At 43.9% G+C, this 72,089-nt stretch overlaps 1 long non-coding RNA gene across 1 annotated transcript; it reads left to right on the top strand.

The window, feature by feature from the left end:
• The first annotated feature begins 16,769 nt into the window (after positions 1-16,769).
• Positions 16,770-55,311, top strand: LOC137300167 (uncharacterized). The gene is made up of 3 exons (XR_010958041.1): positions 16,770-16,835; positions 53,509-53,674; positions 54,749-55,311. It is a non-coding gene; the product is annotated as an uncharacterized lncRNA (long non-coding RNA).
• Positions 55,312-72,089: the final 16,778 nt, after the last annotated feature.

Here is a 72,089-nt window from a genome sequence, read left to right as displayed (position 1 = left end):
GACAACACCTTGAGGTCACTCAAGAGAGCGGTAAATCCAAGTAAGATGGCTGGAGTAAGCCATTTTATAAGTACGGATGCAGTCTCTGGTGAGATATCTATGCTTTTGGGCAAACTTTCCATGGAAAAGACAAAAATTAAACTTGACAAGGAACACAATGAGGCAATCATTTTTGAGAAATCGGTTAATTTGCAGTTTACCCAGTCAGGGCATTATTGTATCCCCTTAATAAAACCTGATGTTTCTCATCAGCACGTTAGGCAAGTATTAATGGCATCAGGCGATAAGGATAAGAGAGAAAAAAAACAAATTGTTTTAAAGTTATATAGATAATTTGCCCACCCTACTTGTCAACGTTTAAAAATCCTGCTAAAAGATGCAGGTGTAGTTGATGAGGAATATACGAGGCTAATAGAAGAGATTAGTGAGAACTGTGAAATCTGTAAGAATTGTAGACGGACGCCCCCATGTCCTATTGTAAGTTTTCCATTAGCACTTGACTTTAACGAAGTAGTTGCCATGGATCTAAAGGTATGGGACAAAGACAGAAATGTTTTCATCTTACATTTTATTGACCTGGCTATGAGATTTAGTATTTCTACACTAATATATAGTAAGGAGAAGAAGGGTATTCCAGATAAAATTATGGAAAAATGGATAGGGACTGGACTTGGGACACCAGCAAAGTTCTTGACCGATAATGGAGGTGAATTTGCTAATGCGGAGTTCAGAGCTATGTGTGAGAATATGAATATAATTGTCATGAATACAGCAGCTGAGAGCCCTTTTTGCAATGGTCTTTGTGAAAGGATCATGCTGTGATTGATAGCACGATGCATAAAATTTTGGCTGATCGAACAGGGTATAAATTGTCAACTGCCCAAGCCATGGACAGTTCATGCAAAGAATTCTGTTCAGATGGTTGGAGGATATAATTCTTACCAACTAGTCTATGGGCGCAATCTCAAATTACCTTCTGTTCTTTGTGATAATCCTCCTGCTCTAGAAGATACTACAATTAGTACCACCTTTTCTGAGCATTTAAATTCTTTGCATGCCGGGAGACAGGCTTTTATCAAGGCTGAAAGAAAATTCGTAGAGTACTGAGACATTGTATTAAACCATCTGAGACAGAGTTCAATTCAGGAGATTTGGTATACTATAAAAGAGAGGAACATAGGGAATGGAAAGGCCCTGGTAAGGTAATAGGTTGTGATGCTAAGACAGTACTTGTCAAACATGGCAATCAAACTGTTAAGGTTCATTCCTCACAATTAATTGGACTTAATTACAAAATCTCAGACTCTGAGCAGTTGATAAAATAAATGAGGCACCTTGTGCCTCAGACGTTCATGATTTTTTTAATGAGGTTCCCGAGGTACAGACTGGGGTAGATCAAGGGCTGGACAGTGGTAATGTTAGTGATCAAGAAAAGCATGACAGAGCTATCACATCCACAGAACAATTACCCAAAGTGGGTACACGGGTGATATATATTCCAGAAGGGACTAATGAATGGAGGGATGCAACAATGGACCCACCCCCCCACCCCATCCTGATGGTGTGAGTGTGAGGGGGTCCACAAAGTAGGTAAATGTGTTTGGACAGCAGAGTTTAGGGTATGATTTAATAATTTGGAGTGTGGAGACAACGGTATGGCAGGCAAAACTTTGTCTGAGGTGACAGAGTTCCCTGCTACAATGAATGAGGGTTTACCCCGCACCTGTTAAATGGACCTTTGCAGCTGCCACTGGCTGCTGGTTGCAACACGTCTGTTTAAACAGGGAGTGTTTCCCAGCATGGGAAACACGCTCTGGATAGTCCAAAATCCGAATCCTCCTAAAATCTCCAACTAATGAGGTCTGTAAACGACCTCAAGTACCCAGATAATGATCTTAAGTAGGATCCCACCGGCTTTGATTGCTGGTGGGAGTCCCGCATGCGGGGGCTGCGATCGCACCGATTCGCGTCATTGGGGAACCTGGAAGTGGGCGGGTTGGAGCCGAGCTCCAGACCCGCTCCAGGAATCCCCAATTTTAGGAGCCCCCACACCACGAACACCCCCGCTTGGCCATCCGAAAATTGAGCCCAAAGACCGCAGAACAGTTCCCTAACAGAACTAGAAGCAGAAATCCTCATGATCATGAAGTTTTGGTGGCTGCCAACAAACTTGAGGATAAACGAGTAAGAAAGGCAAATCAAAGGGAGTTAGATAGTTGGAAAGAATTTGGAGTTTATTCTGAGGTAACAGATAAGGGTCAACCAACTTTGTCGCATCGATGGGTCTGAACTGAAAAAGTCATTGCAATGGGACTTATAATGCTAAAGTGGGGTTGGTAGCCAAGGGTTTTGAAGAGAAACTGGGTGATACAGATGTTCGAGTGGATTCTCCCACTGCTGGAAAGGTAATCTTAAAAATCTTTTTGGCTCTTTTGGCAACATATTCATGGGAGTGTAGTTCAATTGACATAAAAGCCACATTTCTGCAGGGCGATACTTTTCAAAAAGAAGTGTTTCTGAAACCGCCTAAAGAGGCAGCAGAAAGAAAACTACGGAAACTAAACAAATGTGTCTATGGTCTGAATGATGCTTTCGGGGTATGGTATTTTTCGGTGAGATCTGGTTGTGTACAACTAAAATCAGATCCCGCAATGTTTTATTGGTACCATAATGGAAAACTTTCAGGCATCTTCATGATGCTTGTTGATGATTTCTTATGGATTGGTACTGAGGAATTTGAGAAATTCATCATTAATAAGATTAGAATAGAATTTAAAATTGGGAGTCAGGCCTGTGGGGCTTTTACATATATTGGTTTAGTTATTAAGCAGAGTGGGTCTGGTATAACTTTAAATCAACAGTCCTATTTAGAGAGTGTTACTCCCATCCTGGTGAATCGTACTAGGTCATCACAGAAAGGTGATGTTATATCTGAAGAAGAGACAGAGCAATTACGAAGCTTGATTGGTCAGTTGGACTGGTTGTGCACTCAGACTAGACTAGATGCTAGTTTTGATGTGTTGGAGTTAAGTACTTCAAGAAACATCCCATAGTAACGAATGTTTTAAGGGCAAATAAGATTACGAAAATTAAATATAGATAAATGTGTACTTAAGTTCCCGTCCTTAGGTGGCTCAAAGAAAATGAAGCTAGTTATCTTTACCGATTATTCAAATGCTAATCTTTCTGATGCGTATTCTAGTACAGCTGGTTTCAGAGTGTTTCTTATGGGTGAGAATGAGAAATGTTGTCCTTTAGCTTGGGAAGCCAAGAAAATTAAAAAGGGTTGTTAAAAGTACTCTGGCTGCTGAAACACTGGCTCTTGTTGATGCAGTGGATATAGGATTCTATTTGGCAAATATTTTAAGTGACATCCTGTACAATGGAAGTACTGAAGATAGTATACCCATTGAATGTTATGTAGACAATCGTTCATTGTGGGATAATGTACACTCTACAAAAAATGTGAGTGAGAAAAGATTTCAGATTGACCTGGCTTGAAATAAATGCTGGAGAGAAAGGAAATCTCTAAAATTAAATGGGTGGATTCAAGCCATCAATTGTCGGGTTGTTTTACTAAAAGAATTATACATACAAAGAAATTATTAGGGGTCCTGGAGAAGGGTCGCCTCACAATGTAATGCTTTGAATAGTATAAGTTGTACAGAGTATGGAAGCTTTTGAATTTTGAAATTTTTGTTTGTATTGTGTATATATATATACATATATATAGTTTATTTTTTTTAATTTAAGGATTAGAGAGAAGGGAATCTGTTAATTGTATCTATGTGATTTATATCAATTAATGTTAATTGTATTCAGGTGGTGCATATCAATTGGGAACTCTCTTGTATCCATTTATATGAGAGCTTATCTGGGGTGTGATGTTGATCTCTGTGAATAAAGGCTTGGAAGCAACTGAAGACCAGGCTCTAGTATTCTATCATTCACAACCTGGCTATCCAATTGATAATAGTGACTACACTTCAAAAGTATTTCATTGGTTGTAAAGCACTTTGGGACATCCTGAGGTTATGAAGGGTTCTATATAAATGCAAGTTAATTCTTTAGTTCATTTCCCATTCATTCATCTAATACATAATCCCTGATTTATATTTAAATACAAAATCCTAATCCAGCAATGTGTTCCCCTAAATGTCCAGAAGCTAATGGTCAGCACACTATAGTAACAAACATTACCTGGAGACAACAACACAGTTTATGTATTGAATCACTTATATAAAATATATACAATTTCATAGTATGTTACAGCGCAGAAGGAGGCCATTCGGCCCACTGTGCCTGTGCCGTCTCTTTGAAAGAGATATCCAATTAGTCCCACTCCCTTAGTTGCTCACTGTAGCCCTGTAGATTTTTTCACTTCAAGTATCTATCCAATTCCCTTTTGAAAATTATTATTGAATCTGAGTATTTTCCTTGAGTATTTTCTATTGAATCACTGGTGAATAGGCGTCCATTTTTTCTTCCCTAAATTTGAGTCAAAAAATCAGGTGAAATCATTGATGGATCAAAAATAAATTAAGCAAATAAGAAGTAATTGCAAAACTTTGCATTTCATTGGAGAGTCGGAGCAAGTGAAAAATCACAGTCCGCTCAAAAGCTCAAGGAGCAGATGAACTGTATCAATGTGAGACCATTGAGGGGTAAGTTGCTTATTGTGTGGCCTGAGTCATCCTAAACATTTGGGCCAGGGTGCGGGGGAATCTCTCTTTTACGATTTTGTTCCGTTTGATGATGACGTTTTGCGTTTTAGGGTTTGTTGGTTTTAACCTGGATTTTGGAATTGATCTTTCGGAGGTCTTCATCGGGTTAAACCATCTCATCAGAAGGCCTAATGAGGACTGATTCTGAAATGAGCAATTTTTTATCTGGAATTAACACAAACCCTGATCCAACTGTAACATTTGTTGGATACGTTGAGCTTTTATCAGGATTCAGCTATCCTTCTATGTCATGAAAGATCAGCTATTTTTCTAGTTACATTGCCTTGTGCAGACAAAGAGTTAAAATGCTGGAGTCTCGTGGCTCACTTCACATTTTCGTTTCCTATACTGTTCAAATCATTTCCTTAGCACTAAGGGATTTTTTTAATTGCATTCAAATGTGAGCAGCAGCTGGAAACCCTTGCCATTTCAATTAGCTTTGAAGGTGAATTTATAGACTGCTGGCCTGCCTAAACCGGGCTATTAGTCACTGAGTTTATTCCCAGTGCATTTTCCCTGTTGTAGACAGCAGCTTCACTCTGAAAACAAACCTTAAATTAAGGCTGATTTGAGTAGTGTTTTGATGGAGAATAGGGAAGAAATTAACAACCTTCTGGAACAAAATAAATTCTTCAAGGAGTGTGTTGTTGGGTTTTAAGCAGCCTGGATATATAGGTACAGATATTTTTCAGGTTCTTCTTAGTTTTGTACAGCTTTAACACTGGTGCACAATTGAAGCTAGATCATGAGGCCATCTGTATAAGTTCCACGACTGTTCTGTATTACAGCAGTGCCACAGTCACAGCGACAGTAGAGGGTCCCTCAACAACAGTGGCATGCTCAATCTTACAATGAACAAGTCCCAGCACTTGATGGCTCAGTTGGTAAGTGGACTGCTTTAATGCACAACTGAACCAAACCAGGAAGATCCCAGGTTTGATCTCTGGTCTCTGCTGAATTCCAAAATCCAGGTTAAAACTGACAAAACCCTAAAACACAAAAGATCATCACCAAGCAGAACAAAATGTTAAAATAAAGATTCCCACATGCCCTGGCCCAAACGATTAGGATGACTCACATCACACAACATATAGCTTGCCCCTCAATGATGTTCATTAATTCATTTCATCTGTCCTTTGCTGATTTCAGCTGAGATGCTGCTAGGGGCGTAGCAATTGGCAACAGAATCCCAGGTCCAGGGAAAGGGAAAAGCTTGGCAGGGTTCCCATTCTTGACTGCCATGCAGTGATTACTCCTGGAAAGGTTCTGTGCATGGATGTCGGATAAGAACAGCATTGAATCTGGCTTGTGATGTCTTTGTGGTCAAAAATCTGGACAGCCATGTATGAAGAATGGGTGAGGTAACAGAGGGCAGCAGCCTCAATTCAACTTATACCCCAGCATGAGTCAGAGGGAATTGCAAAAAAGCTTAAGATGCAAGTCGATCTCCCATGGTACTGTACATGGGGAGTCAAGATTAAGTGTAGTCTTCAGATGAATCATCATTAGAGGGCAGGGGATAATTGGGCCGGAATGCACAGATGTAATTCAGTCCCCATTTTAAAGTTATATGTTGTGGTCTAATTTTTATATGAAACTTTTATGTTAATATCATTATTTATAATTAGAGAGCAAAACTTATGGCAATTTGTTGGTTAGAGCCAAGGGGTTTCTCCGTAGTAGAGGCTGAGGAGCTGAGCAACATAAAATTGAGGCAATATAGTGCCACCACTGGTGGGAGGGTGTAATTACAGTGTGACTAGTTTACATAGACAGTTTGCATTATAAATATGGACATAGGAATTTATAATGGAAAAGTTGGCACGAAAGTGTAAGAAAACTGTAACAACAGGAAATAAGATTTAATAGGCAGGAAGTACACGCAGATGTAAGATTTTTTTATGTATTATGGACTTAAGCATGATTTTCCTGACTGAACATGAACCAGGAGGAAGGCAGGATCATCTGCATTTGCACTCACCAAATTGGTTGAGTGCTGACTCAACTGTAAATTCCAGGGTCAGCCTTACTAATGTTTCCAGTGAGCTTCCAACCTAAAGAATATCTGCCGCTGGGAGCTTGCTGGTTGTGGGTGAGATTTCCTGTGCTGCTTCAGGATTTAAACCCACAGACAACAGATTTAGGGAAATGAAATTTGGTTGCACTGAAGTCCCACTCTTTCCAGGAAGTATTCATGGTATGGTGTTGAATGCTCTGTGTTTGGTGTTGAATAATGTATCAGCAGATGACAAAAATGGGATCCTTGAATGATTATTTACAGTTAAAGCTGATGGACACATACATGTCATCAATGAAACCCTGCAGTTTGGAGAATCTTGCCATTTGGAAAAGGTATAGTGCCCTGTCATACTATTGCCAGTTGTCAATTGGAAATGTGATGGTGCTTGTTCTGGCATCAGTCACCTTCTTTATACATGTATGCATTGCAGATTGATGTTACTAATATCCCTGTGGCACTCTGGAGTGAGCCTGATAGGTAAAAGTTGAGTGTTGTGATGACCTTCGTAGCCAGTGGCAGTGCCTGTTGTGGAGTTCCAGTATGTGGCACAGTTCTATCACAACATCTCTCGTGAATCATAGTCTTTGAATGTAAGGAATCTTACAACACCAGGTTATAGTCCAACAATTTTATTTTAAAATCACAAGCTTTCGGAGATTATCCCCTTCGTCTGACGAAGGGGATAATCTCCGAAAGCTTGTGATTTTAAAATAAAATTGTTGGACTATAACCTGGTGTTGTAAGATTCCTTACATTTGTCCACCCCAGTCCATCACCGGCATCTCCACATCATAGTCTTTGAAGACAGAGTTCCTCAAACAAATCCTGTGAGCAAGCCTCTGCGTGTACATCCAGGTTATAGGATAATAGGGATAAGTGTGGGTGAGGGTTGTCTGCGCCTCCTGCAGTCTCAGCTCCATTCTGCGCTCTTTCTTCAAATAAAATAAATATAAAGGTATCCCCACTGGAATGCCCATGGTGGAAATGTAAATCGCAGCAGGTGAAAATGGCAGTGCCAAAACTCTTGACACTCAGAAAATAAAGTGGAGCCTAAATAAAGACAAAAAATCCCCCATAATATCCTTTACCCACAGTGCCCAAAAATTCAAGTTCCTCATTAACTGGTGACATTCCGTCAGCACTCAGTCAGCCAGCTTGGAATCCCGTTCTTATTTGGTAGGTTGATCGCACGTCTTATTTCTGGTGGGAAATTGCACGCACATTCATTTGCATTAATTTAAATTTAATTAGCATATTTAAATGATGTTTCCTGCCTACCAGTGAGGTAAACTATCAAAGACCATTCCTATATATATTTTTTTTAAATGAAGAAAACCTGAATACTGAGGAAATACTCAACCCAAACAGGCTGGAAACACACAAGATTACAAATGGCATAAGTTGCTTTTATATTGGGTTCAGTGAGGCACTGGGCTGCTGATCCTGCCACCTGAGTCTTGGGCAGCCTGTGGCGGCCTTAAAGTCAACTTACCAGATTTGCTAGGGCCGGCAGGCAGAATCCGGTAACTTTACTTTGGGGTTGTCTCTAAGCTGTGTGAGACTTGTGTACCGGGAGACGACAGCTCTGACTCAACCTACTATAAACACAATACTTGCAATGGGTTTCATCTCCACCAAACAAACTGGATTAACGCATTGAAAGAGTTTATGCACTAAAACCAAGAAAAGACTTTTGAAAAAATACAGAAAAAATTTAAGCTACAGCAAGTCTGTAGTCAGTCTCCAGAATACAGCAATAGCTCTATTATAACTTGATTTTAAAATGTACTGCATTACATCCTTTCATTTCATTATTTGCAGATGTTTTATTACTGTTACTTTGGTTACACACACAAACAGATTTCTTTCCACCAACACATGTGTTGCGCTTAAACACGTGTAAACATTCCATGACGGCTTGTCGCGACTAGTCAATGCAGGGTAGAAACTTTGCAGGGATGTCTGTAGTACATGTAAACACTCCTTTATGGGCTGCAGACACAATCTGTCTGCACCACATGCATGTGTAGGGTTAGGAACCGAAAGGACTGCTTCAGTCTTCTGACTCGGAGCCAACCTGACGTGGGCCCTTGTAAACAGTTTTGATGTGCAGTGAAGATACCCTGACTTCAAAGTGATGTTGAGATCTCCTGCACATGTTAATGCACTGACAGAAACCATAGCCAGCTTCGGAAAGGCTTCAAAGGACCGACTTTACGGGGAGGATTTAAAAAAAATTAATGAGTGCATATGGTTTTAAAGTTTGGATGTTAGATTCGCTGGGTGGTCAAAAAACATATTTAATAATTTTATGGTCAAAGGTTATAAATTGTCAGAAGATGGAGCTGATCATGTGACATTTATTTACCATAACCTTGGGTAACTGGAGTCCATTTTGGAACTTTTAATTCGACTTCCCAATACTAATTTTAAAGAAGCTCAATGATAAGTTATATATTATTCTGATTAACACAAACTCTATTACAATCACTTGCAAGCATGCTGCAAACTCATTTAAAGTGTGATGTTATTTATTTATGCTTATATGAATGCAGCTTGCCAATAGTGGGTTAAAAACATCTCATAGGGTGATACTGAGCCCATCAGGGTGCTGAGCCTCAGCAGTTGTGAGTAAGATTCATAGATTGATTGAAACAATAAAAACTTCTCCGATGGGTTAGTGGGTAACTGCACCACCAGTTCTGATCGGTTCAGAGTTAACTGATCTCAACAGGGACATCAGCCGATGCACTATAGTTGGTCACAGATTTCTATGCTGAGGATATAGACAACACAGCCAGGGTTCCCACTCCTGATTGCTGCCCTGCTGGAAAATGCATGTGGATGGATGTTTTGTGAGGACAGAACTAAGCTTGGTTGTGACGTCCCCCAATCCCATGGTTGATCCATCTACCAGTACTCACTGTCCTCATGCAGACTGGCCACATAGGTAAATTACCAGAGGACAGGTGATGCCCATGGAACTGTACTCCTGTATAGTACCCATGGAACTGTACTCCTGTATGGTGCCCATGGAATTGTACTCCTGTATAGTACCCATGGAACTGTACTCCTCTTTAGTACCCATGGAACTGTACTCCTGTATAGTGCCCATGGAACTGTACTCCTGTATAGTACCCATGGAACTGTACTCCTCTTTAGTACCCATGGAACTGTACTCCAGTATAGTGCCCATGGAACTGTAGTCCTATATAGTGCCCATGGAACTGTACTCCTGTATAGTGCCCATGGAACTGTACTCCTGTATAGTACCCATGGAACTGTAGTCCTATATAGTGCCCATGGAACTGTACTCCTGTATAGTGCCCATGGAACTGTACTCCTGTATAGTACCCATGGAACTGTAGTCCTATATAGTGCCCATGGAACTGTACTCCTGTATAGTGCCCATGGAACTGTACTCCTGTATAGTACCCATGGAACTGTAGTCCTATATAGTGCCCATGGAACTGTACTCCTGTATAGTGCCCTTGCAACTGTACTCCTGTATAGTGCCCATGGAACTGTACTCCTGTATAGTGCCCATGGAACTGTACTCCTGTATAGTGCCCATGGAACTGTACTCCTGTATAGTGCCCATGGAACTGTACTCCTGTATAGTACCCATGGAACTGTAGTCCTATATAGTGCCCATGGAACTGTACTCCTGTATAGTGCCCATGGAACTGTACTCCTGTATAGTGCCCTTGCAACTGTACTCCTGTATAGTGCCCATGGAACTGTACTCCTGTATAGTGCCCATGGAACTGTACTCCTGTATAGTGCCCATGGAACTGTACTCCTGTATAGTGCCCATGGAACTGTACTCCTGTATAGTGCCCATGGAACTGTACTCCTGTATAGTGCCCATGGAACTGTACTCCTGTATAGTGCCCTTGCAACTGTACTCCTGTATAGTGCCCATAGAACTGTACTCCTGTATAGTGCCAATGGAACTGTACTCCTGTAAAGTGCCCATGGAACTGTACTCCTGTATAGTACCCATGGAACTGTAGTCATGTATAGTGCCCATGGAACTGTACTCCTGTATAGTGCCCATGGAACTGTACTCCTGTATAGTACCCATGGAACTGTAGTCATGTATAGTGCCCATGGAACTGTACTCCTGTATGCTGCCCATGGAACTGTAGTCCTATATAGTGCCCATGGAACTGTACTCCTGTTTGTTGCCCATGGAACTGTACTCCTGTATGGTGCCCATGGGACTGTACTCCTGTATAGTGCCCAGGGGACTGTACTCCTGTATAGTGCCCAGGGGACTGTACTCTTGTATGGTGCCCATGAGCCTGTGCATAAAAACATAAGAAATAGGAGGAGCAGGAGTAGAACATACAGTCCCTCGAGCCTGTTTCGCCATTCAATCAGATCATGGCTGATCTTCGACCTCAACTCCACTTTCCCGCCCAATCCCCATATCCCTTGATTGCCCTAGAGTGCAAAAATCTATCCATCTCAGCTTTGAATATATTCAATGACTCAGCATCCACATCCCTCTGGGGTAGAGAATTCCAAAGATTCACAACCCTCTGCGTGAAGAAATTCCTCCTCATCTCAGTCTTGAATGACAAACCTCTCATCCCAGGAATGAATCTAGTGAACATTTGTTGCATCCCCTCCAACGCAAGTATATCCGTCCTTAGATAAGGAGACCAAAACTATACGCAGTACTCCAGTTGAGGTCTCACTAAAGTATTCTACAACTGTAGTAAGACTTCCTTGTACTCCAACCCCCTTGCAATAAAGGCCAACATGCCATTTGCTTTCCTAATTGGCTGCTGTACCTGCATACTAACTTTTTGTGCTTCTTGTATGAGGACACCCAAGTCTCTCTGAACACCAACATTTAATAGTTTCTCACCATTTAAAAAATATTCTGTTTTTCTTTTCTTCCTACCAAAGTGAATAACCTCACATTTCCCCACATTATACTCTATCTGCCACCTTCTTGCCCACCCATTTAACCTGTCTATATCCCTTTGCAGACTCTTTTGTCCTCCTCACAGCTTACTTTCCCACCTAGCTTTGTATCATCAGCAAACTTGAATACATTACAATCGGTCCCTTCATCTAAGTCATTAATATAGATTGTAAATAGCTGAGGCCCAAGCACCGATCCTTGCGACACCCCACTAGTTACAGCCTGCCAACCTGAGAATGACCCATTTGTTCCTACTCTCTGTTTTCTGTCCTTTAACCAATCCTCTATCCATGCTAATACATTACCCCCAACCCCATGAGCCCTTACCTTGTGTAATAACCTTTTATGTGGCACCTTATCAAATCCTTTTTGAAAATTCAAATATACTACATCCATTGGTCCCCCTTTATGTACCGTGCTAGTTAAATCCTTGAAAAACTCCAATAAATTTGTCAAATACGATTTCCCTTTCATAAAACCATGATGACTCTGCCTAATCGTATTATGATTTTCTAAGTGCCCTGTTACCAATTCCTTAATAATGGATTCCAGCATATTCCTGAAGACCGGTGTCAGGCTAACTGGCCTGTAATTCCCTGTTTTCTCTCTCCCTCTCTTCTTGAATAGCGGGGTAACATTTGCTACCTTCCAGTCCACTGGGGCCATTTCAGCACTCCTGTATAGTGCCCATGAAACTGTACTTTTGTATGGTGCCCATGGAAATGTACTCCTGTATAGTACCATGGAACTGTACTCCTGTATGGTGCCCATGGGACTATAGTCCCGTATGGTACCCATTGAACCAAAGTCCTGTTTGAGTCAGCGTCTGCGGGGGAGAAAATATAGTAATTAAAAAGGGCAAACCTTTTATCTGCCTGCCACAGTGTCAAAAATTCGAAAAAGGAGGTTTGCAATCGGTAACTTTTTTTTCCTCGTACAATGCCATTGTTTAAACTGATCAATTATGGCCACTTTGAAATAGTTCACGTCCCATTCAGAGCCAAGAGAAACATATCCTTGGCATTTCTGCAGAACCTAGGATTATGGAGAACAGAACGATTCACAGTGTGGAGTTCTTGTTTCATCAGACCTTGTTATAATTAAAACATTGTTGATTACAAAGCCTCTACCATGCTGCAAAAACATGGAAAGGAAAGGGGGAATGACAAATAGGCTTTGTTTCTGTTTCTGTAGCCTGCTGGCTATATTTGGACGCAGAAGTTGAAATTCCACTTTCGGTTGACGTGAACTCTCAGGTTTCTCACCAGGGATGAGTTTACCATCTGGGCTGAATTATTTTGGAGAATGAAGGTTCATGGAGGAAGAGGAGACAAGAGTCCTGGCAAATTGGCTAAGTGATGGTACTAAATAATGTGTACAGATGTTCCCAGGCTGAACTAGTTTAAGCAAGGAGAATGGTGCAAATGCAACTGGGGCTAACTTGAGGTGAGAAAATTAGGATAAAAGTTCTCAAAATCAACAGGAGGTCACTTCGAAAAGCTATATGGGAGCAAAAACTGCTTAATGAAAATGAACTGCTGCCATAAAAGTTTATTGAATAAAATGGAAGAATTAACATTTTGATAACTGGAGGTACATTTGCATGCTAAATCATGATTGTGAGTCATGGAGGTTGCCAATGGAGATTGCCAGCAGAACTGTTACACAAACAGGTTCGTTTTTGTGTTGAAGCTTCTCTAGCCCCTTTACATAAGCAAACTTTCTACAAACACCCAGTTGATATGCAGGCAGTACAGAAATGCACATTGTACAGAAAATCAGGACCTGTCCCATGGGCTTGACATATATGAATGGCAGGTTCACTGGTCCTTTGATTACAGTTTGGAGTTTTATTACTTAGTTCCATAGCCGGTATATTGAGCAGAGCCAAACCAAATTAAGCTGAGCCAATTCAAACTGGATAGCTAAAAATGTTTCCCTGGGTGACTTCAAGTGCACTTCTACTTTCTCTTAGCCCAACCAAAGGAAAATATCTGTGGGACCATAATTTTGGTCCAATGTTGTACTTTTACCATCTGCACAGTCCTGATTGCAAGGTTACAGTAAGCTGATTTATGTTGTCAAGCTTCTGCTTCTTAATTTGGGAAAGTCTTAATGGCACCCTTACTCTCTTTCATAAGTCAGTCAAGTAAGGATTCCATTTTAACTACAGTTCTTGCAGCTGTCAAAACTCAAATCCTTTAGCTTTCTCTATAAGATGTCTCTAATAAAATACACACAAGGCATATGAGGCACCAGCTCATTGAGTGATGTCTGACTTGTAGCTGCAAGGTATAATTCATAACAAGTGGTTTATCTTTCAGTAAACTAACATGCTTGAGATGTTTCCAGTTTATACAGCATACGTCTTTACCAAAATTGTTACATTTGGAGTGTTTGAAATGATTACTTCATACCATATGATTCTCTTTCAGCATACTTTGGCAGGTGTTACGATGTTGCTCATTAATACCAGTTGACATTCTTTGAAGTATCTGGATGCATGCTAGGGATGAGTATTTGGATTTATGTGGATTTCAGATTTGGACGGTTCAAATCTGAAGTATGAATAAAACAAGCAAATGGGAAAAGTCTTGACTGCATTGTCCAGGAATTGTCACCAACAGACTGCTAAGGAAATAAGCTCCGTGCTGATTTACTATTGGGGAGTCGCACCCACCATTATATTGCTAGGCAAACACACAAAATTGCAGTGAATTAGAAGGAAGGACAGTCAACAGACCACCACAGAAAATCATTGGAAAACACTTTCTACGGTTTGGGGAGTAACGCGCGCAAAAAAATACCTTCTTGTCCCTGGCAGGTCAAGACAGCCAACATTCGCAGTAAATATAGGCACATTGGTGACATAAACTGGAACATTTTCCATCTATATCATACAGTCGTATTTTTCAAAACAGATCATCTTAGCCAACTGGCTTCAACTGGACCAAACTTCCGATTCGTTCAAAAATTTGATTATGGCCCAATTTGGATTAGTTCAGATTTGTTATCGTGGCAGTCTGTGCTGGACTGATGTAGTTTTAATATGGTGGTCAAAAGATGCTGGGGTAGAGTTTCCGCTCAGTTTCGCCAGTAATATCAGCGCAATCCGGATGGAATCGACCGAACCAGCGCAGAAGATCGAGGAATTTTAAACGTAAGTGAGTAACGTCCAAAACCACTTATGTTCGTGTTTTCTGCAATCTTTTACACTGGTTCGCCCAGGTCAGGCCCCGACACAAAATTGTCCACGCCCCCGGGGTCTAAATTGCGAGATTCCCCCGATTGCGCTGGTTCGGGAAGGTTCTTCAAATTGCGTTCATTTTCTTAGGCGCACAGGCACTAGTAGGCACGTTTTAAAAGCTTTTTAACATCAAAAAATGTTTACTTTACTAAGAAACTGACTAGTGTACACCAATGAAACTATTAAATGGTTCAGCATAGTTTTTAAGGTCATTTTCAGTGATTTTAAATCAGGTTACTTATAGGTGGAGGATTGGACACTCTTATTAAAAATGCTTATTTTTGATGTTAAACCCATGTTTAGTTGTATTAATAAAAGTGCACCAGGTTGCCACTCTTAAATACATCAAGAAATACTTGTTAATGGAAAGAAACAAAAAGAAACAATTACATTCTATTACGCTGCCCGACTGCGCTGGTTCATGGAAGATTTTACATTTGTGATTATGCAAATGAATTTTATCAGAAACCTGAACTGTAATCTAACCAGTGCAATTTAAAGCGCATTTTGAGTGCTCTCAAAGCGGGAACTCTACCCTGATTTTAGTAAACATCACATAGGAGACTAGATATTTGGAACTAACAAAGTTTATATTGGGAACCATAGGGAATGGGTGCTTTGTGATTGGGGAGAGAAGCTGATTAAAGGTGGGGATCAGGAGAGAAGGGGTTCAGAGGTAGGAAATATAGGCTGACGTATCAGAGAGAAAGGAAGGACTAAGAGATCAGGAAGAGGGAATTGAAAAGTATCGGATGGTCCCGGTTGACAAACTGTAGGGAAAGGAGGATTGCGAAGAAAAGATTGAAAGGAAGGTTACAGTCATGGAAGAAGTTATAGAGTCATAGAGTCATAGAGTTATACAGCACGGATAGAGGCCCTTCGGCCCATCGTGTCCACGCCGGCCATCAAGCCCTGTCTACTCTAATCCCATATTCCAGCATTTGGTCCGTAGCCTTGTATGCTATGGCATTTCAAGTGCTCATCCAAATGCTTCTTGAATGTTGTGAGGGTTCCTGCCTCCACAACCCTTTCAGGCAGTGAGTTCCAGACTCCAACCACCCTCTGGGTGAAAAAGTTCTTTCTCAAATCCCCTCTAAACCTCCCGCCTTTCACCTTGAATCTATGTCCCCTTGTTATAGAACCCTCAACGAAGGGAAAAAGCTCCTTAGTATCCATCCTATCTGTGCCCCTCATAATTTTGTACACCTCAATCATGTCCCCCCTCAGCCTCCTCTGCTCCAAGGAAAACAAACCCAATCTTCCCAGTCTCTCTTCATAGCTGAAGCGCTCCAGCCCTGGTAACATCCTGGTGAATCTCCTCTGCACCCTCTCCAAAGCGATCACATCCTTCCTGTAGTGTGGCGACCAGAACTGCACACAGTACTCCAGCTGTGGCCTAACCAGTGTTTTATACAGCTCCATCATAACCTCCTTGCTCTTAAGTTGTTAAGTTTTTACTGTCTGAGCTTTGCAGTAAGGCCACGGAGATCCAAACAGAGGAGGACACAGAAATTGAAGCAGGTCGCGTCGAAAAGGAAAGATAAATGGAATGTTGACTGTTTGGGACATTGATTAATACAATATGCTGATCCTTGGGTCACTTAGTGCAACAAAGCAGTAAGAGTAATCTCTCATTGCTTCCAATGGTCTGTGCCAAAATTTGGCAGTTCTTCCTTTGAACTTAATTTTTGACTCCAGTGTATATCATCTTTCCTCATGAGTAAACGAACTGGGAAAAATAAATGAAAACATTCTCTTCCTGGGAACAGTAATGATTAAGCAGAGAAAAGATAGGTCATTTACCCTTTGGTCAAAGGTTGATTGAAGCCTTGTGTTTTAACAACTGCTTCCCGACCAGAAGAATCAACTCCTCTTCCAATAATGGTTGGTGAGTCCAGGGAAAGGGTAAGTTTGAGGTAATTTGCATTTCAAAAAATAAAATCGGAACCAGGGTGAAGTTACGCGTAAGATATCTGCCTTGGGACAGTCAGTCTGACTTGCAGGATCAAATAAAGAGCCTGGGGCTCTCAGATGAAAGCTCTGGATAGTTCAATGCAATCCCAACAGTGGAGGTTGCAAAAGATTCCGAAAATCATTGCCAGCACAAGAATATCTAGATGGCTGCAGTTCCAGAAGGGCGATGAAGATCTGTCTCACCAGATCAGATACAGGCCTTACCCCACTTTTAGGAAGCCTGACAGATTCTGGATGTGATCTGTTTGAAAGACTCATTTCTTTTTTGCTGGATTTTTCACCCGTGTTTAAATTTCAATGGAACCAAGGGTGGGAGCACATGGTCTTTGCCCAAATGTCTGTCATGGGAAATCTGCCAGTGAATAAAAAAAATTAGAAGTAGCAAAAATAATTTGAGTTATCCTAAATTACTTGGGGAAAATATCAGATTGATAACACAAGTGAGAACCAGGCAGAATATAGAAAGTTCAGAGGGGAAGTGAAAAAGGAAATAAGAGGGGCAAAGAGAGAGTATGAGAATAGACTGGAGGCCAACATAAGACGGAATCCAAAAGACTTCTACAGGCATGTAAACAGTAAACGGGTAGTAAGAGGAGGAGTGGGGCCGATTAGGGACCATAAAGGAGATCTACTCATGGAGGCAGAGGAGATGGCTGAGGTACTAAATGAATACTTTGCATCTGTCTTTACCAAGGAAGAAGATGCTGTCAGAGTCTCAGTAAAGGAAGGTATCGTTGAGATATTGGATGGGCTAAAAATTGATAAAGAAGAGGTACTTGAAAGGCTAGCAGTACTTAAAGTAGATAAGTCACCCAGTTCGGATGGGATGCATCCTAGGTTGCTGAGGGAAGTAAGGGTGGAAATTGCGGAGGTACTGGCCATAATCTTTCAAACATCGATTGATATGGGGGTGGTGCCAGAGGACTGGAGAATTGCAAATGTTACACCCTTGCTCAAAAAGGGTGTAAGGATAAACCCAGCAACTACAGGCCAGTCAGTTTAACCTCAGTGGTGGGGAAACTTTTAGAAACGATAATCCGGGACAGAATTAACAGTCACTTGGATGAGTGTGGATTGATTAGGGAAAGCCAGCATGGATTTGTTAAAGACAAATCGTGTTTAACTAACCTGATAGAATTTTTTGATGAGGTAACAGAGAGGGTAGATGAGGGCAATGCAGTTGATGTCGTGACTTGGAAATATATCGTCGTTCCTTCATCGTCGTTGGGTCAAAATCCTGGAGCTCCCTTCCTAACAGCACTGTGGGAGAACCTTTACCACAGGGACTGCAGCGGTTCAAGAAGGCGGCTCACCACCACCTTCTCAAGGGCAATCAGGGATGGGCAATAAATGCTGGCCTCGCCAGCGATGCCCACATCCCATGAATGAATAAAAAAATATATGGACTTTCAAAATGCATTTGATAAAGTCCCGCATGATAGGTTTATCATCAAGATTGCGGCCCATGGAATAAAGGGGGCAGTAGCAACATGGATATAGAATTGGCTAAGTGACAGGAAACAGAGAGTAGTGGTGAATGGTTGTTTTTCGGACTGGAGGGAGGTGTACAGTGGTGTTCCCCAGGGGTCGGTGCTGGGACCACTGCTTTTCTTGAAATATATTAATGACTTGGACTTGGGTGTGCAGGGCACAATTTCAAAATTTGGAGATGACACAAAACTTGGAAGGGTAGTAAACAGTGAGGAGGATAGTGATAGACTTCAAGAGGATATAGACAGGCTGGTGGCATGGGCGGACACATGGCAGATGAAATTTAACGCAGAAAAATGCAAATTGATACATTTCGGTAGGAAGAACGAGGAGAGGCAATATAAACTAGAGGGCACAACTCTAAAAGGGGTACAGGAACAGAGAGATCATGGGGTATGTGCGCACAAATTGTTGAAGGTGGCAGGGCAGGTTGAGAAAGCTGTTAAAGAAACATACGGGATCCTGGGTTTTATAAATAGAGGCATAGAGTACAAAAGTATGGAAGTCATGATGAACCTTCATAAAACACTGGTTCAGCCACAACTGGAGAATTGTGTCCAGTTCTGGGCACCGTACTTTAGGAAAGATGTGAAGGCCTTAGAGAGGGTGCAGAAGAGATTTACTAGAATGATTCCAGGGATGAGAGACTTTAGTTACGTGGATAGACTGGAGAAGCTGTGGTTGTTCTCCTTGGAACAGATAAGGTTGCGAGGAGATTTGATAGGGGTTTTCAAAATCAGGAAGCATCTGGATGGAAGGTCAAGAACCAGAGGACATAGATTTAAGATGGTTGGCAAAAGAACCAAAGGTGACATGAGGAAAAACTATTTTACCCAGTGAGTGGCTAGGATCTGGAATACACTGCCCGAGGGGGTGGAGGAGGGAGATTCAATAATGGCCTTCAAAAGGGAACTGGATAAGTACTTGACAGGAAAAAAAATTGCAGGGCTATGGGGATAGGGCGGGGGAGTGGGACTAGCTGGATTGCTCTTGCATAGAGCTGGTGCGGACTTGATGGGCCAAATGGCCTCCTTCCGAGCTGTAGCCTTTTTGTGATTCTATGATTCTATGAAAGTTATTAAGAGCAAGGAGGTTATGCTAGAACTATAAAACATTGGTTAGGCCACAGCTTGACTACTGCGTACAGTTCTGGTCACCACATTACAGGAAAGATGTAATTGCACTAGAGAGGGTACAGAGGAGATTTACGAGGATGTTGCCAGGGCTGGAGAATTTTAGCTATGAGAAAATATTGGATAGACTGGGGTTGTTTTCTTTGGAACAAAGGAGACTGAGAGGAGATTTAATTGAGGTATATAAAATTATGACGGGCCTAGATAGAGTGGATAGGAAGGGCCTATTTCCCTTAGCAGAGAGGTCAATAACCAGGGGGCATAGACTTAAAGTAATTATGGACCGAATGGCCTCCTCTGTGCCCTAACTTTCTATGATTCTATGACTCTATGATTCAAAATAATTAATTGACTGTGAAATGCTTTGGGACAGCCTGAGGAAATGAAATGCCCTGTATAAATGCAAGTTCGTTCTTTCACTTCCCTTTTAAATGCTATCATGGATTCTGCATTCACCACTGTTTCTGTTAGGGCATTCTATTCCTAACAACCTTGTGACTATCTAAAAAAATTCTCCTAACCTCTCCCTTCGGATGTATACAAGAAGGCCATTGGTGGATAGAGTTCAGTTCCCCCAACACCAAATGGCACTTATTAGTGTAACAATTCAAACCCATTTATTGTGAGGCTTTCTTGTGAAGCCATACTGGCCTAGGAGACACTGGGGCAGAAGTGGTAGATGGTTGGCTTCTTTCATCACTGCTCATAGTATCATAGCAGGCACCGCGCAGGAGAAGGCCATTCGGCCCATCATGCCTGTGCTGGCTCTTTGAAAAAGCTATCCAATTAGTCCCATTACCCTACTCTTTCCCCATAGCCCTGTAAATTTTTTCCCTTCAAGTATTTATCCAATTCCCTTTTGAAAGTTACTGTTGAATTTGCTTCCACCACCCTTTCAGGCAGTGCATTCCAGATCATTACAACTCGCTGCGTAAAAAAATGTTTCCTCATGTCACCTCTGGCTCTTATGCAGATCACCTTAAATCTGTGTCCTCTGATTACTGACCCTTCTGCCACTGGAAACAGTTTCTCCTTATTTACTCTGTCAAAACCATTCATGTAAACAATCTTACAACACCAAGTTATAGTCCAACAATTTTATTTGAAAATCACAAGCTTTCGGAGGCTTCCTCCTTCGTCAGGTGAATGTACATTCACCTGAGGAAGGAGGAAGCCTCTGAAAGCTTGTGATTTTCAAATAAAATTGTTGGACTATAACTTGGTGTTGTAAGACTGTTTACATTTGTCAACCCCAGTCCATCTCCGGCATCTCCACATCATGAAAACCATTCATGATTTTGAACACCTCCATCAAATCAACCCTTAACCTTCTTTGTTTTAAGGAGAACAACCCCAGCTTCTCCAGTCTCTCCACATAACTGAAGTCCCTCATCCCTGGCACATCTCTTCTGTACCCTCTCTAAGGCCTTGACATCCTTCCTAAAGTGTGGTGCCCAGAATTGAACACAATGCTCCAGCTGAGGCCTAACCAAAGATTATAAAGCTTTAGCATAACTTCCTTGCTTTTGTACTCTATGCCTCTATTAATAAAGCCCAGGATCCCTTATGCTTTTTTAACAGCCTTCTCAACTTGTCCTGCCACCTTCAAAGATTTGTGTATGTGCACCCCAGGTCTCTCTGTTCGTGCACCCCTTTAAAATTGTAGTTTATATTGCCTCTCCTCATTCTTCCTACCAAAACATATCACTTCACACTTCTCTGCATTAAATTTCATCTGTCACGTGTCTGCCCATTTCACCAGTCTGCCTATGTCCTCCTGAAGTCTGTCACTATCCTCCACATTGTTTACTACATTCCCGAGTTTCAAGCTTTGAATCATACCTTCTATCCCCAAGTCCAGGTCATTAATATACATCAAAAAGAGCAGTGGTCTTAATACTAAACCCTGGGGAACACCACTGCACTACTTTCTTCCAATCTCAAAAACAACCATTTACCACTACTCTCTGCTTTTTGTCCCCTAGTCAGTTTTGTATCCACCCTGCTACGCTGCTATGGTCAGATTAAATATAATTCCGTTTTTCAATGACAAATTTAAACACTTCATGGTTCCCTGGAACTACTGTTTCTACTGTACCCTGGTACTAAGATTTAGGTATCTACATGATGCAGATAAAAGGGAAAGCAATGTGGTGTGAGGCTTGGGAGCAACAGACCAGCATTTTATCAGGGATTTGTGTTTAGCTGATAAATTGGTGACCTTTAACCACATGGTAAAGAATGATGGAGTAGTTGCCAAGTTCATGTTCAATATTTGTAAATAAAATCCACGCTCAAAGCTAGATTGGGATCTAAGTTTCCAAAGCCCGGTTGATCTGAGTTGCTTCAGAGTTGGTAGGTTTGTAAAGAAAGAAAGACTTGCATTTATATAGCACCTTCCATGACCTCAGGGCGTCCTAAAGCGCTTTACAGCCAATTAATTAGTTTTGAAGTGTAGTCACTGTTGTAATGTAGGAAACTCAGCAGCCAATTTGCACACAGCAAGGTTCCACAAACAGCAATGAGATAATGTCCAGATAATCTGTTTTAGTGATGTTGGTTAGCCAGATCTTTTATAAATTCCTCAAGGATAAAATAGACATGGTATCCAGTGTTTGTAGATTGAGTTATGGAGCCAATCCCCAACTGTCTGATGAAGATATATCCGTGGGCACTTAGAAGAAGATTTAAGAACATTAGAACATAAGAAATAGGAGCAGGAGTAGGCCATACGGCCACTCGAGTCTGCTCCACCATTCGATCAGATCATGGCCGATGTTCAACCTCAACTCCACTTTCCCGCCCTATCCCCATATCCCTTGATTCCTCTAGAGCCCAAAAATGTATCTATCTCAGCCTTGAATATTCTCAATGACTCAGCATCCACAGCCCTCTGGGGTAGAGAATTCAAAAGATTCACAACCCTCTGAGTGAAGAAATTCCTCCTCATCTCAGCCTCGAATGGCCGACCCCTTATCCTGCGACTAAACCCCTTAGTTCAAGACTCTCTAACCAGGGGAAACAATCTCTCAGCATCTACCCTGAAAAGCCCCCTCATAATCTTCTATGTTTCAATGAGATCACCTCTCATTCTTCTAAACTCCAGAGAGTATAGATCCATTCTACTCAAACGCTCCTCAGAGGACAACTCTCTCATCCCAGGAATCAATCTAGTGAACCTTCGTTACACCTCCTCTAAGGCAAGTATATCCTTCCTTAGATAAAGAGACCAAAACTGTACGCAGTACTCCTGGTGAGGTCTCACTAAAGCCCTGTAAACTGTATTTGTAAGGAGATACTGAATTAGGTACATAAGGTATCTAGTAGGCTGAAGAAGATGGAGTCCTGAATGATGGTGATTGCTGATTGTGTGAGGGAGTTGCAGGCAGACAGCTTCCTCACCTGTGAATTTTCCCGAAGGCAGGGATCTTTTAAGAGAGTGTGGTGATATTTGAGATGTGCACTTTATATGCACATTATCTGTCTAAATCCACTAATATATGTGATAGTCTATCCCTCCCCATCCTTGTGGGCCAAACAATAAGTCCTTCATATAATTCTTGATATATCTATATTTTAAAAAGCTTGGTCCCGAAATTCCAGGGGTAAGAACTCCAGCCAGTGCATCCTAATAAAGCCTCATCACAACTCTCACTAGCTGACGGCTAATATGAGTTCAACTGAAGCCTTTGGAGAGACCCCAGAAGGTCAGCAGAGAAAGGTAATTGATCTTGGAGGAGATTGGCCATCTTTTGAAATTTCAGCAATTGCCTGCAGTTTGCCTTCAGCCTCCGACATCCCTCGATGGATCAGGTCAGGTGCTCCTGAATCACTCTTACAGATATAAGTGACCCTGTCCCTGCGATTTGGGGTGAGGTCTGCAAGCTTTCTTTAAGGCGGACAGGAGTTCTGCTCCACTGCACTTCGGCCAGCAGAACTGACCCATCAGAATTTCAGCCCTGTTGTGTTTTAAAGATATAAACAAGCCAAAGAGCTACTTTCTGGCAGTGATATGGGGCACTGATCCCTCCCTTCTCCCCAATAGTTCCTTTGATATCACTTTTGCTCCCTCGGGCAGGAATATTTCTGCTATAATGTGCAAGAGTATTTGTGCCAATGTAGTTTGTTTGGTATAGCTGGTGCATGAATGCCTTCGGGTAATAATTTTGTTCAGTTCCTGTTGCTTTTATTTCAATTAGAAAAATGCCTTTTGTCTTATTCTTCAGTGTTTAACTATTTAGTTTAGGTCCTGCTTTGCCAAACAACATTTACTGGCTTTTAGTTCGCAAGCTGCTGATTTTTCAGTAGGCCTTGGTCACTCTTCAGCCGAAAACTAGGTGGTGCACTACAGCAGCCTAGAGTGACTTGCCCCTTGATCTTTCCTTTAGGCCTCCTTTCTGTGTCTCCCTTGACTGCACGGCTGGCCTTTGGAACTTTCTCTGTGGGGAGTCTTAGGAGATGAACCTGCATCCGACCACATCTTAGTTCACTGCGTTGTGTGCCACCCTTCCCAGTTTGCGACACAGCCATTTTCTATAAATTTGTACAGTTTTTACTTTGTTATGGTGGTAGGACATGGGGCTTGGGTTGTGGCTCGAGAACGGGACATTTCAAACTATAGGTTAAATATTTATGAGAGTGAGGATAGTTGGTCGCACTCTTGCCTCTAAGTCAGAAGGTGATGGGTTCAAGTCCCACTCCAATGCAGTGCTGAGGGAGTGCCGCACTGTCGGAGGTGCCGCCTTTCAGATGGGATGTTGAACCGAGGCCCCGTCTGCCCATGGCACTATTTTGAAGAAGACCAGTTCTCCCTGGTGTCTTGGCCAATATTTATCCCGTCAACCAACACCTAAAACAGATTATCTGGTCATTTATCTCATTGCTGTTTGTGGGACCTTGCTGTGCGCAAATTGGCTGCTGCGTTTCCTACATTACAACAGTGACTTGACTTCAAAAATACTTCATTGGCTGTAAAGCGCTTTGGTACGTCCTAAGGTTGTGAAAGGCGCTATATAAATGCAAGTCCTTCGATCATTCTTCCTTTCAGTTTAAAGTGCAGCTCAGTGGTGATCTGTTGGGTTTCATTAACCAATTGCAACCGTATGTCAGTCAGTGCATTGGGAGGATTATTAGCTGAAAAATGATGGTTGGGACGTAACTGAGGGCCTGATGTCTCGTGGTGGTGGAGCCAAGCAATTTTAGCTCTGACTCGTGCCAAAAATAAACTACTCGGAATAAACCGAGTAGTTTAAACCACTTCCATACCCACTGGTATGGTATCATAGACATGATGGTCATACTTATCAGTGTAATATTATAAGTACAGCAATTACAGCTGCCAAAAGAAAAATTAAATACAACTTACAATTCTGTAGTTGTTTCTGGAACAAATTCCTCCATCAGGCTGTTTGTATGATCACCAAGATGGTTTTGGGGGTGCATTTAATATGGGGGAAGAAATGCTGGTTTAATTTTATGTTATTTTAAATTTTCTTCCTGTTGTGCAAATTTGTGACATTGTTTTCCATTTTGAATGCTGAATTTCCAATGTTACTTGGTATGGTTGCCACTATCGCAGGTCAATGATCTGATAAATCTGGAAATTTTTTCCCTCCCAATTTTTTCCCCTTTACTTCCCTCCTCTTCTGAATTCCCAGGCCGAGGTTTCCTGCTTCAGTGGTCGCCGGCCCACCGTTTTCTGCCCATTGAGATGAATGGATGGAAAATCACCGGCTGGCCTGATGAGGGTAGAAGCAGAAAACTGCGAGCAATAACTCATCCTGACGTACGATTCTAACCCAGCAGTACTTCACCCGAATGGCCAATTCTACAAGTTGAGACAATGGCCTAGAAATTCGGGCGTGCCCATTCTTCGGCACTTGGGTGGGGTGGTGGGGGGAGGGGGTGGCTGAATGGTGAGGTCTGATGTGCCCCTGATATTGGGCTTCGGACCTCACTGTAATAAAGCTGGTGGAGGGCGACAGTCTGCTGGCAAACACTGGGGAAAAATGGGACACTGCGTGATGTAATTTCTAGGCTAGTGAGTGTTGGCAGGAACATGTTACATAGGAACATAGGAACAGGAGTAGGCCATTCAGCCCCTCGTGCCTGTTCCGCCATTCAATTAGATCATGGCTGATCTGTATCTTAACTCCATATACCTGCCTTGGTTCTGTATCCCTTAACACCCTTTCCGAACAAAAATCCATCAATCTTAGTTTTGAAAATTTTCAATTGACCCCCAGCCTCCCTTTTGGGGGAGAGAGTTCCAGATTTCCACTACCCTTTGTGTGAAGAAGTGCTTCCTAATATCACCCCTGAACTGCCTAACTCTAATATTAGGATTCTGGACTCCCCCACCAGAGAAAATAGTTTCTCTTATCTACCCTATCAACTCCTTTACTCATCTTAAACACCTCATTAGATCACCCCTTAATCTTCTATGCTCACTGAGAGTATATCATAGCCAAACTTGATTCCGTCTTCATGTGACATCCACGCTCGTATACTTTCCTGCAGCAGATAGCAGGTAAGTGATCAGTAGCTGGAACCCTAGCTCAAGGTTTGTAGGGTCTCAACCACCTCTCAGTTGAGATCAGCTAACTCAGCACAGACCAGAGTTGGTACCTGGGACCTCAGACAGCGTGTTTAGCTACTGAGGCACTGCAGTCCTCCGTGTTGAAATATAACTTGACAAGATGCAATAAAGCATGCTCGTTCATGGAAAGACAAACAAATACTCAGGGAAAGCCTACGTCCTTCCTGTATTTTCATGTCACGGAACATTTACTGTGGAGTTGGCTCTGAGCTGATGCCACCAACCTAGAGTGGGTAAATCTTTAGCCAAGCCGAGGAACACGCAGCAGAAATTGGAATGAGAGAATGTCTGCAGTTTTGAGTTGACATTTAAGTTTGATTTGTTTAACTTTTCATCTGCTGACTTTAATTTTTTTGATGTATCATCAACTGAAGTAACAGTAAGTAGAGTTTCACAGCAGGAGGAGATAGGACCACAGTCATTCTCCTCTGGTTCCACAATTTCACAAAAACAATTCACTTACAAAATACAGGCAGGAAACAACAGAGATTCTCTTGTTTCATGTTATTTTTTATTTAAATGGCTGCTGCATCTTTTTTGATGATTTTCCCTATTGAGAATAATACAAAATGGCTCCCTGATTTGGGTGCAGGTCTCCAAATACATATCACTGACTCGACCACTGGTCAATCATTCCACCAGGACTGCACTTTATTTGGTGCCATCTTTTAAACATAAAACGCAAGAGCCAATAGACCAGTAAGATTCACACCAATGCTAAGAGATCCCTGCTTCCATGATTTCTTCTGTCTCTCCATGGCTTGTACCCTCTGTATCCTTTGCTGGCTTCATGTAGATGGTACGATGGGCTTGAATCTGTCCAGCTACATGTTGCTTTCTGTTCCTGCGTCTCGGTGTATTGGATTGCCTGGGCCTGTTGGATTTGCCTGGGTGCAGTACACAGATGATAATCGGGCAGGGACGATCACATAGTTCTATCCATTTAGTTTAAATGGATAGAAAATCAGATGGATTCCATTATCAGCCTGTGACCTTCCCCACCTGATTTTCCTCCATGTGCTGGACTAAGGGTCAAGAACAAGACTATTTGCCCCATTTTCAACAATGACAAGAAAATAAAAAGTAGGGGGGAAATAACAAAAATCTACAAATCGAAACTGAAAAACAATCTCAATACATACATATTAAATATATATTGTTTGAAATCAAGATCCATCCCATTGTAAATTATATTTCTCTGTAGAAAGCTCGCAACTTCTGGACTTTTCCACGAATACTCCAGGTGATTCCTAGACCTTGTTCCTTCCCTGGTTGGGATTCTGCCACTCCTTCCCAAGCATGGATTCCGTCTGCGCCTGGACTTTTCTTCCTCCCAGGCCTAGTCTCTGAGTGTCCCTTCCAGGCCTAGTGTCTGACTGTCCCTCCCAGGCCTAATCTCTGACTGTCCCTCCCAGGCCTAATCTCTGACTGTCCCTCCCAGGCCTCGTCTCTGACTGTCCCTCCCAGGCCTAGTCTCTGAGTGTCCCTCCCAGGCCTCGTCTCTGACTGTCCCTCCCAGGCCTAGTCTCTGAGTGTCCCTTCCAGGCCTAGTCTCTGACTGTCCCTCCCAGGCCTAGTCTCTGAGTGTCCCTCCAAAGCCTAGTCTCTGATGGTCCCTCCCACCACTAGTCTCTGACTGTCCCTCCCAGGCCTAGTCTCTGAGTGTCCCTCCCAGGCCTAGTCTCTGACTGTCCCTCCAAAGCCTAGTCTCTGATGGTCCCTCCCACCCCTAGTCTCTGAGTGTCCCTCCCAGGTCTCGTCTCCGACTGTCCCTCCCAGGCCTAATCTCTGACTGTCCCTCCCAAGCCTCATCTCTGAGTGTCCCTCCCAGGCCTAGTCTCTGGGTGTCCCTCCCAGGCCTAGTCTCTGACCGTCCCTCCCAGGCCTCGTCTCTGAGTGTCCCTCCCAGGCCTCGTCTCTGAGTGTCCCTCCCAGGCCTCGTCTCTGACTGTCCCTCCCAGGCCTCGTCTCTGACTGTCCCTCCCGGGCCTAGTCTCTGAGTGTCCCTCCTGGGTCTAGTCTCTGAGACTGTCCCTCCTGGGTCTAGTCTCTGATGGTCTCTCCCAGGCCTTGTCTCTGACTGTCCCTCCCAGGCCTCGTCTCTGACGGTCCCTCCTGGGTCTAGTCTCTGATGGTCTCTCCCAGGCCTAGTCTCTGAGTGTCCGTCCTAGGCCTAGTCTCTGTATGTCCCTCCCAGGCCCAGACTTTACCTGCAGCGAACCTTCAAATAAGAAGCAGCTATCAAACAACAGCAAACACTAAAGTATTTAAGAATGGAGAAATGCTTGTTACACAAACTGAGATCCAGGGATATACAATGAGAACAGATTGCTATACGCTTAAAAGCACATGTTATTTGATATTCTTAATGACAGGCTATGCAGACAAATTTTCATTTTTGCTTGTACAAACTAGTTGAGGTTTCAGAAGATGGGTCTCTTCCAGCATTAGGCCTCTGACCTTTCTCACTTGGCCTGTTCCCATCTCCCCCATGCACTGCTTTGGCCTCCACTGACTTTTTTTCAGTTCTACTTTCCAACTCGCAACTCAAGTCCAGGGTGATGTACTTTTTTGTTTGAAACAAAGCAGAAAAAACAATTTGGAAGGGGAGCCTAAAAAAAGTTGTGCATTCCGACCAGGTGCATGGGGGAAGTGGGAAGAGGCTGAGCAGGCATAAAAGAGACAAAGCATTGGAAAGCTGGAGCCATCCGTAAAATAAGAGACAATGTGTGGTTTTGAAAATGTTTTCAATCAATAAAAATGTATAAACTGATTTATTTTGGACAAGTTATTAAAGATGTATGAAGAGATAAAGGGAGTGCATGAAACAAAGAGTAGAAAACAAACAGAGAGGCAGAGACACAGTTACAGGAAGAGAGAGACACCTTTTGGTAGGGAGCAACATAGGAACAGGAGTAGGCCATTCGGCCCCTCGAGCCTGTTCTGCCATTCAATGAGATCATGGTGATCTGATGGGAGATCAACCACTTCAGTATTAAGCTGCTTTGTAGCAAAATGTATAGAACTAGAAATATGTGCTTGTTTAGTATGAATGTGATTAAAAGTGTAGCCACTATGGAACAGGTTAGATTATCTGCACGCTGCTCCATAAAATGACCTGATTCTTATCTGTTCTCACGACTGCACACGTGACCGGTTGCTGATCTCATGCCTTGCCGTAAAGGGGGGCTGACTCGAGACCAAGGATTTCCCTACACCGAGCGAGGGAGTAGGAAGGGTTGGAAATTGGGAAGATAAATTTCTGAATTCTACGTGAACTCAGACCGGGAGACGTGTTCATTCTGCGCGCGTGTTTGTATAAAGCTTGTCAGAGGCCATAACTGAAACATCCGGCCAGATACTGTATTTCACAATTATGAGATTTGACAAGCCTCACGCAAACACAGGCTCAGATGGTGAGAGAGGCTGAACAGCAAACGCCGTAAGTGTTACATTCATCACTTCAAGTCTCCGAAAAACCTGCATGCACCATGAGCTCAGACAAGCTGACGCATAGAATTCCTAAATCTTCCTAAAACTATTACTTTTGCCTTTCAATTGCTTCATGGACTATTCCAGTAAATTTATATTTGGAACTGGAAGGGTGCATTTGATGGAATGCAAAGCTATTCTGCTTCTATCTGGTTTCAATCATTCTTTTGCCAGCAGTTTTTTTTCTCTGTTTCTCGCTTCCTCTGTGTTTGTGTGTTTGTGTGTGCAGCTCATGCTGGGTCCAGTTCCAGCAGTCCTCTGGCATCTCGCCCATCTGGCCCTTCTTTACGTGTGAAACTTGACAGCGATATCAGCAGGCTATCCAAACATTGGGAGACATCGCAGCCAAGTCCAGTTACATCTTCTCCGGGGGTCGACACGTGTACTTTCCTGCAGGGGCCACTGGGTAAGGATCATGAGGAGGATCATTGGCTGCTTTCCCTCTGCCCCCCCGCCCACTCCATCTTAGTTGAACTGTACTGCCTTTATCACCTTAGCTCTTACAGAACCAGGGACCTTCCTGCTTTGTACAATGAGATGATGCATTTACCCGTGGAGATATCATGAATGTCTTCAGTTCAAATGTTAATTTTTTTCCCCTTCCCTAATATTATAGGGCAGAATAGATAGATGTATTCCTCATGGATGTTGGTCCACCTCCCTATCCCTCCATGTACACACTCACACTTACACTGACACACACACACACACACACACACACACACGGTTCCTTATAACAGCCAATTTTAAAGAGGCTGCATTTCCCAGAATCTCTTTCAAACTCTTCAAACATACAAAAGCAGCGACTGCTTGTAAAATCCTGAAACTTAACTAGTTCTTCATTTTCAATAGATGGCATAGAATATAAGAGCAGGGAGGTTATGCTGGCACTGTATAAAACATTGCTTAGGCCACAGCTTGAGTACTGCATACAGTTCTGGTCACCACATTACAGGAACGATGTAATTGCACTAGCGAGGGTACAGAGGAGTTTTACAAGGATGTTGCCAGGACTGGAGAATTTTAGCTATGAGAAAAGATTGGATAGGCTGGGGTTATTTTCTTTGGAACAAAGGAGGCTGAGGGAAGATTTAATTGAGGTATATAAAATTATGACAGGCTTGGATAGAGTGGATAGGGAGGGCCTATTTCCCTTAGCAGAGAGGTCAATAACCAGGGGGCATTGACTTAAAGTAATTGATAGAAACATTAGAGGGGAGCTGAGGAGAAATTTTCTTGCCCAAAGGGTGGTGGGGGTCTGAACTCACTGCCTGAAAGGGTGGTAGAGGCAGAAAGCCTCAACTCATTTAAAAAGTACTTGGATGTGCACTTGAAGTGCCGTAACCTACAGGGCTACGGACCAAGTGCTGGAAAGTGGGATTAAGCTGGATAGCTCTTTATCGGCACACGAGGGGCCAAATGGCCTCCTTCTGTGCCGTAACTTTCTATGATTCTATGTTCAAATTTGGCTGACATTCTCACATTCTCAGCTGGTTAGAAGCCTTGAATGCTGATGGGGAGGCAATATGACCATGGCTGGTTCACAGTAACTATTTTCCTTCCAGTGGGAGGAGAGTTCAATAGATTAATGGATGTCCTGTGGTGTTGTTCAGGGTGAATCAGAACCTGTTATTTTAAAGGGTAGAAGCACTATGCCATGCAATCCATAATGTATTATTCTGCTGCTAAGGCGGAGTTGTGCAAAACTGCGATGTATCTGTAAGGCCACAAGGCATGTACAGTAAATAGGCACATCTGGAGGTCAATTACAGGCTAATTTCCAATGCAGATCCTGAGGTCAAGTAGAGGGTATGTTTTGTCACTGCAGAAATTTCTCTGCAGAAAGGTAGGTGCTGATAAATCTTTTGCTCCTCCCAAGTTCAAAACAAATGCGAGGTCATTATAGGGTCATTCCTTGCTGGAGCAGGGCATCTCGCGGCATGCCCCGTTGGTTAGGTTTTTTCTGCACCCTTTAGCTGGAAAAATGTTTGCGCTGTAACTTGCTGGAAGAGCGAGCTGATAATGGTGTGGAGAGGTGTAATGGGGCACCTGGGACCTTAGTGAACGACTGGACCAATGGTCTATCTCCTCAACCTATGAGATTTAAGGATTGAGAAAGAGACAGAGGAACGATGGAGAGGGAGGTTGAATTAGAGCCAAATCAGGTCCGGAAAGAGAAATGAAGAGAGGGAAAGAAAGATTGGATTTAGAGAGAGAGAAAAAAAGACAAGGAAAAGTAAGAAAAGAAATTAAAATTTGAGGTTTTAAAATCCCTAACAACAATTGACTGCATGCAGGAATGAGATTGAACACTTTAAATTGTTTCCATTCTAGGCCAAAGAGATGATTGGCATTGCATTAACAATTAGCTTGTCATTAAAAGGGTACTTACGCTCTTAATTACCAGACTTAACGTTCTGTGGCGAGTTTAATGGGCAATTAATGTGCAAATCCAGCAAGTTCTTAAAAATAACGGGTGGCTAAGGGCGAGATGTGTGAGGCAAACGGCAGATCGGCGTAAATCGACCAGCAAGTTCTCTAGATTCGCAACTCATGGAGCATCTCTTGATCCCATGAACCAGCTGGCCGAGTTGTACGTTAAGAACGGCACGCGTCGTTAACAAGCTGTTAATTTTCCAGCAGGATCTGGCCCAATATCTTTTTCTTTTTTTTAATATACTTTTGAAACTTTGAAGTGTGACAGACTCAAAACCTCCTGTGGGCCTCCTGTGACATTGCACATGCAAGTCAGACGATGCACTGTTTTATAGGACAGGCACATGATATCATGGAATGCACAACTAATTATTCCATTAATGTGCAACTGAGTTCCTTTCAGGCCCAAAGTTTAATTGTCGTTAAGTAAACACAAGCTGTGGTCAATCAAAATGCAACTGGGGATGAATTTCCTCCGGGCTTCTTCTGCTCCACCACTGTAACTTTGGCAGAAAACCCCATTTATGTGCGTAAGTGGGGTTCCAGCTGAAATTACACGAGCGGAGTGGGAGAATCCCTGAGCAAATTTACCGCCGTTGGTTTTTTTAGTCAGATTGGAATGTACTCATTAATTTCAGACTGCCGCTCAGGAGCACCCAGCATTTTATTATTGTTTTGCATCTGTAACAAGGTGTGACATCTGCAGTGTGATATATGTACGCAGTAGACATACTGGGATAAGTTTTCTGATTATACTGTTAATAATAACCTATTGTTTTTAGTGGGATGCCAGTGGTGTTATGGTCAGAACACATAGCCACCATTTCAAATATAATAATCAATAGATAGATGTTATCTTATGGCTAACGTGCTCTCTCCTAATTGATGTAACAAAGTAACACATATGACTTAGGAGGGAAAACTGTATTCTTGATATAAAGTTTAAATACTTGATCACGGTCTAGGAATATTGCAGAATCCTCTAAGAAAATTTTGGAGTTGATGCAGAAGATATTGATAAGCTGCAGCCTGCTGGGAGGTACCTTTGAGTTGTTACTCCAGTTCGTGCTTTACTGCCTTATAGAGTCCGTGAGGAATTTCCCAGAGTCTTTCCTAAAATTGGCCACAAGTTTTTTTTCTTATGTTCTTTTAGCTCCCCAGGAGCTAGCACTGGGGAGGCCAGTGAATGAGGTTGCATTGTCGAATCGATAGGGTGAGTATTAATGGGCCTCACAGTCTTTTTGTATGTACAGACTTTGTGTACCCACTCCACCCAACAAAGGGGCGGTGGTGTGGGGGGGGGTGTGGAGGGGACCTGCAGACTTTGGGTTTCTGTTCCAATTTATATCTCACTCTGCACTCATTGAGAAACAAAGAACGGTTGTCCGTGTGAGTGTACTGAATGAGATTGTCCATAAAACTAAAAGCCACAGACCTAAATGGGAATTATGTTGATGGTGCTTGAAATCTAAGCTTCTGTTTAAGAGTCGGCAGAGTTTCATACTTAATGACATACGCATACAATTAGTAACATGAGTCAGAACTCCTGTGTCATTTTCTGTGAAATAAAGCCACTTGGGTTTCTACTTCCACTGTCCTTAGTCACCAGCAATTTATAACAATAATTACTTTAATGATCATTGACTGATTAATAATCACATTGTTCCAATTTATAAGTGGACCCAGTAATTACTCTTTAATGTAAATAATGACTCCCATGTGTGCAGGAAAGGTTTTTTTTTAAAGAAATGTAAGGTGTCTATTAGTACAGGATAAAAGCTATTTGACATAAATATAACGTCTTGGTACTGCCCACTTCATTTCATGCCAGATCCCTTTCCATGCAGCTATCGATTAGACTTTGTTACAGATGAGTCATTAGGGCAATAGGTTTATGATGTGAGGCTGGTGAGTATTAACCTCAATTCAGTAAATCAACAGCATCTTCATAGCTTGTGCCAGTTTGAAGTAAGTGCTCTGAATTAACGGCTTTTATCTCCTTCATTAATATTTTATCACTTAATTGCAATTCAAATAAAGCAAGTTCTTTCCCTTTTGCCTAAACTCTGAAGAGATTTACTCCGAGTGTTCATGCTGCCTTCTTCAGACAGAACAGGAATACACACCAGGCTGTGGCTTTTCCGTGACCACTGTTTGGTATTTGTCAACCATTCCATTTTAATCAGAAGACATTCAATTAGAAATGGGCATTTGATCAATTCCCATGGCACTATCTGAAGAAGAGCAGGGGAGTTCTTTCCGGGGATAGGACTAGCTGGATTGCTTTTGCAGAGAGCGGGCACGGATTCGATGGGCCGAATGGCCTCCTTCTGTGCTGTAACCATTCTATGATTCTAAGTGTAGTAATGCAGAGAAAGAAAGAAAGACTTGCATTTATATAGCATCTTTCAGGACCACAGGATGCCACAAAGCACTTTACAGCCAATGAAGTACTTTTTTAAGTGTAGTCACTGTTGTAATTGTGACAGCCAATTTGCACACAGCAAGGTCCCACAAACAGCGATGTGGTAATGACCAGATAATCTGTTCTTTTAGTGATGTTGTTTGAGGGATAAATATTGGTCAGGAGAACCTCACTGCTCTTCTTCGAATTGTGCCATGGGATCTTTCACGTCCACTTGAGAGGGCAGATGGGGCCTTGCTTCAAGGTCTCATCCGAAAGATGGCACCTCCGACAATGCAGCATTCCCTCAGTACTGCACTGGGTGTCAGCCTGGATCGTGCACTCAAGTCTCTGGAGTGCGGCTTGAACCCATAACCTTCTGACTCAGAGGTGGGAGTGCTACTAAATGAGCCATGTCAAAAGCTGCTGTGATGGTGTAGCACATGGGAGCAGTCTGATTGCATGCCACTATACTTATTTCAATGGACTTGAAAGCACCTCAACGAGGACAAGCTAGTGTCAGTTGAATATGCAGCACCTCTAAGCTGATGATCAGACTTCTTAGCTACGTCTGGATTGGCCTCCGGGCCATTTCAAAGGTTTGAAATGAATTGGAATCATTCCCAGAATGCATGGGGAGTGCCTCTAAAGCAAAGGCTGACCCAAAATGGTAGCTCTCCTTTGCAGGCAAACCACACCATTGGAACTAAGATACCTCAAAAAAGTAGGTAAGGTGATATTTTATTCATTTTTTTTAATACACATGGGATAAAGTTTCAACTGTGATTGGATGTATACCTGGAGGTTTTATCACATGACCTCTTACCTCCAACTGCCCCGCCCAGTCAAACTGCCTTTTTATTCCATCTCCAATATTTTTATAACTAATTAACGAATGTGTTAAAAGAAAATGAAAAAAACACACAATTTTTTTAGTGCTCTTAGAATTTTTCCCCCGGGTTGCTCGCAGCGGTGTCCAGGAGATTAATCTTTAATTCCTGGAGACTCCAGGACAATCCTGGAGGGTTGGCAACTCTAACATGGGGGAATATTTTGTATTGCAAGCAATATCCCTAGCCTTTCCCTTGCCTCACATAAAGTGTGGTTATAAAGCAGAGGTTTTCAACCTCTAGGGAGTTAACAAGGGCACCCCAGAAATACACAGATCATGAGATTTTTGTCTATTATCAGATTTCTGAATTTGCCAGTATTTGTTGACTTTCTATAATGTTAGTTCTGTTGTTGCATGCGATGGTAGCACTGTTTTCCCTTTGACACTATCTTTTAGGAGTTAGGAATCCCCAGAAGTGTGTCAATATTTGCACGGGGTTACCCCACACAGGAAAGCTGGAAATCCTTTGGTATAATGTTTAATGTGGCTCAAAAGATTTGACCTGTTTTGTCATTTTTGGGTGTGTGTACAATATTGTATTCCTATGAGCTTGATCCCAGCAGTTGGATAAACAATTAACCAACTGGTACTGACAATAATGAGAAGGGAACAGCGCTGAACAGCAAAATGATAATCTTAATGGAAAATCACTCTTATTATACAATTAACAGGAGCAGCATAAATCAAGAGAAACATTTTTAGCATTTAAAAATGTACACTTAACAGGAAAATATACAGATTAGTCAATCACTACAGTGAAGTTGTGTTAACATTTATTGATTGTTACAAGCTGTACATTCTGCTTACTTTTTAAGTGGAAGATTTATGCCTCAGGACATCTGTAGCCCTGCTTAAAACACCACTTTTATGCTTCATTTAATCTGATGTAAATTTAATTCTGTGGTAAAGTTTTGCTGAACCTTTGCTGAGTTGTGCATTTGGAAAGTCCTAATGGCCTAGAAGTTTGTATAAGTAAGCAACAACAAACTAAATTCCAAACGCCTCCATATCAGGAAAAATGTGGCCAATTCAGATTGCTTTGGACACCCACAACTTTTAAAAAAAGTTGACATGCATACTCTGCTGAAAATCCCCTTCTAGGCTTGGAGCGTTTAATTTTACTTATCCCATTCTACTTATCCTGTTATATTCATGCTAAAGGGATCAAGGGATATGGGGGAAAAGCGTGAACAGGGCACTGAGTTAGACGATCAGCCATGATCATTTTGAATGGAGGAGCAGGCCCGAAGGGCCGAATGGCCGACTCTTGCTCCTATTTTCTATGTTTCTATGATTCACTTTAATGTTCTGGAGGCTAGATGATGAACAGCCTGTGTGTGGTTGAAGCAAGTTTCTATCCAATTGTTTGTTTGCTTCCATTTGACTCTTCGGAGTCTAATGGTGGGTCTGTGTCCATTTATCACAATAGTACAGAGAGGGTAATGTATCTGAGTACTCCGACATATTGGTTGGAGCAATATTGACATAATGCAGTCTGGGATCTGTAGCTCTCTCTAGCTATTAAATAGGTTAACCACAGGATTTGTTAAATCTAACCAGATCTCAGAGAGATATTAGGCAGTTGCCATCTGCATCTTTTTTTATTTGCGTGTTTGTTTTTTTATTTTACCTTTTTGGTCTGTGGAGCCTGCAGTATTTGGGGTCCAACTTCAGCTATGCAAAAACATTGACAGGCCCTAAAGCTTGAAGAAAAATGCAGAGAACCAATCTACTGTCGTCATCCTTAAGATGCACTAATCTAAACGGTCTCCAGGTGTCAATCTTGAATTGAGAATCTGTCTCCCGGCAGGCATTGCTACATTGCCCAGTGACCCTGATGCTGAGATGGTAAGATTAACTGACATCCTGCTGCCATCTGTCCATCAACACACTCTTATCAATGATCAGTGCTGCCCACTGTGACTGTAATGTAAATGGTGAAAACTCTCTTTACCTTGATGTTATCCAGACTAACCAGTAAGAGCATGACCTTAGGGAAAAACTACTGTGTCCAATTGTCCAGCTGTGCCTTGTGTTTTTTTTTGCCCTCCTATTTTCAGAACTGCTACTGTTAGTGTTACATCCATAAGTTAAATTTGATCCTTTTCTCTGTGTAAACAAGCCTTTAATTAGCCACAACAGAAACCCATTCAGGTCAGCTGAAATCAATTTAAAATCCCAATGTACACATCCTCCTCAGGATCTAACCTCTGAGGTTATAAGCAAGAGACACCACTCTTTCTAGACAGCTATCTGATAAAACAGGCTATATAATGTGGGTTTACTGTCATAACCATTTACCGTTCATTGTACACAACTGAAAATAATGCCTGAAAACAAACTGAGCTTCGACCTTGAGTTAGGAGAGATCAGAGGGGCCTACCAGTAACGATTCTGGACTTTACGCCCTTTTAATTCCATTTGCACAGCTGTAAATTTGCATTTGTTGTGAATTTACAGCAAATTCTCAAAAGCAAATATCATGGAGTAATTTGCTGTGGTCTTAGATCGGAGTAAAATTCCCACTCCTTGAGTGCAGATTTGACGGGAGCTGTGCAGCAGCAGGTTTTGAGCCGGTGTCAACTGTGAATGCAGATTTCTGGGAATTTGACTGCAGCGGCCAACTTGCAGGGTAAATTCAGCGGTGAACCTTGCCTGAGTAGAGCACGGGTTGGAGAATTGGCGCTTACATTATTTTAACCCTATCACCGGTGCAGCTTCAACTTTGAGCACTGCTCCCTGCTGGGATCCTTTGGTACCGGGCCTCGACAGCAGGGACGTAACAATCTCCATGCGCCATTCTCTCCAATTTATCTTTGCCACTCTCTGCAGTCCCATTGGCGCCTGATGTGGAAAAACTTGCAGTGGGCTTTGCAAAGCTTGCAGATGCGTGGAACCAATTTGCACATTCAGTGGCACAACAGAGAGGCACCAAACCCAACAACAGCTGGTGAGACCCACAAAAAAATTGTGGCCTGCGATGCCCTTAGAGCTCTGGAGGTTGCACACTTTTATATTTGGAAGTGCCGTCAGCAGCAGGAGATTTACGTGTCTGCAGTCAATGCCAAGGTCCACCGTTAAAATTTTACTGCATGTACCAAACTGGGAACTAAATATCAGCCAGAATAAGGACTGAGGAGGAATATGGGTAACGAATGACCTTAAGATCATCCTGAACTGAACACAGTTCAAACACAGCTCTAGCCTAGCAAGAACTAATGGATTTTTTTTTAACCAGATTAGTATGATTTATTGACTTTAATATTTTTGACTATAACCGTGTTTTGTTAGCATGATTAATATAAATTGTCATTTTTGTTTTATTTATCCTTTTGCCAATTTCCTTCCCTCCTTTCCTAAAGGCATTGACTTCTTGCTGGGACATAGTTCCTCAGAAACCCATTGCTATCCTGACTCCTTCTTGCCCGAGAAGCTATATTCATCTTGACGGTGAATGCTGGCAATCTATTTGACCAAAGGAGGGCATCACAGTCAACGCTGGCTTCACCTAAGGTTCACACAAAACCACTTCCATTGCTTGACAGCAATCACAAGCGGGAACTCTAGTTCATTTTCTCTAGTCCCTTACGAAGGGCACTGAGATCAATTGTACTACTCCAACAGCTGTTGGAAGACATTACCTATAGGCTGGGTAGATTGTACATTCAGGGTTTGATCCTCTGTGATTAGGTTGCAGGAAGGTACAGCGTTGCTGCTGATGCCTCACACCTCCAGTTAGTTCACTGGAGTATAGTGTTTGTCCATGCGTTGGTTAAAAGGATGATGGCAATGGATGCAGATATTGTACGATGACTTGAGCTGTCACAGTGCCGCTGGTGAGAAGTTCCTGCCAGCTGCTGTCCACCTAGCAAGGGCTCAAACCCATATTTGTTAGTTGTCTATAGATCAAATTGTGACCATCCTCATTTGAGGGGTAGCAAGTGGGATATGTCTGCAGTCAAGATGTCAAGTTAGCTCCAAGATGACATGTCTACTGACAAAAGATTGGAACCAAGTCAACCCTCTATGGAAGAGTTGATAAACTGAAAAACTGAACTAAGCAGATCTGTAGTTCTCTGGGGTGCTATTGATGATTGACCGGTTAGCCTGGCTCATTAATGAGACCTGGAGAGGTAGACCTGTTACTGAGGGATGGGATTGTTCCCAGTCAGCTCCACATTAACCCTGTAAGCCAATGTCCAAACAGGTAAGGTGGTGTTAACTGAACAAGCAGTGGGAAACAATCCTGTGGTCTGCTGATAAGCTACATGTTTTTAGTTAGTTTAACTCCAGGACCACTTCTATACAGACTTGGGGGCAGCCTCAAAGTTTTGGCTGTTGCCAACCTGTGCATAAGTTTTCTGGACTTTGGTAAGTAGGTAAATTGAGCAAATAGAAACTCTATCTGTGTAGATTTTTCATTGGCTTGTTTTGGAGACATTATGCATGATGATGAGTTTCTACACATGCCAGACTGGATGACCAAAGAAATAAATAACCCAACTGAGGTCAACTACCTCAGCTCAGAACGTGGATTGAACCTGGAACCTTCCTGATTTGCACAATTCAGCTATATTTTTGTTTTTTTGGGTAATCATTAGGTCAAAGTCAGTGGTTCTGAGAATAATACAGGACATAAGTGCCTAATGAAATAAAACTCATATCAATTAACTCATCACCGATCAGGAAGCTAACCTAGAACTTGTTTCAGGCTCACAACTATTTTCAACTCAAACTTGTTCACCTCAGTTGGGTGAGATTATCAGTTGGCCAGCGTGTGACACTGAAGTATTCTGTTTCAGAGGAACGGAAAAAATGATATAACCCAGTTCACCCACCCTCTCTCCGAAACACACCAACTGCCAGCTGGTTAAGTGACAGCCTCAGAAATGAAGAGAGACCCAAGAAGTTAGGACTCTCTTTCTTCACTGGAGCTAAGAACGTTGAGGTGTGACCTGGTAGAGGCCTTCAGGATTGTGAAGGGTTACGATAATGTGAATATTGGTAGATTGTTTCCATTGGACAACAAGGTGGTAATGAGAAGGCACATGTTTAAGGTAATTACAAAACTTATAGGGAAAATTTAACCAGGGTGGTTAGAATGAGGCGTTCTTTGCCACAAAGTAGAGTCCATGAATACTCTTAAAGAGAATTAAAGAAAGAAAGAACGAACTTGCATTTATGTAGTGTCATTCACGATCTCAGGACATCCCAAAGTGTTTTACAGTCAATGAAGTACTTTTGAAGTGTGGTCACTGTTATAAAGTAGGGAAATGCGGCAGCTAATTTGTGCACAGCAAGCTCGCACAAACAGCAATGAAATAATGACCAGATAATCTGTTTTTAGTGATGTTGGTTGAGAGATAAATATTGGCCAGGACACCGGGGAGAACTCCCCTGCTCTTCTTCGAAATAGTGTCATGGGATCGTTGAAATCCACCTGAGAGGGCAGACTTAGTTTAAGGTCTCATCCAAAAGGCAGAATGATAGCCCCTTGAAAAAATAGGAATATTAAAGTTTATGGGGCGATAGCGGGACAGTGGAATTAGACTAGGTCACTCGTGTGGAGAAAAACTCTGACTTGGACTGGATGGGCCCAATGGCCTGTATCTGTGTTGTAACATTCTTTGATCCTGTGCCTGAAGAAGCCTGTTCCCCAGACTTGTATCATCTTGATGAGGGTTATGTGGTGACGAATTGACTTCAATAAGGACAAAACAAGAAACAATGGAGAAATGAAAACACATTTTTTAAAAAATAACGATTTAAAATTGGGCTCTTTTGATAGCTCAGTGGGTTTATTTAATGAGTAGCTGAGCCATACCAGGAAGGTCTCGCGTTCAATCCCCGTTAGCTGATCTCCGTCAGGGTGGTGCTAGAGGAGAGGGAAAATCAGCACGGGTTCCGGCTCCTGATCACTACCCAGTGACCCTGCTGGATAGTGCTCATGTGTGGCTGGTGACTATGGACAGGATCGAGCTCTGTTCTGGAACCGTGGAATTGTAGGACAGTGCATGAACCACTGCCTTCAGGAGATAATTAGGGGAAAAACTTACTAGCTGAGAATCAATCTCATGTATCTTTTTTAGTTTGTTGTTGTTTTGTTGAGAGCTCACACAAAATGGCTGCCTGTAAAACATTCCCCACAGTGGGTTAATAAAAATGTTGTACCACCACCTTTTTTTTGCCTTCGGAATGGAGGTGCATTGTAGAGGGAACTGCGCTTTGTATTTGACTCTGTTATGCCTGACCTGGAAGTGTCTGACATTGTTACTTGATGCAAAGTGGAAAGAAATGCACCATTCCACTGTCATCCCTCACCTTAATGAGCAGGTACAAAACACAAATAGATCAGGTCTTAGACAGCTTCAGTCCTGTTATTTCTGGCAGTGTCAGTAATATGTTTTTATAGGCAAGAGCATAAATCAGCGACAGAGATAAAAACAAACCAAGATGGAACACGAGGGAATGAGTAAGGAAGTTAGAGAATGAGAGATAGACAGATACTGAGACAGAGAGGGTGAGAGACAAAAATAGCAGAATGAATGAGTGCGAGGATGGAGATAAAGCCCAGGATTCCTTTTTGATTATGCTACAGTCAACACAAATTTAATCAATAGGGTATTCATTGTTCAAAGGGAATACCCATTTTGCTGAACCCTGTCTGTTCTGGTGGAGTTAAAGATCTCATGGCACTATTCGGAAAAAAAATAGTGAACTCTCCTGGTTCTTTCCTCAATGAACACAATCAAAAGCAGATTAACTGATCAGTCATCTCACTGCTGTTTTTGGGAGCCTGTGGTATGCTGAGGTCAGCTTACTTAGTGCAGACCAGGGCAAGTATAAAACCTCTCGAGGATGTAGGGGGTGAGGCTCGCCTATGAGAGTATTCTAAAGTATGAAAGCCTCAAATATATCTAAACTAAAAAGACCCAAAAACATAACGGGCACCACATCCATCTTGTTTTTATTCAACAACCACAGACATGCACTTTCCAGCAGGGACTGCAGGATAGCAATCAGGAACGGGAACACTTTGAGTATAGATCTACGATACGTAATTACATTGAAGTACAGTGGGGCACAAGCTTGTCATAACTTAAGCTGCAGGTACACCCAATAATCCAATAATTGTATAGTGGAAGATTGATTATTCCATCACTTCTTGCTGAGAAATTGTGGGCTTTTGTGGATCTGTATTGGTGCTGTCTTTCTGTTAAATATGATTGTTAATTGTTTTATATGGTGTAACAATGATATGGAGGCATTTTTCTTCCATTTCCCACCCAGTTTGTGCTGGCACTGCCCCCGCCCAGTTTGTGCTGGCACTGCCCCCGCCCAGTTTGTGCTGGCACTGCCCCCGCCCAGTTTGTGCTGGCACTCTTCATTTCATTTCCCTCCAGTTATAGAAGTCACACTTTCCTCCCCTCCCTCCCCAGTAAATGCTACCAATCTTCTTCGCCTAGTTTCATTTTAATGCTGCTGTTTTTGGTCGGTTGATTGGACTCTGCGACATGCTGTGGAGGGAAAAAGAGAGACTTGCAATTAGATAAGAAAAGAAAGACTTGCATTTATATAGCGCCTTTCACGACCTCAGGATGCCCCAAAGCACTCTGCAGCCAGTGAAGTACTTTTGAAGTGTAGTCACTGTTGTAATGCAAGAAACGCGGCAGCCAATTTGCACACAGCAAGATCCCACAAACATCAATGAGGTAAAAGCGCCTTTTTACGACCTCAGGCCCTCCCAAAGCGCCTACAACTAATGAAATACCAATGAAGGGAATTATTGCAAGATCAGAAATTTCTGTCTACAGTGTGCTTCAGAATCTGATCCACTGATTAAAGCAGCATCAGCATCAAATAGGAAGGACCCAGGAACAGCAGTGAGGGGTGGAGTCAGGAGTGGTGCTGATTTTTATTCACAAATGTGGACAAGCAGAACAGTGAGTCTGAAACACTGATTTGTCTGCATAAAATGCAGATGGTTGGCATGTATGGTCATTGTGTGTGGTAGAATCAAGTGTTACAACCAGCACCATTGTAAGATCCTCAGGATGTCCTCAGTTAAACAAAAAAGGATACTGCCATTTTGCCAATAAATCCTATCAGATAACAAACTCCATGGAATCAAGTTAGGCCCATCCATCATGGTCGCAATCATTGGGTCCACTGTAAGGTCTCGATTGTAGTGTAATTTCAGAGGGGACTGCCTGAGGCAATGTTGTGGAGGTATTGATATCCACTAGGCATTGGATTGAGATAGCCTAAACATATCTAACTTGAGACAAGTGAGCAGTCAGAAAATGGAGACTTTCACTTCAATCTGTCTGTCTTCAAACCCAGGTCACAGAGTTGAAAGGTCCTTAATCTGACACATTGCCACCCAGAATCTTCAGAACTTTATTTTTGATACAGTCCAGGATTCTCCAATGATTCTTTATCTTACTGATTTCAGCTTGACCATATGGAGTTCTTTCCTCCCACAATTAATCATGCTTAGTTCTCAGTGTGTTTCCGTGTTAATGCCAATGGCTCGGCTAGATTGTTCACTAATCCTGCTGTTTGCATTTTCCCTAATCAGTGAGACTCGAGAGAACTGAAGGAAAAGCAAGAAGTGGAAATATAATCAATTCCTCGTTCTCTTAATACAAGGGACACTTACCTAGCAGTACCACACAATTAACCTCATGAAGGAAAAGTAGTCTTTCCTTTAACTGTTCCACAGTGACAAAAACAATTTTGGTTTGCTAGCTGTTTATGCTTTCTCCCCCTGTTTCCTTCCTTTGGCTCCTGGAGGCTTGTCGAGGTGCTGGGGGGGTGGAGGGGGATCTGATAGATCCAGTTCCTCACCTAATTTGACAGTCTTTATATGTCAGCCTGGACAGAGCGCACCGGTTAGCTATTTGACTGCAGAGGATGTCAGAGCTGAGCTTGATCCTATTCTTACCTGAATACCCACACACATTTATCAACCGGGATCACAGGATAGTCTCAGCAGTGGGAACCCTGTCTGATTCTCCCTTTCCTACTCCAGTAACACTGAGACTAGTAGCACTCGCATCAGCAATATGCCTGACACGCGGACTGGGAGGCCAACTAATATGTATAACTTGCCGTTACACTGGTAATGCCTTAACCGTTAGATCTTTGGGGAACTCAGAAACTTGGGCATGAGGTAACAATGGTAGATTTGCTATATGAAGTAAACTAGAAGGGAATGTCAGAGCAATTATACATTCCAGTATTATGAGTTATTTTGCAATAAACCAACATTTACAAGTTCCTTTATCTGATTTGTGCTATGCACTGCATGGTTTGCGGGTTCACATTTTCAAAAGTAAGTATAAGATTATGCTCTCCTAATTATATATAATACGCTATGGAGGAGGCACATGAAAGAAGATCTAACGTTGCATGAAACTTTATCTCAGTGTGAACAGCAGGGAAAAAAGGCATCCTCTGTCGCCCTGATTCCATTGCTCCATGGAAAAAGAGAGCAGTAATAATGAGACACACGCGGGGACTCTGAAGTTTATTGCTATTATAACTTGGTTGTGTTTCTAAATTTGCATTGTTCAGATATATGCAACATGTAAAGTGCTTGTAAACCATTGCATTATCGAATAATAAAATTATATGATGGTGCAAGGCTGTAAAACTATTTTTTCACATCTACGTACTCACTCTGAGCAGTCTTGTCAGATTATGATGTTGTGACTGTTGCTAACTTTTTTGATATTTGCTTTCCCTCCAGCTCCCCCCTTCCTAACGTCTGCAACTCATGCTTGGTTACAGTTCCATGCACGTTGGCAAGGAATGGGAGCATTTTTCTAATGTGAACCGAGACAATGAGTGTTGTGTGGTGGTGGGGGGGTTGGAAATTACAGACAAGTTCAGTCCGATCCTCGATTGACATCTACACACATAGGCCCTGATTTTAACTCCCCTCGCCTGACGGAAACTGGGCAGGGGGTGGAGACGCAGTTAAAATTAGGCCAGTCACTCATCCCCTCTGATCCCACTGCTTTCCCTCTGTGTCCTGTCCCCACGGGTTTCTGGCTGTGGCCTCCTGCCGCCAAATTCCAGCTCCCGCCGGCCGGCCAGGCGGTGGATCTGGCAGGGTTCGGGTGGGACTCTGGGAATACTTATGGCAGCAGGAACCCTTGATGTCCCCCCTCCAGTTGCAGGGCTGCTGACACTAATTATAGCATCGCTACGTTTTTTTATTCGTTCATGGGATGTGGGCATCGCTAGCGAGGCCGGCATTTATTGCCCATCCTTAATTGCCCTTGAGAAGATGGTGGTGAGCCGCCTTCTTGAACCGCTGCAGTCCGTGTGGTGAAGGTTCTCCCACTGTGCTGTTAGGAAGGGAGTTACAGGATTTTGACCCAGCGACAATGAAAGAACAGCGATATATTTCCAAGTCGGGATGGCGTGTGACTTGGAGGGGAACGTGCAGGTGGTCTTGTTCCCATGTGCCTGCTGCTCTTGTCCTTCTAGGTGGTAGAGGTCGCAGGTTTGGGAGGTGCTGTCGAAGAAGCCTTGGCGAGTTGCTGCAGTGCATCCTGTGGATGGTACACACTGCAGCCATTGTGCGCTGGTGGTGGAGGGAGTGAATGTTTAGGGTGGTGGATGGGGTGCCAATTAAGTGGGCTGCTTTGTCCTGGATGGTGTCGAGCTTCTTGAGTGTTGTTGGAGCTGCACTCATCCAGGCAAGTGGAGAGTATTCCATCACACTCCTGACTTATGCCTTGTAGATGGTGGAAAGGCTTTGGGGAGTCAAGAGGTGAGTCACTTGCTGCAGAATACCCAGCCTCTGACCTGCTCTTGTAGCCACAGTATTTATATGGCTGGTCCAGTTAAGTTTCTGGTCAATGGTGACCCCCAGGATGTTGATGGTGGGGGATTTGGCGATGGTAATGCCGCTGAATGTCAAGGGGAGGTGGTTAGACTCTCTTTTGTTGGAGATGGTCATTGCCTACTGTCATCTCCCATTGAGAGCAGCTAACTCAACATAGTCCTCGGATTGCACCTGTAATCCATTTGGTCTATATACCCCAGTATCACTCGTACTGGGGCTATATGTCCTTGTAATTCATCATATTATCTGAACCTCATGATAGTTTAAATTCTCAAAAACATCCTTAATCTTCCTATATGATGGTTTAAATTCAATTCCATGGTTCATGTTTTGATATGACACAAATCATAATTTGTGTTGCATTAGATTCCCAGGGCGCTAAATTGGGCCGTGTAGCGCCCATTGTTTCAGCGCTACACGGCCTCTCTGACATCCAAGATGGCGTCTTGGATGTGCATGCACATTTCCAGCATGATGTATAGAAATTAGCGCAGCCGCAGATAACAAACGCTGGAATCATGTAAAGGGGGGAGAAAATGGCTTCAATTAGTGTGCAACGCTAATTTAAAGTGATAGACACCATTTGGGACTTAACGCTCAACTCAACTCACAGTCTTAACCCCGACCATCTGAACGTGTCTTGGAGTGCCTGGAGGACCCCCTATCAGCGCTATTTAATGGGATCATACAGGATTTACAGGTTAGCGGCTGGATTATTGCTTCTGGCTGCCCAGACATTTACAGCTATTTTTGGAGGTCTCCTACACTTGAATACAAGGACACAGGGACATAGCCTAATATTTAGAGCCAGAACGTGCAGGAGTGAAATTATGAAATGCTTCTACACGCAAAGGGTGAGAGACATTTGGAACGCTCTTCTGCAACGGCAGTTAATGCTAGCTCACTTGTGAATGTTAAATCTGAGATTAATAGATTTCTGTGAACCATGGGTATTAAGAGATATGGGGCTAAGGCAGGTATATGGAGTTAGATCACAGGTCCACCATGATCTCATTGAATGGCAGAACAGGCTCGAGGGGCTAAATGCCACTGCCACTTGCTGCCTCCTGATATGCGTCACCTTCTCCTGCAATAAAGCGGGACGTGTGTCTGGGTTATGTGCCTGTCATGGTTGAATACCTGCTGGTATGTGTGGCCTATGAGTTCTGGGTGGGCGGCTTGCAACAGTGGTAATGTGTAAGGGTGAGAAGAAGCATTTGGTTGGAAGAGTTGAGTACAGATGGAAAGAGTTTGTTGGTATGTGGGGGATGGGGTGTGCAGTGCGTGGAGCAGTTGGTGTGAGACACCACTTGACAGTTGACCTCACTCACCTTGACCACTCATGTCAAAGCATTGAACTTCTTTCTACACTGCATCCATGTTCATGATGGTGTGCACCTGGCATTGACTTCATCCCCCACTGCCTCCCACGGCCTTTTGTATATATGTCTGACGGGCCTCCTGCCGCCACCCCCGCTTCCCCCCCCCCCACCCACCCACCCCCGGATATAGGATGTCCCTCCTTCTGTCGCCTCTTGCACCAAGATCTCTAGTGCATCAGCAGAGAACCTTGGTGCTTGCACTCTCGCAGGCCTGGTACCAACTCAGATCGGCAGATTGGTGAGGTCTGGCGTGCAGATTGGAGGATGTGGGATTTAGTAGTGTGCAACCCTTATTCAATGTTTTAACGTAACTCATCAGTGTGTAAACATAGAGATGGGATCTGCATCTGTGTTTTACGTGTGTGATGTCTGATCTCTGTTCAGACTCCGTGCAGACAGTAGACTGTTATTTTCAGCAAATAACAGGTACCAGCTACCTTTAAGAGCTTTCTAAGAAACATCCTCCCTTTAAGAGACTGAGCTTCCCTGGTGGTGGAAAGTGCAAATTGCATTGATTCCACGTGCAAGGCCTGGACTGGAATGCTGATTACAGGTGAGTCCTTGGGTGGGCCGAAACTTGGGTCCTGCCTGCGCAGAGGCCATTGGACGCAGGGTAATAGTGCATCACGTTACCTATGCCCAAAAACGGCCCCTATCCAATTGTTTCCCCCCCACTGTCTTGCTCTTTGTACTCATTAGTATTGAGCTGGTGTAAATGCCAAGTCAGTGTATTCTGCACCAAACACTTTATTCTGTTCACCAATTCAGAGGTACTAATCACTCAATTTAGACAAGGAAGTGTCATAAACAACCCACGTAATAAAAGCCTGTCCTCCCAGCAAGGATGCCAAGTGTTCAGTGTGGTCAGCAGTTGCTGGTGGTCCTGTTATAATTGCAACAAGGAGAGACCAACACTCCTTAGGATCTTTGGACAAGTTTTATTGGTTAGTACATACTGTCTTTGGAGAGTCTGTCTGCTATCTGTGAGGATCACGGAGAAGATTATAAGAGGGTGGTGGCCTGGAGCCTGGAATTATGCACTGCCAGTGACTACTGCATTCACCTACACTGCTACTGGAACTTTTAGAGCTCATCTGGAGAAACAGCTAGCAATGTGTTAAGCCATTTATGAAGTCACTGTTGGGTTGAAAGTTATCTAATAAATTGTCTGCTTTGAAACTGTTGCCTAAAACTCTCCCGACAATATCATCATGTGCAACCTCAGATTCCCAGAGGGCGAGAATACGTATCTTTAAAAGCAGCACTCTCCAGGTGCAGCTGTGAGAATTGTCTCCCATTTTGGTTATTCTGATCCTCCAGGTGTAGAAAGTGAGCTGTCTGCATCGCACTGTACCGTGCGCTACTGCTCCTCTCGGTTTGCTCTGTACTCTCTTCGCCTATTCACAGGCTTCCCGGTTCTCACAGGCCAGCTTCTGGCGCCAACCCTCCCCACAGTCAGCAGCCCTAAATAACCCTGCCATCCCTTTGTTTGTTCTTCTTCGTCCTCTTCCGTGAAATGCCGTGAGAGGGGAGCATTGAAAGCAGCCCGCATAGCTTGCAATTGAACGGCAGCAAGAAGGCAATGGTCACTGTGGCTTTAAGGGATCCCTTCCAAACAGGCAAGAATACCTGGCTGGCATTAAATATCTATGCTGAATAAGCAAGCTCAGAGTAGAGTGTAAACAACCTAACATTTTACAAGCTCTCCATTATATGCTGATTTGCATGGAAAGTTTTTCTCGTCCCTGAGAAAATTTCAGAATTCACGGATAATTTTACATTATGCTGGGCCGGTTGCCTTCCTTGGCAGAACATTTCCTTGGTCTCAGCAGGTCAGAAACCATCACATTCCATACAACATTTGATAATCTGTGTTTATCCTTATAACTCTCCATCCTATTCCTTACCATTAATTGACGCAGTGTTAACTGCTAAAGTGGAAATTTATTCCACATTTCCACTATTCCGTACATCAAAAAAAAATGCAATTCCTTCTAATCTCAAGTCTTGCTTGAGGCTTGTTAACTTTATACTCCTGTCCTTTAGTTCTGTGCTCACGGTCCAAGTTAAATATTATGCTTGCATTTATCTACTTCTTCCTACATTTTTCAAACTTGGATCATATCTCCTCTCGATCTTTTCTCCGATGAAAACAGGTACAGTTCTTTCGGTCTCACTTGGAAAGTAGGATGCCCAAACCCACATGAAATATTGAAGGTGGACTCGCCAATGATCTATTTAAAGTTAGTTTATAGTCAAATGCCCTTAAGAAGCTTTTATACATGATCAGCATTGTTGATGCTGTGTTCCAAATTTGGTCAACAAACCACAAAAAAAAGATATTGCACCCCCCCCCACACCCCCTTCTGCCCGCGTGCAGCACAGACCTAAATATGCCCAAATTTGGTGGGCTGGGTCACTTACATGGCCTGCACACACGCACAGCTCAAGCCTGTCCCTTGGCAGAGCTTAGCAGCTGGTTTGAGGCAGGAAATTTGGCCGCTGCTGCAGCCTGCGAGGCCTACAGCAGCAGCAATGACTGCAATGGTTGAGGCCTTCTGGCTGCTATCCAAAAACAGCAGCCAGAAGCCCTTTAGCTGATCTCTGGCCCGACATCCCCGAAATTAAGAGAAGAGACTTACTCACAAGGCTGCTGCCTGCCCTTCTCTAATCCTCCAATCTGAAATGGGCTGAGGGGCAAGGCTGTGAGGCTTGTTTCTTTTGGGTGCGCCTCTAAATGGGCATTCTGCCAATGGAACTGCAGGAAAATGAGGTGCAAGGGATGGAAACTTGGCCTCATATTTGCTAAATTTATGTCAAGTGTAAAGGACCAGCTTTAGCTTTACAGTTTAGAAAAATGATAGTTAAGAGGTGGCCTCATCAAAGTATATAAAATATTAAATGGTAATACATAAAGTTAATTTAAAGTGGGATTGGAGGACACAAGTGTACATGTAAGAATAGTTAATTTAGAACAGATATCAGGGAGAGCTTCTTTACTCAGCCAGAACTTTCTCTATTTATTGGTACATTCTGCTTTTTATTGCTAAGCCAGTTTTCACTAATTAGCTAATTTCTGTGAGCCTTAATCTTCTTAGGAGTCTTCTATATTTGGAATTATATCAAGTGCCTTCTGAAAATCCAAGTCGATTCTAACCTCTGGATTTCCCTTGTCAACTAATTTATTTACCCTCCTCAAAGCATTCCAGCAGACAGCGTATGTTGGTTGTAAATCCACACAGACTATTCTTTATGGTTTCTGCACTCTTTAGATCAACATTGATAGCATCCCCATAGACTAGATTGAACATCAGCATGCAACACACAACTTAGCAACTGGATCAATAACTGGCAAGGCATACTAACTGAGACAGACAAGTTTGTGAATACCATTCGAATATGGAATCTAAATTCATGACCCTCTAGGTTAGGAAACCCCATGCGCTGTGTTGGTTGAACTGCTGTGGGCTGCTTAACACGTAGGCTTTGGCAGCTGTTGTTAATATAGGCGAGAAATCAAGATGCTTCCAGGAATCGCAGGACCCCCCCCAATTGCAAACAAACTCCAATTGATTGGGACGGGCCGTGGCATGCAGTTTGAGTGGTAGGAGGTACATTAGATGATTAGCTGTCATGTTCTGATGGATGAAAATGCAGCCAGTCCAATTCGTGAGAGCGACTAAAGCCCTTTGTTCTCAACCGTGGATAATCCCACGACGTCGATGATCCCCCTTCGATAATCCACTTCCTGAAGGAGGCAGGGGCAAGACATGCATTAGTAGACTAGACTGTATAAGATAAAGCTTTCAGGGCAGTAGAAAATTAGCTGTCAACCTGTATGAGACTGACTGTGCTAAAGACAACATGTAGTCTCAGTGTAATTTCTGGTATTATTAGCTGAGATGAGTAATTCACTCTGACATGACCGATCACAGAAACATGAAAATGGTAATTTTCCTAATTGTCCATCAGCATTAGTAACCTGAGACTACTGGAGAATGTACTTTGAGTAATGCATTTTATTGCCTTTGAGTAGGCTCAAGGCTAAGCCACTCTCAGATTTCTGGGTTAGCAAAGATATTTTTGATCAAAGTTTCCCCCCTAAAATTACTTGAAATGGAATGCTTCAATGTGTAATGAAATGTAATAAGAAAAGATACAGCCCCACAAACGAGAGGACACTGAGGAAAAGAGAAATGTTTTGGTCTTGCTGAGAATGATGCTGCAGTATAATTTTCTTTGTGCTCTGGAGTTGATCGGGATCACATCCCATAGTCCCAACTCGGACTCATGCCCCTCCTCAGAAAGGCTCTGATCTGGGATCTCAGCTTCGTTGAATTTGCCCTTTTATTCCATGGAGAGGTAAAATATGGCATAAAAAAATCTCTAATTATCTCCCTGTTTTTTTCCTGAAAGAAAGAACTTGCATTTATATAGTGCCTTTCATGACCTCAGGATGTCCCAAAGTGCTTTACAACCAATGAAGTGCAGTCACTGTTGTAATGTAGGAAATGCAGCAGCCAATTTACACACAGCAAGGTCCCACAAACAGCAATGAGATAATGACCAGATCATTTTTTTTTTGGTGATGTTGGTTGTACCACTGAAAGTGCTGACACGTTGACTGCAATTCCCAGGGCTCTGGTTCCCGTCCATCCATCCCCCCCTCCTTTCTCTGGGTGTCACTAGATAGTAAAAACTACCAGTATCTGGTTGAAGTTACTCCTCTTTAGCTCAAGACTAGTGACCCTACTACTGCCCTGCTCCAGATCAGGTAACTCAGCACAGACCAGAGATTGAACTTGGGAACAGACAGGCCTAGTCTGAATGGCTCAGCTCGTCACTGGATGAGCTCACTGAGTGATGGTAGGAATGCCACCCGCCCATCATTAAATTTTTGAGCAAATGATTGGGTGAAAATGTGATTTGTTCTCAAGTTTTTCCTCAGATATCTCTCAGGCCCTTAGAAAGAGGAGTCGTGCTGATTTAAGCCTAGTCTGATCAGATAACAGCCTCTATGATTGCAATACCGGCACATTATCCCTTTTTGCCATCGCCCACAACTTCTCATCCATGGTCCATCTCCGTGGTACTATCATGGTTTGATTCTACTCTCCATCTGCCGCAGCACATCACCAAAGCAGTTCCTTGTCTGTGAAGCACTTTGGAACATCCTATGGTCATGAAAGGCGCTATATCAATGCAAGTTCTTTCTTTCTAAGTTCTTTTACCTATTTAACCATGCCTTTGGTCACCTCTTCTAACTCAACCATTCATGCTCAGTGTACATGGCCCCTTTCCATGAAGTGTCTTGACACATGTTGAAGTTGCAATATCAATCCATGTTTGTTGTTATTTGACTTTTTGGTTAACAGTAGTTTCAATATTGGGGTTTCACATTGCTGTTGACCTCTCATGTCTAATCAGCAGTATACAGTGGGTACAAATCAATAGTTCACTTCTATCTTTCTGGAATCATAGTATCTAGGGGTGCATTGGTGCAAAGCAAAATCACTTGTTGTAGTGTAAATACATCCTGGAACTACAGTATGTAACTCTTGCGTATCTCATTATCAACTCTAGTGCATGTATCCTGAAAACTGGGTAAGTTACCATAGCAGAGTGAATGTCGGACAATTTGTGTTTGTGACAGAGGAGTACTTGTCAAGTATCTCACATTGATACGGTAGTATTAATAAGAGCGAGCTTACATTTATATAGTGCCCTAAATCCCTAAATGCTTCATATTCAATGAATTACTTTGAAGTGCAGTCATTGTTGCTAAATCTAGCAGCCATTTTGTGCGCAGCCAGGCTGCACAAACAGCAATGTGATGAATGATCAGTTAACCTATGTTTAGTGAATTTGGGTGAGGGAGGAATGTTGGCTAAGACATTCTACTTTTCTTTGAATAGTACAACGAGATCTTTAACGTCCACTTGAACAAGCAGATGGCGCCTCAGTTCAACTTCTCATCTGAAAACTGACACCTCCAACAATCAGTAACGCACTGAAGTGTCAACCTAGATGATGTGCTCAAGTCCTGGAGTGGAACTGGATCTCACCAATGTTCTCACAGAGGTGAGAGTGCCACCATTTATGTATGGTATATGTCACCTGTACAGTTGGTGTGCAGCTCCAGAATGAGACCTGAGTATGGCACCTATCTGTGCTCCTGCAGTGTACAGTTCAATCCCAGTCCTTTTCTCTGATCCTATTACATCTAGAAAAGTATGCACAAAACCCCTAGACAATGATTGATTTGGACTTTTTTTGTACTGCTTTAAGAATCATATTTACACATGTTCCTCCAACTCTGGCCTCTTGTGTATCCCCCACTTCCTTTACCCCACCATTGGCGGCTGTGCCTTCAGCCGTCTAGGCCCTCAGCTCTGGAATTCCCTTCCTATACCTCTCCACCTCTCTATCCTCCTTTAAGATGCTCCTTAAACCCACCTAAACCTAAAAATTTTGGTCACCTGTACTAATGTCTCCCCTTTTGATTCAGTGTCAATTTCTGTCCGACTACGCCTCGGGACGTTTCACTATGTTAAAGGCGCTGTATGATTGCAAGTTGTTGTAGAAAAAAATGAAAATACTGAAAATCTGAAATAAGAACAGAAAATGCAAGGGCATCCCTCATCAGTGTCTGAATAGGGAAAAGGCAGGATATTGTTTCAGGTAGAGAGACTACTTCTGACAAAAAAAGCTTGAATCTCCTTTACAGTTACGCTCGGCAGATGGGGTAGAAAAATTGGGTGGGGGGCTGTTCCACCAGTTCCTACCACTTTGGGGGATTTTCAACCAGAAGCGATGTCAGGGCTGTAATATGTCCAACCAAAAATGGGTAGGCATCTAGCGTTGCTAAAGGCCGTACGGGGATTTAAAATTTGTGGCCAGCCACTCTGAGATGGCTAAGTGCTGCAACCAGCCTCCACCCTCCCTCCCCCGTCCCCTACTTGAGGTGGATGCTCCAACACTGCCATAAATGGCCCCAGCACACACCTTCAATAAGTTAATGACCCTCGTCCCGAGAAATGGGCAGGGTCAGGGCAAATATGACGGGTGGTCAGAAATTCTCCGTGACCGCCTGGTGCAGTGGAGCCCAATGAAAATCCAGACCTGAGGCCTCTAACCTGTGTTTTCTCTGTTTAGATGTCGCCGGTCCTGCTGTGTTCTTCTAGTAGCTTCTGCTTTAGTGTAGAATTTCGAATCTGTGCATTTGTGGCTTTGAAAATGACCAGAATCTGAACTGCACAAGTGAAGAATCAGATCTCAGAAAGTCCAATCACAACCCTGAAATTTGGATGAGTTCAGATTTTGAGTTCTGTTTCGATGCTCATCTCACACATGTGTCAGATATGCAATGTGTAGATGGTGTACTCACCAGTGCCTGGTTTGTATGGTGCCCCGTGTGGGTACCTTGTACAGTCAGTGACAACTAAAGTTCATTCTGAATGACAATTGGACTGCTTGCTGGAATCAGTGTTAACAAAGACCACGTAACTCTTACTAGAAACAAAATGACACTCAGCTGCTGCCACTGAGCGAGTTCCACCTATTCTCAGCCTGGCTGCGAGACACTTGCATGTTCTGCCAAGAATGTGAAGGGCACTGGCAGCATCAGACATGGACTGGCAGCATTAGACACAGTCTGGTGCCCATCCAGCTTGTTATAAGATACAGCTATGGGTCAAATAAATGTTGATAAAAATTCACGTCTGTTCTGCAGTATGATGGAGCGTTGGCCATGATTATATGTTCAAGCCCGAGGGCTACCTGTCACTCAGGCCTGCCTGCCAATATATTGGGAGTAAAGTTTGTCACTTCTTGGCTGACTGGGTTAGATGCTGCATCTCAAGGGAGGGAAAACTGTGTGAAGACAACACATTAATTTGTGTATTCAATCAACCCCTTGAAGAGAGAGGTAACTCTTTGGGAAAATAAAACCTTTTACAAAGAGTTATGATTAAATGTAATACTTTTTTTCTGCCTGCTTTTCTTTATTCTGTTTATTTTTTAATGAAATCATGGGTGGTGATGGCCTAATTGAAGGGGAATAACTGGGAGGAGTTACTGATCCTGTGATAACAAAGGAGGCAAATTAACATGCACTATTGAAGTGACACAATCAATGGGTTAGTAAGTATATCTCTGCTGATTCCCAGTACACGAAACATTGCACTGGGAGTGGTGAAGACAAAAATTTACCCTGTCATCAGCTCTCATTAAATGAAAATAGTTTTTAAAAAAAATACAATCAACAAAAATACAGCAAAACACCTCAAAAGGATGTTAAAAGTGAATTATAATTCTTTGTAAGCATTTGATGCCTGACGGTAAAACTTTATTTTCCTGGCAGTGTGTAGTATTCTAGATCATGAAGGAATCAGTACTGGGGCGTCCCTGTGGGTAAATGCACCATTCAGTGTGACACTAAGCCGTGCTGATCCAGGCTGAGGTAGGCTGTTTTTATAATATGAGCCAACTGTGTTAGTGCTACCGGCTCCTGCTGCATGGGTTTCGCTCAGCCACATATGCCCAGTTAACCGGAAGGAACCACTGGATAGCGATGAGGAGCAATGAAGGGATAGCGCATTTCGTGATCTCAGGAAGTCCCAAAGCAGTCAATGAAGCAGCCAAATTACGCACAGCAAGGTCCCACAAACAGCAATGAAGCAAACGAGCAGATAATCTGTTTTAGTGATGTTGGTTGAGGGATAAATATTGTCCAGGACACCAGGACGTACTCCCCTGCTCTTCTTTGAAAGTGCCATGGGATCTTTTATGTCCACCTGAGTGGGAAGAAGGGGCCTCGGTTTAACGTCTCATCTAAATGACAGCACCTCTGACAGTGCGGCACGCCCTCAGTTCTGCACTGAATTATCAGCCTAGATTGTGGGCTCAAGTCTCTGGAGCAGGACTTGAACCCACACCCTTCTGATTCAGAGGCGACAATGCTGTCACTGAGCCAAGGCTGACACCTCTGCAATTAGTCAGTTTGTTCCCTTCCAATTTGACGTCCTTTTCGGCAAACTTGGAGAACTTTTTAACCGTCCCCACTTCCAAATTATTCAATATACATCAAAACCCCGACAGTGGCCCCCCAGAGCTAATCTCTGCAGTTCCCTGCTGGTCAACTCATTCCATGATGTGGAGATGCCGGTGATGGACTGGGGTTGACAAATGTAATGAATCTTACAACACCAGGTTATAGTCCAACAGTTTTATTTGAAAATCACAAGCTTTCGGAGGCTACCTCATACGTTGCAGGATGGCGAGACCATGCAGACACTGCGACAACGGATGAACGGACACCGCGCAACAATCGCCAGACAGGAGGGTTCCCTCCCAGTCGGGGAACACTTCAGCAGTCAAAGACATTCAGCCACCGATCTTCGGGTAAGCGTTCTCCAAGGCGGCCTTCGAGACACATGACAACGCAAAATCGTCGAGCAGAAATTGATAGCCAAGTTCCGCACCCATGAGGACGGCCTCAACCGGGATCTGGGGTTCATGTCACGCTACACGTAACCCCACCAGCGAAAAAAAGTTATCTGTTTTTAATACAACGGGTCATTCTCTCTCTTTCTCTTCCTTTCGGATGTTTCTCCCACTCTTTCTCGTCTTTTGTTCTGGCCGTTTGTATATTCATTGGTCCTGTATGTAATGTCTCTCTGTCTGAACACTTTGATTGCCTTGACAACGGGCAGTTGGAAAGATTATCTGTAATCACCAGGCATTGTTCTCTGACTATAAATGTGGTAACCTTCAAGGAATTCCACACTTCACCTGACAAAGGAGAAAGCCTCTGAAAGCTTGTGATTTTCAAATAAAACTGTTGGACTATAACCTGGTGTTGTAAGATTCCTTACATTTGTCAACTCATTCCATGTTGATGCTGCTTCCTTAACAACTTAATGGTTGTATCCTCTGACTCTATCAGTCAGTTATCCACTTCAAAAAGCTTCCCCCGGGTTTTCTCAATGGAATGAAAATCGGGTGGGTTCTACGGCAAACGGGCGATCCGCTCCGCCAGATCACCGCCCAGGCAGTGAAGCCAAAAATTTGCACCACTTCTCCAGGCTAAGGCAGAAAGAACAGCTGCTTGAGTGAGGGACCGTGGAGCTGCTGTCATCCGTTGAACGATATGAGTCAAGCGTCTTTAGGACGGGAGCGAAGGGGGGGAAACTAGAGATTACCTCCCGTAAAGCACGGTTCCCCCCACCCTGCAGACTCTCAACCATTAAAAACGCGAATAGTTTGAAACTAAACTACAAGCCCCGACCAGACTCAATTTCACTGCAGTCCTGGATTGTATTTGAAATTCATTGAATATTAATAGCCGCGTTTCTTCCCACTCTTGATGTTTAAAATCTAATTTCATACTGTCTGTGACTGTCTCAATCCATTGACCAACCTCAGCTTTTGAACTGTAAAGATTTTCTATTACTCCGGGGATCCGTGTGAAACAAAATGACTGGGGAAGAAACCTCACTGGCTAATCTGAATTAATTTACTGCCCGGTTGTGCAAGAGCCAGGGGTCTGAGCTCGTTTTTACCACTCAGGTAGTTGTGAACGGGTTATCGCACTGAAACATGCCTTAGGAGAAGAAAAAAAACACATAACAGTGAGCGCAGGCTACAGAGAGAAGAAAGAGGGAGGCTGGAGAAATTTGGAATAAAAATGTCGATCGGGTGAACATTTCAATTTCCTGCCCTAAGCTGTTCTTTTGTAGATAAATGTCTCTTGTACTAAATTCCGACTCATTGCTGCAGTGGATAGGCAGCAGCCACAGGCCTGTTTGGTGCTCAATATGATGGCCACAAAATTGATAACGTTAATTTGAATACAAATTATGAATCCAATGTTAGTAATCAAAGTCATTCTAAAAGCCTGATTTATAATAACAGGATCAGTAATTATGTCTGTAGCCCAGGCTAAGAATATAAAGCAAAATAAGGTTATGTTTGATGAGAACAAATCATACTGGCACAAGTTACCGACTATCAGGCTGTCCTATATTCCACTCATTGAAGTACGTATAACTATTATATATTCAGGTTTTAAAAAATATGTTTTATCTATTAGTTTACGATGATTGGAACTCTGTCTCTGAGTCACTTTCTTTCTCAAAGGCCCATTCTAAAGTTGAAAGGCCGTATTTGAAATTTAAATCTGCCTTTTTTTCGAAAGCTGCTTGTGTATATCCAACATTTGATGCTTTAATTTCACCTTTCGAGCAATTTCTATCTCTTAAACTTTGAATCGTTGCAAACTATATGAAAGTCATTTTGCAATATGCCTCAAAGATGTTTACTTTTTCTGCGTGGGGTTTCATGGCTGTGTTTCTCAAATATGTCTTGTGTTTCTATAATGGCAGTAAAATCTGTTTCCTCCGATTTCCCTGCCAGATGGCCATGGAGTCGGGTCTCATTGTTGCTTCTCATTTGAATGTGCCAGTCACAGTTGGATTTTCTTACTTAGCAGGGCAAGAGTTAAAGTCCCACTTTAAATGAGAAACAGGCCAATTCCAATACATACAGTCTGTGAATAACCCTGTAACTATTACCTATGGTAAAACCCCATTAATATAAACTCCTACCTGCATAGAATCCCATCATTACAAGTGTCTACCTAGGCTTCCCATTGATAGTGAAGTGGCATATTTTAGCTAAAATAACAGAAAATGGAATATACCTTAACTGGTAAAGCTTTCAATGCAGTGGAAGAGCTGAGAGATCGAGGGGCGCAGATGCGTGGAGCGAGGGGCGCAGATGCGTGGAGCGAGGGGCGCAGATACACGGTGCGAGAGGTTCAGGTACACGGAGCGAGGGGTGCAGATACACGGAGCGAGGGGCGCAGATGCGTGGAGCGAGGGGCGCAGATACACGGATCGAAAAGTGCAGATACACGGTGCAAGAGGCGCAAATGCACAGAGCGAGGGGCGCAGATACACGGATCGAAAAGCGCAGATACACGGATCGAGGAGTGCAGATACACGGTGCAAGAGGTTCAAGTACACGGAGCGAGGGGTGCAGATACACGGTGCAAGAGGTTCAGGTACACGGAGCGAGGGGTGCAGATACACAGATCAAAAAGTGCAGATACACGGATCGAGGAGTGCAGATACACGGTGCAAGAGGTTCAGGTACACGGAGCGAGGGGTGCAGATACACGGTGCAAGAGGTTCAGGTAGTACACGGAGCGAGGGGCGCAGATACACGGAGCGAGGGGCGCAGATGCATGGATCAAAGGGTGCAGATACATGGATTGAGGAGTGCAAATACACGTGCAAGAGGTTCCGATACATGGAGTGAGGGGTGCAGATACATGGATTGAAGGGATGAAGAAACATGGATCGAAGGGGTACAGATACATGGAGCGAGGGGTGTAGATACACGGATCGAGGAGTGCAGATACACGGAGCAAGGGTTTCAGGTACATGGATTGAGGGGTGCAGATACATACATTAAATGGGTGAAGATACATAGATCGAAGGGGTGCAGACACACTGATCGAAGGGGTGCAGACACACGGATCGGAGGGGTGCAGACACACTGATCGGAGGGGTGCAGACACACTGATCGAAGGGGTGCTGACACACTGATCGAAGGGGTGCAGACACACTGATCGAAGGGGTGCAGACACACGGATCGAAGGGGTGCAGACACACTGATCGAAGGGGTGCAGACACACTGATCGAAGGGGTGCAGACACACGGATCGAAGGGGTGCAGACACACGGATCGAAGGGGTGCAGACACACGGATCGAAGGGGTGCAGACACACTGATCGAAGGGGTGCAGACACACGGATCGAAGGGGTGCAGACACACGGATCGAAGGGGTGCAGACACACTGATCGAAGGGGTGCAGACACACGGATCGAAGGGGTGCAGACACACGGATCGAAGGGGTGCAGACACACGGATCGAAGGGGTGCAGACACACTGATCGAAGGGGTGCAGACACACTGATCGAAGGGGTGCAGACACACGGATCGAAGGGGTGCAGACACACTGATCGAAGGGGTGCAGACACACTGATCGAAGGGGTGCAGACACACGGATCGAAGGGGTGCAGACACACTGATCGAAGGGGTGCAGACACACGGATCGAAGGGGTGCAGACACACGGATCGAAGGGGTGCAGACACACGGATCGAAGGGGTGCAGACACACGGATCGAAGGGGTGCAGACACACTGATCGAAGGGGTGCAGACACACTGATCGAAGGGGTGCAGACACACGGATCGGAGGGGTGCAGACACACGGATCGGAGGGGTGCAGACACACTGATCGAAGGGGTGCAGACACACGGATCGAAGGGGTGCAGACACACGGATCGAAGGGGTGCAGACACACTGATCGAAGGGGTGCAGACACACGGATCGAAGGGGTGCAGACACACTGATCGAAGGGGTGAGATTCATCAAGCTCTGTTTTGGGGTTTGGATTGTGTAGGGACCAGCCTTCTGGCCGCTAGTCATGTCCAGTGGTGCAACTCTATTGAGATGGGGTGGGCTATTCAAAAACAAGCCGATATTGAAGTTGCCGCTTTCCTGGTGCCAATCCATCGCTCTGGGATTGATTGCCATTAGTGGGCCCCACTTCTGCCGATTGCTTCACGTGTGCCTGTATCATGCACACGTTCTTTCAACGAGGTAGAGGAGATGGTGAAACTGGCAGGATTTCTGGCGGGTGATGTCAGAATTTCCCCCCATCAAGAGAAAGGGGTGGAGATCTGATGGAACTGGGTCCCACTCAAAATTCCAGCCCACCCAGGGCACATCACTGTCCTCCCCTTGCAAGGCCAGCAATTTCAGGGCCTGAGTGTTAACAGTCTGTTCAACCATGTAGGATGGCAGAGGATCACAGTCAAGCCACTTTCTGTCCTCATCCCATATCCATGCTTGCACACTTCCAACCGGGCTTTTGGATAGTAATCCAGAGGAACCCAGGACTATTTTTCCCTCCCTGACCGAAGGGTACTGAGGCTAATTGTAGCATCTTTACCATCATCCAGGCCAAGATCAACTAACTCAGCATAGACCAATAATTGAACAGGAACATTCCTAGTTTGTATGACTGTTATTCTCTGCTTTAACCAGATGAATCATTGAGGGAATTACATAATCCTCGTTTATAATGGCCCAGAATTTGCTGTAGCCGGTCAACGAACAGCCTCTGCCGTTAGTTAGACTTGCCCTTGCCCGTTTAATCTCCATAATATTTTGCACTGCAAGTTGCTGGAAGTACGAGATGGAAACAGCGTGGTGCCCCCTACAGGGCATCTGGAGCCCGAGTGAACAGGGCAAGCAACTGGGTATCTCCTTAATCAATCAGATTGAAGGATTGTGAAATTAACAGCGCAAGGACGGAGAAGGAAGTGTAAATTAGAGTGGGTGAATTCAATGTCAAATCAGGTACAGAAAGAGAAATAAAGAGAGGGAAAGAAAGATCGGATTAAGAGAGAGAAAAGAGTCAGAAAGAAAAAGTTTAAAAAAAAATGTTAATTTTGAATTTTTTAAAATCTCCAACAGTTAAAACCTGAAGGAATGAGAATTGTAATAGTTAATGTTCAGTGCCAGAGAGGTTGACTGGCAGTAACTAACACTTATCATGCCGTTAAAAGGGTACTTAGACTTGAAATGTTTTGACTTTAATTTCTGTGGTCAGTTTAGTTCTTATCCACCGCACAAATACAGGAACTTCACACCATTCAATGCATTTCAATGGGGAGTCAGACAGCGAGATCCCGTTTTCGTGAAGCTAACAGCAGAGCGGCGCATCACGGAGAGCAATTTCTGGATTTCCGCGTTTAACCGCGCATCTGCCCTCGCTTGAAGTTGCTGAGTGATTTGTGCTTAAATAACAGTGAGCGCCATTAGTCTCACCGTTATTTTGACAACAAATTCTGGGTTCCCTGTTCCTGATAGAAGCTCAGAGGTGAGTTGAGAAGCTCAAATCGCAATAACGTTGACTGCTTGATGAGAAGATCTACTCCAGAGTTTTCCTATGGGTCAGTTGGTGAACATACCCTGTGGTGTGGGACTGAGCCATTCTAACCATGAAGGTTCCACATCAGAGCAGAGTTGCATGGGATAGGGCACTACAAATGGCTTCCCTGGGCTAGAAAGGGAGGAAAAATTATCCAAGAAACCTGGTCCTGGGTCCAGTGACCCCTGCTGGAAAATGTGCAAAGCCATTGTCTTCGATCCCCGCCACAAACTCCGTTCCCTAGCCACTGATTCCATCCCCCTACCTGGCCACGGCCTGAGGCTGAACCACTCTGTTCATAACCTTGGTGTCTTATCTAACCCTGAGCTGAGCTTCCAACACCATATCCTTTATATCACCAGTACCGCCTACTTCCACCTCTGTAATATCGCCTGTTTCCGTCCCTGTCTCAGCCCATCTGCTGCTGAAACCCTCATCCATGAATTTTTACCTCCAGAATCGACCATTTCAATGCTCTCCTACCCGGCCTCCCGTCTTCCACCCTCCGAAAACTTCAGCTCATCCAAAACTCTGCTGCCCGTATACTAACTTGCACCAAGTCCCTTTCACCCATCACTCCTCTGCTCACTGATCTACATTGGCTCCAAGTCCAACAATGACTCGAATTTAAATTCTCATCCTTGTTTTCAAATCCCTTCATGGCTTCGCCCCTCCCTATCTCTGTAACCTCCTCCAGCTCTACAACCCTCAGAGAACTCTGTGTTCCTTCAATTCTGGCCTCTTGTGTATCCATGCTAAATGATCAATAATGTACACTGGCCTCAAAACACATCCCACCATTGGCGGCCGTGCCTTCAGCTGCTGAGGACCTAAGCTCGGGAATTGCCTCCCATAACCTCTCCGCCTCTCTACCTGTCTCTCCTCTTTTAAGACACTCCTTAAAACTTACCTCTTTGACAGAGCTTTTGGTCACCTGTCCTAATATCTCCTTATGTGGTTCATGTCAATGTTTGTCTGATAACGCTCTTGTGAAGTGCCTTGGGACGTTTTTACTATGGTAAAGATGCTATATAAATGCAAATTGTTGTTTCATGAATGGACATCAGGTGAGGTCTTGATTGCACACAGCTGGGATGCCTCCCAACTGTGTCAAATAGCCCACCAAGACTTGTTGTCCAGGATTGCTTGGATAGAGATACCAGAGAGCAGCTGGTGCCCGTGGACCATCCCCATCAGTGCCATTATGACAGAAAGGGAGAAAATTGGCGGAAAATATATTTACTTTATGCAAGATTATAGAGTTTGCGTCTCAATAAATAGACATGTCATGGATCTCTGCCAGTTAATTGGTCAATAATGTACACTGGCCTCAAAACACATCCCAGCATTGGTAACTTACATTTGCTTAATTCAAAATAGCATAAAGGAACCCTTTTCAGGAAGAGAAGAATGATATAAAATATCTCACCAGTTACTGCATTTTGTAAATTACATTAGATGATAAGTGGTAACATGTAATTGCACACAGTCATAGATTCAGATCCATATTTTACCAAAGCCAGACGCTTGCCAGTGGTGACATCATGAGAAAAGCAATGAGACTGATTGCAAAGCCATTGGAATGAGTGGAGTCAGGTTTATCTATTACGATACATAGAAACAGGTTCTGTGATGGAGTCTCGCTGGAAATAAATGAAATTTGACTGGACCGCAGGGGTCTATCATTGCAAACTGCTGGAGAAATACCTCTGTAGTTTAAGAGGTCACCTGAGCCCCTCACAGCAGTTAAAGGGAATTCCAGCAATGCTATAATTATACCTTATCTGATTAATTGTCAATCACTAACCCAATATTGCACTTCCCATTATCGTGGTCCTGGAATGAAAAGTGAAACAGAAATTAAAACTCGTTTAAATTACAAGGAGTACCATTTTTTTTCACCAGCATGCTTTGCATAAGTGAACTGACTTGCTATTTTTCATGAATCTTTAGGCGCTTTTATATTGGGGTAAGTGAAGTATTCGGAGCACTGGTTCATGTGTTTTTATTGGAGTGTGCCTGGTGCCTGGTTTAGTGAATCTGGTAAATTTACTCTGGGGTTCTCAGTGGCTGCCGAAAGTCATGCACCGGAAGACTGGCACTACTAACATTCCACCAAGCCCAATATAAAAGCTGTGTGTATGTGTGTGTACGTGTGTGTATGTATGTACATGTATGTATGTGTGTGTATAGCTACATGTTTGTTTTAGTGCATGTGTGTGTATGTATGTATGTGCGTATATCTATATGAGTGTATATCAATATACGTATGTGTTTTTGTGTATGTACATCTGTGTGTGTGGTTTTGTGTATGTACATGGGTATCTGTGTGTGTGTGGTTTTGTGTATGTACATGGGTATCTGTGTGTGTGTGTTTTTGTGTTTGTGTGTGGTGTATCTATGTGTATGTGTTTTTGTGTATGTACGTGTGTGTGTATCTACGCGTGTGTGTTTTTGTGTGTGTGTGTATGTATGTGTGTATGTGTATTTTTGTGTATGTACGTGAGTGTATCTACGTGTGTGTGTTTTTGTGTATCGATGTGTGTGTATATACGTATGTGTGCATTGCAGTGTATGCATGTGTGTGTGTGTGTACGTGTGTGTGTGTGCGTATGAACATATATGGGCAAGCGGGAGAGAAACAAAAGAATAGATTTATGAAATGGGGGTGGGTGGAAGGCTAGTTTGAGCTAGATCACCGATGTTATCACTAATAAAGTTACACACTAATTGTGCACAAAATGGCACTTCCAGCATCTCCTGTGGAATTTTATGCCCACAAGTTGACACTTTAAAAAAAACATTTCACCGTATATATGGTAAAAACATTGGTGTAGCTGCTGCTCAGGTCAGTCAGAGGAGTCCTGACCAACGGTTCCCAACTGCCATCTTGCCTTGGCTTCTTTTTGCAATGATCACGTTGGTCGTGGTAGTCACATGTCCACATGCCTGCTGTTCAATTGGTCAGCAATGGCAATGGTGCAGGGTGGAGGAGGCGGGTTGGTCTTTTCAACAATGCTCTCATTTGAAACATCATCAAGAAATATTTTACTATATCTTACAACCAAAAGGGATGAAGCAATGGCTCCAGCTTAACAAAAACCCCACGGAGAGTAGAAACTGGGCCTGTAATTAAAAACAGAAGGGTGATAATCTGTATTTTTTTAATCAAAAAAGTAGTAAATTATAAAAAAGGTTGTAAGTGAAATTGGAACGAAGTTGAGTTTTGTTTATTTAAAAAAAAACAATATCTATTCATTACACCAAATGATATTGTGTGGCTGCAACCAATGGTAATATTACATGGAATTACATTGAATTTACAGCACAGAAACAGGCCATTCGGCCCAACTGGTCTATGCCGGCGTTTATGCTCCACATGAGCCTCCTCTCACCCTATCACCATATCCTTCTATTCCTTTCTCCCTCATGTACTTATCTAGCTTCTGCTTAAATGCATCTATGCTATTTGCCTCAACCACTCCACCTCGTAGCGAGTTCCACATTCTAGCCACTCTCCAGGTAAAGAAGCTTCTCCTGAATTCCTTATTGGATTTATTGGAGACTATTTTATATTTATGATGCCTAGTTTTGGACTCGCCCACAAACTAATAAAAACTCTACCCTAATGTGTTTTTCTTTGTGCTCTATTCCATTGTGCATTGTGCAGACTAGGTACGCAAAACACACAACAGCGTCTGTCGGTTCTGCTGGGCGATGGTTAAAACACATGTCCCACTCTGGCAGTTTCCACAGGATTTAATAGCTGCACAGAAACAGGCAAAATTCAAGAGGCATCAAGATAATCACTTGATGGGCAACCTGTGCACGATCATAATTGAAGTCATGTTGACTGCACAGGCTGTGCGAGTAATGGGTGCTAGCATGGGTGGGACATGTGAATCAACTCAAATGGTTCTGTCTTGTGCCCTGAGTGAATCACTTAGTGTTATAACATTACTGAGGTGTTAAGAATAGCTTTATTATTATAAAATTAATAAAGAAGTTGCATTGATGTAGCACTTTTCACAACCTCAGGACGTCCCTAAGCGCTTTACAGCCAATTAAGTATTTTTACAGTGTTGTAAAGTAGGGAAATGTGGCAGCCAATTTACACACAGCAAGGACCCACAAACAGCATGGAGATCAATGACCAGATGATCTGTTTCAGTGATGTTGATTGAGGGATAAATATTGGCCAGGACACTGGGGGAACTCCACTGCTCTTCTTTGAAATAGTGCAATGGGATCTGTTTCGTCCACCTGAGAGGGAAGACGGGGCCTCGGTTTAATGTCTCATTTGAAAGACGACACCTCCGACAGCGCAACACTCCCTCAATACTGCACTGGAGTGTCAGCCTAGATTATGTGCTGCCCTTTCATTAACACCATATGGACCTTCTCAGATAGCTGGAGTGCAGTTCTAGCTGGAGACTACACAGCACGGATTTCACTTTGACGTTGATGCATCTTTTCTTTGCAGAACAGAATGTCTTACACGAGCCCCATCCAGGTCACTGTCAAGGCAACTGACAGAAGCACGCATTCCAAGTTGGTAGATGTAACACGTAGATACTGTATATACAGTGTCTGAAGTGTCTCAAGTGCTTACATGTGTTACAGATGTTGCTGTAAATTTTTCTCCCCACATCAACTTGGTGCAATAAAATTGACAGAGTGTTTACATCCGGCAAAGATATGTTGACACGAGGAATGTGTCAGTGTTTCCTGTACATGTATACTCAGAGCACGGAGTTAGCAGAACTTTACACAGAAAGCTTATGAGTCACTGTGTGAGGAGATCTGTGAACTGAACAGTGAATTACACAGGGCTTCTCAACAAACGAGACATTCCTCCTGGACCTAAAACATTAGGGAACTCTGCAGACTAATCTAGGCAAACACACTGGAACTGTATGGAGCGAACGGGGGTATTACATGAGGGACATCCACACCTACATGATAAAGGTAGTCACGTGACTTTACTTCTGCTCCGGGCTCTGTCCAATTTATATTGTAGCAACATCCATGCTGAGGAACAGGGCAATGGCACATTAGAGGTACCATTTCTCCCTTGTTCTCTCAATGTATTTGTGTACATTGAGGATTGTTGAGGGAGTGACAACAACAGTCGTAAGAACATAGGAAATAGGAGCAGGAATAGGCCATACGGCCCCTCGAGCCTGCTCCGCCATTCAATAAGATCATGGCTGATCTTCAACCTCAACTCCACTTTCCTGCCCGATCCCCATATCCCTTTGATTTCCCCTAGAGTCCAAAAATCTATCAATCTCAGCCTTGAATATACTCAGCGACTCAGCATCCACAGCCCTCTGGGGTAGAGAATTCCAAAGATTCGCAACCCTCTGAGTGAAGAAATTGCTCCTCATCTCAGTCTTAAATGGCCGATCCCAGTCATGTTTACACGGCGTGAAAATGGAGTTCAAATTCCAATAACATCAGCTGTTAATTCACTGCACAGCGGAAAGTAGGATGACCAGCTGCCTGGTTTTGAATTGATAGACTAACCTGGGACTTTACCGCCCATAATCTTGACAACAAAAGCGGACAATGGTTTTTGTTTATAGGAAAAAGTGCCCTGAGCAAGTATCATCCCAGCATGTGCAGATCACAAACACTGGAATTCATTCAGACCAGTCTTGTGCACTAAGTTGTCTTCACTCTGCTGGTGTAGCCTTGGTGTGAAGCTTCGCACCCATGTTAAGTTTGTGGAATGCAAATCGGGTGTTACGGCCCGAACTGTGAAGCAGAGTGAGACTACCTTAACCAGAGAGTCTCAGTCCTCCACACCAGTGTCAGCTTAGGCCGTGATTCCACATTCAGGCTCCATTTACACTAAAACTGCAGTGTCGGTGTGAAGTGAAACCGTTACGTTTATAGTGTGAATGGACCCATAGGAACTTTTCTATTGATTTTGCACAGCCGATGGGACCCAGACAGCATAATGATACATACAAGGTGAACTCCATGACTCTGACCCGCGTGTCAGAGATGCAAAAATTGCAGTCCTCTACCTATTGGCCACCCAATAGGAATCGGCAGCGTACAGGTGCTGTAAGAAGAAAGGGGTGAAGCTCAGAGGTCCTGAGGTAGATTTTCATCTTCACTGCCTGGGCGGTAACCTGGTGGGGCTGATTAAAGGCCCTTTACAGAAACCACCTGATTTTCATTTCATTGAAATCGGGGCGACACTGATGTAACATCCCATATCCAATCTTCGCCTACATTACGGGTGACGCCATATTAGTAAAGGCGGTAATTTTACAGGCACACCAGGCAGCTGCCTAAAACAGGCATTTGGCCCCGATGTATATGAGGGTTTTAGGCTCTCTTGCAGAAATCGGTTTGGATTCAGCAAAGGGGGTGCTCTCCATTCCACCCGATTACTGCTCAGCCAGTGATGAAGAAAATCTATCCCATGAGTCCCTGGTTAGATACCACAGAGCCTAAGCACCAATATACAAGTGCCTCTTGTCTCTGTTAGAGACACACTTTGCTCCATTAGAGTCCCTACTTCCAGAGTGCAAAGATTTGCACGCCATGTTGTCACTTTTGTAAGCACAACTCCCCCTGTCCGGTTTTGGACTCGGCAAAGTGCAGCAAAAAAAAATTACACAGAATGTATATAAACTGCCGCCAATTGTTCACATTTATCCCAGACAGTCACAGCTTTAGAAGGAAGTGCAGAGCCTTGATTTGAAGCACCATGATTCTGATTTGATGAGTTTGCTATCCCAGTATATTTTCCTGGTGAACAGACCAGATTCCACAGACATATTGGGCTTAATTTTAAAATCAAATTCCGGGTGTGTTAGGTGCAGGGTGGGTGGGGGATGGCGGGTGGTGGGGGGGGGGGGGGGGTGAGGGGAGATGAGGCTGCGAAAATGGTGGAAATCCTGAGCGAGTTTGGAAGCTGGCTCCGAACATCCGAGTTCCCCACAGATGCACCTGTGTGAGAGCGCTTCCCAAATCCGGAAGTTCCGCCGGCAATTAAAGCCGGCGAGATGATAGTTAAAGAACCAGATGTACCTCATTGAGGTACTTAAGGTACTTTATTTCTGATGTAGTGGATTGTTGAAACGATTTAAACTTACCTGGGCGGCTTTCCCACAGCTTCTGATTCACGCCTGGTGAAATCAGGCATGAAGGGTCGGATCAGGCAAAAATAAACAAAATAAGTTAAATAAAAATTGCACAAAGTTAAAAAACAAAATAAACCAACCTTTCCATCCTGCACCGATGGCCGATGTCTCCCTCTCTGGTGTCTCCCTCTCCCCCCGATGTCCCTCTCCCATCCCCGATGTCCCTCTCCGATCTCCCCCTTTCCCCTCACCCGATGTCCCTCTCTGATCTTCCACTCTTCTACCCCCCCCCGACCTTCCACTCTTCTACCCCCCCCGACCTTCCACTCTTCTTCCCCCCCCCCCGACCTTCCACTCTTCTTCCCCCCCCCCGACCTTCCACTCTTCTTCCCCCCCCCCGACCTTCCACTCTTCTTCCCCCCCCCCGACCTTCCACTCTTCTTCCCCCCCCCCGACCTTCCACTCTTCTACCCCCCCCGACCTTCCACTCTACTTCCCCCCCCCCGACCTTCCACTCTTCTACCCCCCCCGACCTTCCACTCTTCTACCCCCCCCGACCTTCCACTCTACTTCCCCCCCCCCGACCTTCCACTCTTCTTCCCCCCCCCCGACCTTCCACTCTTCTACCCCCCCCGACCTTCCACTCTACTTCCCCCCCCCCGACCTTCCACTCTTCTTCCCCCCCCCCCGACCTTCCACTCTTCTTCCCCCCCCCGACCTTCCACTCTTCTTCCCCCCCGACCTTCCACTCTCCACCCCCCCCCCGACCTTCCACTCTTCCCCCTCCGACCTTCCACTCTTCCCCCTCCGACCTTCCACTCTTCACCCCCCTCCGACCTTCCACTCTCCCCCTCCCGACCTTCCACTCTTCCCCCTCCGACCTTCCACTCTTCCCCCTCCGACCTTCCACTCTTCACCCCCCTCCGACCTTCCACTCTCCCCCCCCCCCGACCTTCCATTCTTCCCACCCCCCCGACCTTCCACTCTTCCCCCCCCCCGACCTTCCACTCATCCCCCCCACCCCCCGACCTTCCACTCTTCCCCCCCCCGACCTTCCACTCTTTCCCCCCCCCCCCGACCTTCCACTCTTCCCCCCCCCCCCGACCTTCCACTCTTCCCCCCCCCGACCTTCCACTCTTTCCCCCCCACCCCGACCTTCCACTCTTCCCCCCCCCGACCTTCCACTCCTCCCCCCCCGACCTTCCACTCTTCCCCCCCCCGACCTTCCACTCTTTCCCCCCCCCGACCTTCCACTCTTCCCCCCCCCCCGACTTTCCACTCTTCCCCCCCCCCGACCTTCCACTCCTCCCCCCCCCGACCTTCCACTCCTCCCCCCCCCGACCTTCCACTCCTCCCCCCCCCCCCGACCTTCCACTCTTCCCCCCCCCCCGACCTTCCACTCCTCCCCCCCCCGACCTTCCACTCTTCCCCCCACCCCCGACCTTCCACTCCTCCCCCCCGACCTTCCACTCCTCCCCCCCCCCGACCTTCCACTCCTCCCCCCCGACCTTCCACTCTTCTTCCCCCCCCCCGACCTTCCACTCCTCCCCCCCCCCGACCTTCCACTCCTCCTCCCCCCCCCCCGACCTTCCACTCCTCCTCCCCCCCCCCGACCTTCCATTCCTCCTCCCCCCCCCCGACCTTCCACTCCTCCTCCCCCCCCCCGACCTTCCACTCCTCCCCCCCCCCGACCTTCCACTCCTCCTCCCCCCCTCCCCTCGACCTTCCACTCCTCCTCCCCCCCACCGACCTTCCACTCGCGAAACCCGGAAACAACTTTAATCACCATCAATTACATCGCGATCGTTTCGGAAAAGATACTTTTTTTTATTCGGGTTTGCCACCCACACCTTCACCCCCTCGCTGCCAACCTGCCACCATTTCAAAATTGGGCCCATTGTGCCTGCAGCTTAACTGGCTCACAAAGTCTGATGCTTACATTTATGATCCTAGTAAGGATTGTGATATCCTGAATTATCCACAGCTCTAAGGGTCCAGCTCTCTCCAATTATATAAATAAAATAGTTTGACTAGTTAGTTGAGTCTGTGGAGCTTTGGTGATTTGCTTCGATTTCTTTCTGTGCTAATTGACAAGACTTAAAAAAGTTGACTTTCCTCCAACCATCTCCCACCATTGGTCTAGATTTTGGGTGTTGAAAAATTGGCTAAAATATATTTCCCAGGACAAATGGAAGGACAGTTAAAGCAAGCAGGCCCAAATTTCCATCTTCACCATCTGCACATGTGAGCCTCACCTCGCCAGGATGCCTATCGAAAAATTCATGGGCAGCACGTACCTAAACTTTTGCTACCAGCTCTTGCCTATTTCCACCTCTGTGACATTGCCTGCCTCCACCTTTACCGCATCCCCACTGACGCTGAAACCTTCAT

The sequence above is a fragment of the Heptranchias perlo genome, chromosome 30 (genome assembly GCF_035084215.1).
Source record: "Heptranchias perlo isolate sHepPer1 chromosome 30, sHepPer1.hap1, whole genome shotgun sequence".
Lineage (NCBI taxonomy): Eukaryota > Metazoa > Chordata > Chondrichthyes > Hexanchiformes > Hexanchidae > Heptranchias > Heptranchias perlo.
This window is presented reverse-complemented; position numbering and strand designations above follow the sequence as displayed.